The sequence below is a fragment of the Glycine max genome, chromosome 10 (genome assembly GCF_000004515.6).
Source record: "Glycine max cultivar Williams 82 chromosome 10, Glycine_max_v4.0, whole genome shotgun sequence".
Classification (NCBI taxonomy): domain Eukaryota; kingdom Viridiplantae; phylum Streptophyta; class Magnoliopsida; order Fabales; family Fabaceae; genus Glycine; species Glycine max.
The window spans coordinates 6,965,869-7,037,957 of record NC_038246.2 but is presented as its reverse complement, the minus strand read 5'-3'; the positions used below and the strand labels follow the sequence as shown (position 1 = coordinate 7,037,957).

General features: G+C 32.8%; 4 protein-coding genes and 1 long non-coding RNA gene across 6 annotated transcripts in view; 3 read left to right on the top strand and 2 right to left on the bottom strand.

Moving 5' to 3' along the window:
* The window catches only part of LOC121172624 (heparanase-like protein 1), a 1,547-nt gene extending 755 nt beyond the window's left edge, over positions 1-792 (top strand). The window contains exons 2-4 of the mRNA XM_026124050.2: positions 1-21; positions 198-323; positions 460-792. The exon at positions 1-21 is cut by the window's left edge and continues 169 nt beyond it. Of these exons, the coding sequence (XP_025979835.1) occupies positions 1-21; positions 198-323; positions 460-565 (253 nt within the window). The 3' untranslated portion in view covers positions 566-792. The remainder of the gene's footprint in view (positions 22-197; positions 324-459) is intronic.
* A 13,052-nt stretch (positions 793-13,844) lies between these two features.
* Positions 13,845-17,695, top strand: LOC100800932 (GDSL esterase/lipase At5g03610-like). Its single transcript, NM_001255612.2, is given in 4 exon segments — positions 13,845-14,058; positions 14,253-14,471; positions 16,044-16,315; positions 17,029-17,695. Coding segments are annotated over 4 exon segments (1,080 nt in total). The 5' UTR covers positions 13,845-13,991; the 3' UTR covers positions 17,551-17,695.
* A 7,127-nt stretch (positions 17,696-24,822) lies between these two features.
* Positions 24,823-26,970, bottom strand: LOC121172868 (uncharacterized). Its single transcript, XR_005886608.1, has 2 exons — positions 25,165-26,970; positions 24,823-25,074 (listed from the first exon to the last, which is right to left on the bottom strand). It is a non-coding gene; the product is annotated as an uncharacterized lncRNA (long non-coding RNA).
* A 27,111-nt stretch (positions 26,971-54,081) lies between these two features.
* On the top strand, positions 54,082-55,799 carry LOC106794880 (uncharacterized). Of its 2 annotated transcripts, XM_014762793.3 has the most exons (3): positions 54,082-54,361; positions 55,126-55,200; positions 55,689-55,799. In XM_014762793.3, exons 1-3 carry the CDS (start codon positions 54,149-54,151, stop codon positions 55,761-55,763), a joined length of 363 nt encoding a protein of 120 aa, XP_014618279.2. In that variant the 5' UTR covers positions 54,082-54,148; the 3' UTR covers positions 55,764-55,799. The 2 variants fall into 2 exon arrangements, 1 of the variants encoding a protein (XP_014618279.2); XR_001382930.2 differs by lacking the exons at positions 55,126-55,200; positions 55,689-55,799 and adding an exon at positions 54,748-54,759.
* A 1,143-nt stretch (positions 55,800-56,942) lies between these two features.
* On the bottom strand, positions 56,943-60,311 carry PT10D (prenyltransferase family protein PT10d). The gene is made up of 6 exons (XM_041006158.1): positions 60,151-60,311; positions 59,964-60,053; positions 58,714-58,809; positions 58,533-58,604; positions 58,350-58,448; positions 56,943-57,582 (listed from the first exon to the last, which is right to left on the bottom strand). Exons 1-6 carry the CDS (start codon positions 60,253-60,255, stop codon positions 57,352-57,354), a joined length of 693 nt encoding a protein of 230 aa, XP_040862092.1. The 5' UTR covers positions 60,256-60,311; the 3' UTR covers positions 56,943-57,351.
* Positions 60,312-72,089: the final 11,778 nt, after the last annotated feature.

Here is a 72,089-nt window from a genome sequence, read left to right as displayed (position 1 = left end):
CAGATTTCTAAACAGCTTTTGGTGGATAAAATTGGTTGTCCATTCCTTCCATCAGTTTTTGTTCTTTTTTAATTTCTAAAGGATGGATTATGATGTTTTATCTGTTATATTTAGCAAAACATGTTGCTAAATATAAAATTGGTTCTTTTTTAAATTGGTTGTGATTTATTGTAAGTTTTGAAATTTAAATGGCTCAGGTACTTAGATCAACTTGGAATAGCATCCTGCTACAACACTAAAGTCTATTGCAGGCAGACTTTAATTGGAGGGAATTATGGCCTTCTCAATGCCACCACCTTTGCTCCCAATCCTGACTACTACAGGTAAGTACTAATTGAAAATTGCAACAAACAAAAAGAGAATACTTTTTTTCCTTGAAGGTTACTTGAAGATTTCTGGTGATTATTACATCATGTTTGAACATATCTAATCCTAGGTTCTGGCCTTGTTTCTAAACAGTGCAGTTTTGTGGCATCGGTTAATGGGAAAGAAGGTTCTTGCGATCTCAAGTGATGTTCATATTAAAGACTTTTACCTACAGTTAGAAAATGTAAGTAGAAGTTAATAACTTTTACCTACAATTGAAGGTAATAGATACATATTAAAGACTTTTACCTACAGTTAAAAAATGTAAGTAGAAGTTAATGACTTTTACCTACACACTATACATAGTAGGTAAAACCTATAGTGATAGACAATTAACCGTCATTATACGCCCCCTCAAAGTTGACAGAAGAAACGTCCGTAGGACAAAATCTATCATACATTTACCTACAGATTTTTTATTTATAGTGACAGTTTTTGTCCGTAGGTATAAGTCATTTTTCTTGTAGTGATAATAAATTATATAATAAATTATGATTGAATGATCATATAAAATTAATTAATTTTCAAGTTTGTGTTATCTATATTATCTCTAAGACGATTTTTTTGGTTCAAATGGTGTCTAGCAGGTCTGAATGCGTTTATTCAAGATACTTTCATTTTGGAGCAGTAGTTTATACAAAACAGTGAAGGGGCTGCTAATTACACCTGTCTTTTTGTTCTTTTATTGCTCTTATATATATTGGTAAAAATACTGTGTGAAAATTAGTTTCTGTTTTTATATGATTGCATAAAGAAAATTTATTTTTGTTTGTATTGTAGGTTTAGCTCTCCCTATGGCGAGGAACTAACTACACAATAGAAATTAGTTTTTATTGTACATTTTGACTAGAATTCATAGTTTCTATAGTATAATTAATTAATTAATTATTATTTGTGTTTAATTTTTATTTTATATTAAAGAATTTAATAACTTAATTTATGAGTTGAATAACTTATTAAATAAAATATTGATATGAATGTATTTAATTGGATTAATTTTGCTGCTTAAATTTCATTTGTTTTAAATAAATTTAATACTATCTCTGTTCCTTCTTTTCTTTCTTTTAAGGTTGGTTTCTAGAAATCAAGAAATAATGCAATAAAATTTCTTGATTCTAATAAAAAAAGTTATAGAGTTTCTTATTTCACCCCTTTCTCTTTTTAATTAAAGATTAGAAAACAAAAAATGATATATTTAATAAAAGAGTAATTAATATGATCTTAAATTTTATCAATAACCGGTAAAAAAAACATAAATTCTTCAAAAATCCGACAATTTAAAAAAATGGAGGGAGTAGTCGAATAAGTTTATAAATAAAATATAAAACAAACATATTACACAAATCAAGATAAGTCAACTTATTCAAAATAAGTCAACAAAGATTAAATAATACAAAACACTGAAGTTGAAATAATGCAAATAAGTTAACATTGTTAACTAAAAAAAAAGTCAACATCAAATTTTGCAAAAATATTTAAACTATATTTTTAATTGGTTTATGGTGCTAGAAATAGTGTAGGAGAAGAAAGTTATTTAGTGGGAATCTGATTTGAGAAGTAATTGGAGAAAGCTATCTATCTATGATATTAGGATTAATGATGATAGTGGGGATGGATAGTGATGGAGGGAGGATGGGGAATTCCGTTAAAACAGCTTAATCCAAAATCAAATAATTGTATTAAATGTTATGCAACTTGTACATGGAATTGAAGGTTAACATATTCGCTTGGAGGGTCATCTTGAATCATATTCCAGCAAAAGATCAACTTGTAAAAGGAAGAGTATTATAGCAAGTTGCTATTTGTTCTATTTGATTATTTTCTTTGAATACAATCAGTATTATCAATTTCGTGTCAGTGTCAGTTACTGCAATTTAATGGCCTTTTCACGGGATAGGAACAGGACAAAGGAAAACATGGGCTATGGCAGGTTATTTGATTTGCAGGAATCCTTTGGAGTGCATCCTTGCCATCTGAATGATTCAATGTTTTAATGTTAATTAAAAGTTTAATGCATGTTTTTTTTTTTTTTTTTCTGAATTGTCTGGATGCATGTTGGTAATGAAACATAGAAAGAGGTGCAATAGAATAATTTACATAATTTATCAATTCAATAAGGAATGCAGATCTTAAAGAGTTCAAGCCAAATGATAATTTTAGATCTAGTATATTAATTTGACAAAAATTTTACTCAATCTCATTAAAGTTTGATTAATAACGGATCTGTCTAAGTTTCATCATAAAGAAAGGCAATTGCTAAATACACCCATTGTTTTCTTCTGCACCCCCATACCTTATCTTTAAAAATTATTATTACAAATCTACCCTCAGATCCTTTAACCCGCCTCTTTTGCAGACCTGCAAATTTTAGTCACTCACGCACACCCCTCCCATGACCCTTTTCAAATTCATCCAAATTAGGCGCATCTTGTATTTCTTTCCCCTTAATCCCACTTTTCTTTATTTTCTTTGAGAAAGTGGTTCCAAAGCTCAAAACTCCACTTTTTCATACCGTTCAACATTTTCCTCCTGCAACATTGTTTGGCCATTATTAATCCAAACATTTCCTTGAATTCAACCTTGGAAATGCATTGTTGGCGTCGAGAGCACAAAATTGGAGAGTGTTTTATTAAGGAGGATGGTGGTGAATCGAAGGGGAATGGGGTTTGATGAGTAGAACCATGTTAGAGGTTAGGGATTGGAGGGAGATAATTGGTAGATGAACACAGAGTATGAGAGATGACGATTTGATAAGAGAACATTTAGGATCGTCTTGAAAATATATATAAAAAGAAAAGAAAAGAAAAAAACTTGATCCTAACAGTGACATACCGATGGAACCAAAGTTAGTAAAAGGAGCGTGACACTAACTATTCTTAACCTAAGAACAAGGAAAAGCCCTCACAGAGAAATTCTCAAATTTCATTAATATTTAAATTGCGCCAACAAAGTGTTTAAGAATCTATTTATACTTCTACTAATAATCCTAATTTAGGTCCAAGATCCAGTAATTAATCAAATAATTAAAAGACTTTAAAATAACAATAAAAGATCGTGACAACTCATTACAAGTATGAAAATAGACCCAACATACAATTAAAAATGAAAATAAATCTTATTCTAAAAGTTGACTAAAATTTATAAGTTTGCTTATTCTTGATTGATTCATCTATGTTGGGCTTAATTATTATCTAATCAGCCCAATATTAATGGTCCACCAAGATTGATCAACTCAGCACATGCGTGCTTCTTGTCTTGTAAATTAGGCTTCCCAAAGTAATTCTTCAGGTTGGCTTCAAAACATCTTCATCAATTTGTAGGAGAGTGACTCAGTTAGGTGCAACCTTTAATTCACATTGGTCTCTTCTTTCTCTTTGATCTTTAGAATCTTGCAATGTTTGTTTCATCCTTTTAGTCTTGGACCTTACCATGGGACCTCCAATCACATGTAAAGGATCATTAGATGGGTTGGTTGCACCTCCATCATTCTTTCCTCTTTGAAAGGATTCGTCCTTGAATCTGATTCGTTACCTACATCAAAGAAAGATAGATCAACCACATTAAAGGTAGCATTGTCCAACATTGTCTAGCTTATGTTACCATATTCTCTTGGCAAGTCTAGCTTGTAAGCATTGTCATTTATCTTTTCTAGAACTTGGAAAGGCCCATTTTCTCTTGGTTGTAACTTGGATTTTCTTTTAGTAGGAAACCTTTCCTTCCTCATATGAACTCATACCTAATCTCCTGGAAGCTTTTCACTAAAGTATGCAACTAGGTTGGAGTCCTGCATCAGTATAACCCTTGTTCCAACACCAGAAGCATCACATTCAACTTTAAAAGCTTTATCAAAATTAGGCAAACAAAGAAAAGGTTCATTCATAAGCTTATCTTTTAATAAATTAAAAGTTTTCTCATGCACATCAGTCCACTTGAACACCACATCCTTTTTTACAAGTTCATTTAAAGGTGCAGCAAGTGAACTAGCTAAACCACGAAAACTTCTTACCTCATTAGCATTCTTAGGTACAGGCTATTCCCTAAGTGCCTTTACTTTTTCTTCCTCAACACTTATTCCTTTTGAGCTAGTGACAAAACCTAAGAATACAACAAATTCATGGCAAAAAGAACACTTTTAAAGATTGGCACACAATTTATTTTCTCTCAAAACATTAAAAATAACATGTAAATGATCAACATGTTCCTCTAATGTTTTGCTATAGATCAAAATATCATCAAAATACACCACAACAAATTTCCCAATGAAAGCATGCAAAACATGGTTCATTAACCTCATGAAAGTACTGAGTGCATTAGTTAAACCAAATGGCATCATCAACCACTCATATAAACCATATATTGTTTTAAAATCTATTTTCCATTCATCAACTTCTTTCATGCGGATTTGATAGTATCCACTCTTCAAATCTATTTTAGAAAACACACGAATCAGGCAATTCATCAAACATATAATCCAATCTAGGAATAAGATATCTATACTTTACAGTGATTTTATTTATGGCTTGGCAGTCTGTGCACATACGCTATGTCCCATCTTTGTTTGGAACCAAGATCACATACAAATCCCTTTTGCAAGAACTCATCAACTTGCCTTTGAATCTCCTTTGCTTCTTCTGGACTTGACCTATAAGTTGGCCTATTTGGAAGTGAAGCACCAGGAATGAAGTCAATTTGATGTTCAACACCTTTTAAAGGAGGTAATCCATATGGAATTTCTTCTGGAAAAGCATCAACAAATTTTTGTAACAAGGAAACAACCTCACAAGGCAAAGAAGAGTTAAGATCATTAGTAAAATAAACATCCTTGAATATGAGTACAACTAGCTGCTCTCTAGTCATCAAAACACTTTCAACCTCTATTTTCTTTGCAAATGCACTCACTTTCTTGTTTTTCTCTTCTTTGTTATCTTTTTTTTTTTTTATCATTTTCTTTCTTTTGCTCACTCTCATTTTTCTTTTCTTTTCTCTCTTTTTCTTGAATGCCCAATTGTTCTTCTCTCAACTTACACTCTCTATATTTACAGGTTCAGAAACATCAACATCACTGCAATCCTCCAATGGTGACATTTCTTCATCACTTGAGCTCTTACTCTCTATGTCTCCATTATCCAGCAATATCATGGCTCTTTTATTTAGACATCGAGAAGCAATATGTCCAACTCCTTGACACCTGAAACATTTGATATCACGAGATTTAGAAGATGAATTAATTTTCATTTTACCCTTAGGTGTAGCAAATGAATTTTTGAACTTAGCTTTATCTTTTGACTTTGTTACAAATTTGTTGTTTTGCCAATTTGACTTCCATGAAGAAGTGGAAACAAATTTGGAAGTACTCTTAGCTTTCAATTGCCTCTCTACTTGAATAGATTTGTGCAGCAAGTCCTTCATCTTCACATAATGCTACAATTCTACCACATCGACTATCTCTTTCTTTAGACTTCAATGAATCTGGCCATAGTTGTCTCACGGTCTTCTTCAACATTGACTCTAATCATGGCTATTTCCATCTCCTTGTAGTAGTCCTCCACATTCATGGAACCTTGAGTTAGAGTTTATAAATTTTTGTGCAACTACCTATGATTGTGACTAGGTACAAATCTCCTTCTCATGATAGTCTTCATCTCCTCCCATCTATTAATAGGCCTTTCACCACTCCTACGCCTACTAGTCACAAGTTGATCCCACCAAATACTAGCATAATCGATGAATTCAACAACAACTAATTTAACCTTTTTTTCCTCAGAATAATTATGACAATCAAACATGTGTTCAACCTTTCTCTCCCATTCCAAATACAATTCAGGATCATTTTTACCTTGAAAGGCAGGGATTGTCATCTTAATGCTCCCCTAAATGATTATTTCTTCTTGGTTCGCCTCTTCGCCTTCTTCCATGACTTCTTGTATCTGAATACTGCTCCTCCTCTTCTTCTTCTGAAGTTGATTGTCTACGACTTCTAGATCGGAATGGAGATTGCAAACTATCCAATCTCAAGTTTAAAGCTTGAAATTGTTCATTAACAACTTTAACAAACAACTTAAGATCAATTCCTTCTTTTCCACTCATGAGTAAAATTGCTGCAAGAATTGTGTTAGAAGTTATTATAAATGGACAAATAAATATCCTCACACAAACACTCTTTCACGTGTTTACACTCAATAATTTTTTTTCACTCATGTTTCACTCTTTTTGGCCTTTTTCCTCTAATAGTCTCACCATTCTTGTCTTTTACCACTCAATTTCTCCGTATGAGCTCTTAAGTAAGAACCTTTAGGGTTAATTATACATGACAAGACAAGACACAACAAGGGATCAATAACTTTACTTATCCAAACATGGGTTGTAACAGAATTTTGACAACTTTAATTATCCAAATATGGATTGTAACAGACTTTTGGCTCCAAATTTGAAAATTGGATGTTTTTTTTGCATGAATTTTTGATAATATATATATAAAAGAACAAAAAAGATATTGATACTAGATAAAGTTCAAAAAAGAACGATAGGACTCAAAGAAATAGAACAAAGGAGGATGAAACGAGTTAAAGAAAGGGAAAATAACAAACAAAGGAGGAAACACATAAGAAGAAAGAAAACACAAAGGATAAATAACACTTGATTTCAAATCGAAGCTCTGATACCAAATGATAAGAGAACACCTAGGATCATCTTGGAAATAGGTATAAAAAGAAGAAAAATTGATTTGCCGCTAGAACCAAAGTTATAAAAAAGAAGCGTGACCGTAACTGCGACCTATTGGTAGAACCAACCCTATCAGTTTTTAACCCAAGAATAAAGAAAAGCTCTCACAATAGGAAAATTTCAAATTTCATTAATCTTCAAATTCTGTCAACAAAGTGTTTAAGGAGTCTATTTATATTCTTACTAATAATCCTAATTTAGGGCCAAAGTCAAATACCTAATTTAATAATTAAAAGATTTTAAAATAGAAATAATAGATCGTGACAGTCCATTACAAGTCCAAAAATAAGCCTAAAATACAATTAAAAATAAAAATAAATTTTATTAGTTGGCTAAAATTTATGAGCTTGCTTCAAAGTCTCTACTATGCTGTTGGTGTTTTCTTGATATGTTAAGGCCCTATTAGTAAGAGAAAGAAGATGGAAATGCGAAGAAATGAACGGTAGATTATTGTGATATTCACATTTTTACACTCTATTTTAATTTAATTTTTTTAATCTTAATTAACTTTTTTCCCCACTCTACTGAACGGACCCTTGAGGAGGGGTGAGGTGAAGGAAAAAGGTAAAGGAAAAAAAAGTTGAAAGGGGGCACATAAGTAAAATTGGACGTGAAATAGTATTAGCCTAAAGTAAAAATGCTGGCGCAATTTTATCAAGCCCAATTATTCTGTATTTCACCATAGCCCAATGCTTCTTATTACGTACCCGAGAACCTTCCTTACATTGCACGAAGCTTGTATAGACAATTAGACACACGTTACTATATCATGACCATAGACCATTAGTAACAAACACTTAAATTAGGGGATGCCTTTCCCACAACATCACATGGGAAATACCACCTTGCCTCAATGTGAACCTTATAAATAAGCCTAATGAGTAAAGATACACACTCTAATTTTATTTGTTTTATGATCTTTTACCCATATATATATTAACTTAGAGTGTTGAACTCTTATAAGTGATCACACTAGAATTGACAATACTCTGGAATTGATGATACTCTAGTTGACTAAGTTAAAAACATTTTATATGAGAATAACTAAGAAACGATAAAAGGTTTTAAGTATCTATAATCATTTATGGAATAAATACCTAATCATTTTAAAAAATAACCAAAGTTTAACTTAAAAAGTAAAATAATTAAATTTTATAACTAATTTGGTTATGATTAAAAAAATGATTAAATATGGTTAGGATTTTTCTATATACGAACCCCCCCCCCCACATGTGGTTTCGATGCATCTCTAAGATAACCGTTGCTTGCATATTATTTCATCTTGGTGTGCTTGAGAAATTTTTAATCGCTTTCATGTTTCACGTTCTATAAATTAATAAGAAAATCTACTTGATATTTTAACTAGTTTAATTTGAGAAGAGTATTAGAAGAGTCATGATAGACTTATGAAGAGTATTAGAAGAAGCAATTAAGATGATATCATCCACATATAGAAAAATGTAAGCCATATGAGTATGGTTCCGGTAGATGAAAAGAGTGTTGTCATACTTGCTTTGAGAAAACCCAATAGAAGAAACATAATCAACAAATCGTTTATACCATGTTCTAGGAGTTTGCTTGAGCCCATATAACGATTTTTGCAGAAGAGATACATGATTAGGACTATTCGAATCCTTGAAACCTAAGGGTTGATGCATGTAGATTGTTTCTTTTAGTTCACCGTACAAGAATGTATTTTTAATATCTAGCTGATGAATGGGCCATGCCTTAGAAAGAGCAAGATTGAGAATTGTGCGAATGGTCGTCAGTTTGACTACCGAGCTAAAAGGTTCTCCACAATCCACGCCAACTTGCACCATCAATTACAAGACAGGCTTTATGCCTCTCAAAAGAACTGTCAGATTTTTCTTTATGTCTGAAAATCCACATAGACCGAATAACATTAACATCAGGTGGAGGGGGCACCAAATCCCAATCTTATTTTTAATAAGAGCATTATTCATCATCCATGACCATTTTCCAATTCGGGTCTTTGAGTGTGGACACGGGGTTATGAGTTAAGGTGATTTTGTGACATGAGTTAGAAGGCCATGCTGGTATTTTTTATTTGGCATAAAAACGCCATGTTGGCTCCTCATAATAGGTTTGTTGTCTGAACTTGAAGTGGGCTGGAAAATGGAAGAGAGGGGTAAATGTTGTGTTTGGGCCAAGAAATGAGTGATCCATTGTTGAAGAAGAAGATGCGGGGCTTGAGGGTGATGACTGGGCTGGCTGTGGAGAAGTTTGAGCTGACTGGGTTGGTTGAAGAGATAGGTGAGCTGATTGGATCGATTGAGGTGATGGTTGAGCTGTTTGGGCCAACATATTTTTTTGAGGAGTGACTTGATTGTGGAGATGATGGATCACATGAGGTGAAAGTCCATCATTTAGGAAATCATAAGTGGAGGATGTTGGAGTATGCAACTTTGAGAATGAGAATTGATTTTCATCTAATAATACGTGACAACCAATGATGATTTTATTTGAGGATAAATCATAGCATTTGTAACCTCGATGATTTGATGGGTAACCTAGAAAGACACAACGTGTGGAATGAGGTTGAAGCTTATTTATCATAGTGGAAGGAAAAAGAGGATAACATAAGCAATCAAAAACTTGTAAGTGAGAGTATGATGGGTCTTTTTTGGTATAACATTTTCAAAAGAGATTGATAGGAGAGGATTTTACCAGGTAAGATGTTAATGAGATATGTTGCCATTTGTAATGCATGGTGGCAAAATGAGGGAGGTAGTGAAACATGAGCTAACAATGTGCGAATAATGTTGTTAATAGAATGAATTTTTCTGTCGCTTTTCCATTTTGAGATGAAGTATGAGGGCATGAAAAATGAAAAGAAATTTCATTAGCTTCACAAAGACTCAAAAAAGGATCATTGTCATATTGGATATTTTTTAATTCCCGTTCAAATTGAGTTTTGATATAAGCTTTAAAGGTAATAAAAGTGGAATAAACTTGAGATTTTTAAAAAATAGGAAAAGTCCATAAATTTTTTGAATAATCATCTAAATAGACCACATAATATTTGTGACATGCAAAACTCAAAACGGGAGATGTCCATAAATTACTATGCAAAGTATCAAATGGCATATAAGTAGAGTTATGAGAATCAACAAATGGAAATTTAACATGTTTACCAAGAGAACAAGAATGACAAAAATGAGAGTTTCTAGTTTTATTATATTCAATCAAATTATTTCACCTAAGAGAGTCTAAAAGAGGATCTCACAGGTGACCTAAACGGTTATGCCATAGAGAAGAGGACAAAGCTGCAAAAGTTGAAGGTGAGTTGGCTTGATTTGTGGTGGTGGTAATGGGATAGAGTTCGCCCCGACTATTACATCTTATTAGTGCCATCCTTGTCTGAAAATTCTTCACAGAAAACCCAAATGGATCAAACTGAATGGAAACTTAGTTATCAGTAGTAAATTTGCAAATTGAAACTAAGTTTTTAATCAAGTTGGGAGCATGAAGAACATTTTTTAACACTAATGGAGGGTGTTGGGGTGATAAATTAGCACTACCAAAACCACAAATAGGAATATATTGGCCATTTTCGACAATTATACCATTATTTTTGCTCAAATTAAAATAGGACGAGAGCTTACTTTGCGAGGAAGTCATATGAGATGTTGCTCTGGTGTCCATATACCACGACGGGTTTGGTTGAGCAAGAATTAGAGTATGAAAAACTGCTTCAATATTTGTCAGGCTGGGTGTGGTAGCGTTAAATGTTGCCTACTGTGACCTGGATCCAAGGAGCACCTTGCTGCCACACCTATTGCCAAGGAGTCTGAGATGGTTGTTGCTGTCCGTGACTACCACCACCAGCACCTTGCCCGTCGTCGGAGCCGCTGCCACAACCACCTTTGTCAAAGTTCTGACCACCCCAATTTTTGTTGTTTTTCTTGTCGTTGCCCCTATTCCCATGATAATAATAATAATAATAATAATAATAATAATAATAATAATAATAATAATAATAATAATAATAATTATTATTATTATTATTATTATTATTATTATTATTATTATTATTATTATTATTATTATTATTACCTTGAGAGGAACTTTGGTGATTCATATCATCATCAAAATTTTGGAAATTTGCTACAAGGGTAGCTGTAGAAGAAGATGAGATAGATTCACGAGCGGCTCGTTGAAGAATTGTTGACTCTTTGAGTTCCAAGCTAGACTTGGCAATTTCAAATGGTGGCAAGGGATCATGTTGTTGAATGTATGTTACAAAATTGACATAGGCATCGGTTAGTCATGCAATCATCTTCAAGACTAAATGAGTATTAAAAATCGTCCAAATTTATGTTTGAGAATTGATTTTCGAGGTGGACAACCCTCGAGTGTTTGTTGTCTTGGAAAATAACAACAATTCTTTTCCAGCACTGCTTGGCTGAGTCATCTATCACAAGTATTGAATTGAGAATGTCTTGTGATATCGTGGCATACATCCATTGTAACACGACCGCATCAAGATGATGCCAAAGATCAGGATCGACTGCTTTTGCATTATCTATCGCCTTCTTAGCTTTCTCATCCGTAGGAGGGACGATGTGATCAAGGACATTATGGACTCATGCTTGAACTTTGAAGAGGGCTGCCCAAGAAATGTATTGGCTTGAATCATTGTCTAATGTGATAAGTAGAAGGGATTTCATGTTGGTGATTACTAAAGTTGGGTAAAACTTAGGTTGGTCAGCCATTGAGGGTGGTGATCAGGGAGGAGGGGAGTGAAAGAAAGTAAAAAAAGGGGGTGGGAATGGTAGCTAGGTGGAGGAGAGGAGAGGAGACTTGGTCTGATACCATAAAGTTATTACTCGTCATGCAAGTGACTTATTTTTATCTTAGAAAAAGTACACAGAAGAAATTATTAAACGTGATGGCATGTCCTCTTGTAAGCCTTGTCCTACTTCGGTTGATACTAAAGCAAAACTCAGTGCTACGTCTAGCACTCTGTATGAGGATCCATCTCACTATCGCAGCCTTGTAGGAGCTTTATAGTATCTCACTTTCATAAGACCTGATATCTCTTATGCGGTATAACAAACCTATTTATTTATGCATAATTCGATGGATGAACACATGCAAGCCCTCAGGCGCATCTTGCGCTACATTCAAGGTACGCTTCATCATGGCCTGCATCTTTATCCTTCTTCGATAAGCTCTCTGATTTCTTATACATATGCAAATTGGGATGGATGCTCGAATATTAGGAGATCCACTTCTGGTTATTATGTGTTTTTGGAGATAATTTGTTCTGATGGTCTTCCCAATGTCAAGCCACACTTTCTCACTCTAGTGCCGGAGTAGAATAGCGAGGTGCTACTAATGTGGCTTCTAAGTCATGTTGGTTACACAATCTTCTTCTAGAACTACATTGTCCTATTCATAAGGCTACATTGGTTTATTATGATAATGTTAGTGCAATATACCTTTTTAGAAATCTAGTTCAACTTGAACGCACTAAACACATCGAGATGAATATTTATTTTGTTCGCGAGAAAGTTGCTCGCGGATAAGTACGTGTCCTACATGTCCCACTGCGCTATTATATTGCAAATATTTTCACAGAAAGACTTCCTTTGGTGACAGTCTTAGTATACGAGAACCTCCAACTTCGACTGCGGGGATGTGATAAAATATATGTAATTATTGTAAATCTTTTATATTTAATAAGTTAGGCATTATTTAATTATAAATTAGTCAAAGACTCTTCTAAACTTTAACCTAACTTGTAGCCTTGACATAACTTGTATCAATGCATATTAGGCAAACAAAGGAATGAGAATCACCACAGCAGATATTTCCTTTAAAAACATATTTTGATATTCTTGTAAACTAGTGGAGACAATCTTGCACATAAAAATGTATAATGCTCCCTCACGCACGTATAGTTTAATATATAGAACATTTCACTAGACCCTAACTTTCGTGGCCATAATAAAGAAATAAATACACCACGCTGTCCACGCAGGAACACATGCCAGGGAATTATTCGCAAACATCAATCGAATTTGGACCATTATTATTTACATTTTCATTAATCTAAATGGAGATTTAATAATTGCAAAACGCTATCGCTAAGAAAACAACATTTTAACAACGAATTTTGGATATAAACGTATTTATAAGGTTTGAAATATATTTTTTCTAGTAAATATATAATTTTTTTAGTCAATAATATTTTTTACTTGTTAGTATCTATGTAATATTCAAATATTTATTTTTTAATTAGTCTTTTTGTTATAACTAAAACATTCTTATTTAGCTCACGGAGATATTATATATTATGTCACAATTTTAAGTAACAAAAATATTTATTACTTGACAAGACCAAATGAAATTAGGTAACGGAAACTGATATACTGTATAGTATAAGAATCAAAAGCAAAAGATTTAAATATTACATGGATCATAAAATATTTTTTTTACAGAAATAATAGTTGAAAACCGATATTAATTTCCGGAGATGAAAAAGAATTTAATCCTTTTTTTATTTAACACGTGCTTACCTTACAATGAATATTATTTAATTTTTGGTCCGTTATTGCAGAGTGGTAGAAAATAGACCAGGCCAGCCTTTTTTCCTAGTCTAGTCTTGCTCTCCGTGTTTTCACCACCATTGCATTTTTGTGTCAAAAATCAAAATATTGCCAATTTCCAAGCGTTGACCACGTCTTTCTCCTTTTACTATAAAACCCTATATCCATATACAACTATACACATCTTAAGTTCTCTCATTCTCAACCTATCCTAGCACATTAGTTCCTTCCCTTAACAAATTAAGCTATTGAGCTTAATTTACTTAGTTTCAAACCTCTCCTTTTAACTTCGATCACTTGAAATAACTCATTCCATAGCCATATTTCATGATGGACTCACACAAGCAACTATTTTCCCTCTCATGTCTTCCCCTACTACTTCTACTTCTCTCAGGTATGTATGATTACATTTACATTTATATACAAATTAATAACATATCATAAATATACCCATCTAGCTCAAACAAAGTACAAAAAAGAACATTATGCACGTATAATAAATCTTTGATCTTATGTATCTTGTTGATAGCAAAATTCCATACCTTAACTAATTAATACATGTTATATTATTGTGTTATATTATTATAGGAAACATGGGTATGCAATTAAGCGAGGCTCGCTTGCAACGCCATGAGATGAATTATTATTCTCCGAAAACGTTGTTCGTTTTTGGGGACTCGTATGTTGATACCGGGAACTATAGAATAAATCAAGCTGGTTCGTCGTGGAAAAACCCTTATGGCGAAACTTTTCCCGGAAAACCAGCCGGAAGATTCTCCGATGGAAGAGTTCTAACCGACTACATTGGTATGCCTCTCTCTCTCTCTCTCTCTTTCTCTCTATGATGCTGTACATGTCAATTAGTTGGAACAGTGGGAAAGTGCATGCTTTATGGTTGTTTTAACTGTCTTTTTCTTCTCTTTCTCAAGAAAAGCTAGCTATGCGTTTCAAATTTAGATGCTTTGATCAATTCCAATGTATAATAAATAAAGAAACTACATGCTTTCGTGACGACAACTCTACAGGTGTATATTGCTTTCGGAGAAAGGTATAAATTAATAAATACTATAATATATTGGTGATGTCATAGAAAAAAATATAAAATAGTTTAGGTATAAAATTTGAATGCAAGAATAATCAGAATTGATTAATATAAATACGACAATGTGACACTATTGATTATATATAGTTTGGGAATGGTGGGGGACTGCGTGCATTTCTTCTCTGGCTTGCCACTTTATCTTGTGCTATTATCTATAAGATTTGCGTATATCTATGTACGTGAGGAGGATTGAAAAACACAAAAGACAATGTTCATTATTACAATCATGTTTCATATGCTGATGCTGAAACTGAAATTATACCTACTCTTCTTGCATAATTCGCATTTTTTTTATGAGAAAAAAAATACCGTGCTTACACATTTTGTAATTATTCAAAATAATTACATACTATTGATGGTTTCTTTCCTGTAAGAGTTAGCATGTTTGTATAAAAAATAAATTTGAAAATTGAATTTATAAAAATAATCTAAATCTTGTTTTTATAAAATTGAGTTTTAAAACCAAATTTTAATATGTAACGTATTTTTTTAGGATACCCAAACATGTTACAAAATTAAATTTACTCTCTACATTGAGTTCAAAGCACTCCCAAACTGAAAACCATACATAGCCCAAGTCAGGATTTGAAGTAGAATATAAGACAACCTATTATTAAGTAATTAATATATAATTTCATTATAAATCTTCTCTAAAACTTATAGCTAGTTTATATTTTTTCTATCTTAATTACATTTGAATCAGTTTTCTCCTAAACTTTTTCATATACATAAAAAGTACCTTTGGCTTTAACGTTTTAATATTTTTCTTCTTCCTAGGAGCTTTTATCACCATCAGTCCTGTTCTAGCTGGACTGCTACACTTTGTTCGTAAAAGTAAAAGTAATATCGATATGTATCAAATGATTTTTCATTTATTTATTCAAAAAATGTTTAAGCGATATGAAGGGACTAAATGCGATGAAAAATGAAAAGAATATTATATTTTATCAGTTTTTATGCATGTAATTTTTTGCTTTGTACCAAAAAATCACGCCACATAGTTTTATGCACGCGCTGATGTTTATAAATTGTTATTCATAGAGCTATATATATTATTCTTACAATATTTTTTCTTCACCACATCAATCAATTTATATTATCTCACACCTTTTCGCTTTGTTTTATGTATATATATATATATATATATATATATATATATATATATATATATATATATATATATATATAAATTCGTATACGAATATTGTACAGTTTTTCTTATTCATAAGTTCTTTTACTTGCAACACTTAATTAATTATGAAATTATACTGGTGCAGCTAAGTATTTGGGACTCAAATCACCAGTTCCCTATAAATTTAGGAAAGTGATGCAGCAACATTTGAAATACGGGATGAATTTTGCATTTGGTGGTACGGGAGTGTTTGACACATCCTCCAAAAATCCAAACATGACAATCCAAATCGATTTCTTCAAGCAATTGATCAAAGAAAATGTGTACACCACCTCAGATCTCAACAACTCAGTCGTCTATGTCTCCGTTGCTGGAAATGATTACAATTTCTACTTGGCCACAAATGGCTCTATTGAGGTATACATATTAACTCGAATAATCTATAAAAAATTTCTATCTAGTTTCCCGTTGTTTTCTCCACGTGTTTGATTTGGATAAACATTTGCAAACTTGGATTTTAAATGTTTTTGATTTTGTAAAATTAATTTGGTTGAAATTGTATTTGTAGCTAAGTAATTCAGTTTTTTTTTTTTGTCTAAACTGTTATAATAAAAGTTAGTATGAAAATTTTAGCCTTTGGCAAAAGTAACATAAAAGGTGCAACTAATCGCGTTTGCAAGCATTTTTCTCGTTTGAAACATTTTGCAAAAGCTTATTTTATCAAACTTCAAAGTCCCAAAAATCACTGTAGCAAGGTCCAAACATGTGTTTGGGTGAGCACATACTCAATTTATTCTTTCACTTCACTCAAAAGAGTGTTAAGTATTAGCATGCTATTCTTATTCACTCACAATCAAGATTTTAAATATGAACTGGGGTCGCATTTGTTGATATCATCGCAAATTACAGACAAATGCGATTGATGTGATTCCAATTAGGATGGCAGACAATTAAAAAAATCTTTATATTACAGTCTAAATTACAATTACGGATAATTAAAAATCCTTGATGATTCAGTCGAAATTATAATCACGGTCCGTTTTTTAAAAACTTGCTCAAAACTAATGCGCTAAAATCCCTTCTAGCTATTGATGATATTCAGTTATTAACTGTTCATTCAATTTATGTAGGGTTTCCCGGCTTTCATCGCCTCAGTGGTTAATCAAACTGCCACCAACTTGCTTCGCATCAAAAGTTTGGGAGTGAGGAAAATTGTTGTAGGTGGTCTACAACCCCTAGGATGTCTTCCTTCATCCACAGCCACATCTTCATTCCAACAATGTAACAGCACCTCCAACGACCTCGTAGTTCTCCACAACAACCTATTGAACCAAGCTGTGACCAAGTTGAACCAACAAACCAACAAGGATAACTCCACCTTCATAGTTCTTGACCTTTTTGACACTTTCACGTCTGTGTTGAACCACCCATCTACCAATAACATTAAGGACCCTCTCAAGCCTTGTTGCGTAGGGTTAAGTAGCCAAGATTTTTGTGGGAAAGTGGATGAGAACAATGTTAAGCAATATAAGGTTTGTGACAGTCCCAAATCAGCTTTCTTTTGGGATAACTTGCACCCAACTCAAGCAGGTTGGGAAGCTGTGTATAAGAAGTTGCAAAAGACGAGTGCTCTTCATCAAATCCGGTACTAGCTTGCTAGCTAGCTAGAGAGCTATGCATGCATGATAGCTATTTCTAGGCCTTTTGTTTGTTGTTAATAATGCACCGTCTTTCCATTTGTTAATTTATCCTCAAATTCTGATTTTTTTATATTTATTCCAAGGGCTTTCTCTTCCATGGGTGCAATGTTTCAAATTGATTGTTCTTTCCTGTGACGGAAATAGAAATAAGTTTGTATGTCAGCGATCATCTGTTTTGCAATTATTGTTAGAATAAAATATGAATTTGGTTCCTGTATTTCCTCTCAAAATTGATTTTTGTCCTTATAGTTTCAAATCAACTATTTTGGTTTCCAAACTAAAAAAAAAAAACATCTGAATTTAGTCTCTTGACAATACTAACACCGTTAAACGAGTGAGGCTAAATTCATATATTTTTCAAAGTTTGACACCAAAATAATCGATTAGAAAGTACAAAGGACTAAAACCAATTTGAGGGAAAATACAGAAATCAAAAACCTATTTTATCTTTATTAATATTTAATGATAATTTATGGGAAAAAATTGATAATGATGATTTAGTTAAATTTATAGGATAATAAACATGGTTAATTATAAAACTCGTTGAGATCAAGTGGTAAAAATATTGAGGGTTGAAGGAGAAGCTTAGGATGTGTAAGGAGAGAATAAAGTGCCGGAAGAAAGATGTGTTAGGAAATTTAGACATGAAGTTAGAAGAGTTGATTCAGATGCCTAATAATTTGGATGAGAAGGTAGTAAGTTATAATTTATGAGAAATTGAGGTGGGCATAATAAAACTGATGTTGAAAAACACTTTTAACACAATTACATAGAAATTGATGTAAAAAATTATAATTATTTTAAAAAATATTATTGCATTTTATTTAACATCAATTGTATTTTATTTAACATCCATTTTTTTTAAACCAACATCGACTCAACATTGTAGAAAACATTTTTTTATAGCGGTGTAAGAAGGAAGACTACAAAGTATATTATATATGCAGGTGTGGGGAATGAAGAAAAGCCTACTATACAAAAAGTCTAGATCAAGATCGTTAAAGGAGAGAATGCCAACTTAGCCTACAGTCAGATTTTAGCTTTGTTAACCGATGGTGGTAGGATTGAAGGAGTGAAGGAAATAAAAAAATGAAGTCATAACCCACTTTCAAAGAAAATTTCTTTGAGGCTGATTATCCACAACCTTTTCTAGATGGCATTAAATTCAAGTATTCAACCTATTGTCTTTGGCAGAAAATGAGGCTCTTACGAGGCCTATCCCAAAGGAAAAGATTAAGGAAGCAATGTGGGATTAGGATGGAGACAAAAGTTTAGGTCCAAATGGATTCAATTTCACTTTCTTCAAGAACTTTTGGGACGTTATCAAGTCAAAGGTATGAGAAGTTTGTAACTGAATTTTTTGGTAATGGCATTCTTCCTAATAGATTTGCAAAATTTTTTTTGTAGTTTTTATAACTAAGAAAGATCATCTATTGTCTTTATCTAGGAAGCACAAACACGACTATGGAGTGGCGTGTCGAGGTGTCTGACGTGCTTCCGACACGGATACGGCGGGGACACAGCTCTGATGCGGCAAAAAAGTGTTCTTTTTTTTTGGGTCGGGCATGGATCGAACACAACCCAACGACAGCAACATGGTGTGCGGGACACAACCCATCCAGTGGACACAAGCACTTCTATTTATTATTTTTTTTGAGTTTCAAAATCAAACTAACAAATAGTAAAGAGAAGGCAGAAGAAAACACGAACCATTGGCCTTTTCGAGTCTCTTCTCCTTCACGTTTCTGGTTTCCCCCTTTGCACGACACTGTTCGACGTTGTTTGAACTCGAACTCTGTTCATTGGTGTTGTCGTCGCATGGTACAGCTTTGCCGATGTTGCTGCTCGAATTTGAACCAAACAACGACCATACAATGCCTTCTTTGTCACAACTCACAACCTCGCATTAGACTACGCCGTCGTCGTCGCACCAGAACACGCGGTTAGACTCGCACACGCGACATCATCGGCTTGTCGCACTCGCACCAGAACAAGGTTTTTGATTGTTAACTTTGTTCCCCTATTTTTTGTGATGTGTCCCCTGTTTTCTATTTTAACTTCGTTCCTTTGTTCCCATTTTTTTTTGGTGCATTTGGGGGATTGAAATTCTTCTTGAGTGACTATAGTTAGTTGGGGTTTTTGACTTTTGAGGGCGCTGGTTACATTTGTATATAATACTGTGTAAGGCTGAATAGTTATATTATATAATTTTTATGAATGTTTCACTGTATATTATTATTTTTTATTGTATCTATTTGCTTTGGTTTTATTGTATAGATGAGTGGTACGAATGCTACTAATCAAACTATAGAACATGAGGATGAAACTAGACCTTTATGGAAATATGTTTCAAGAACAAGAAAGATTCCTCACAGTAGAAATGATCAGATCAAGTGCAACATTTGTGAAATTCCATTTAATGAATCTTACACTAGAGTAAAGGTGCAGTTGCTAAAAATCTCAATAGTGAGAGTTTGAGTTTGTCCAAAGATAACTCCTTCAAAACTTGTTAAGTTGAAAAAGTTGGACAATGAAGCATCATTGAAAATAAAAAATTCAAATAAAAATGTGTCCCTTTACCTCCAGTCTCTAGTGAAGTTCACGAGAGACAAACATTGGTGCTAATCCAACTAAGAAACATCCCATAGAAGCTTCTTTCAATGTTCTAGGCAAATATGGTCTTGATTGGAAAATTGCAAGGATGTTTTATTCTCCGAGTCTACCATTTCATTTAGTAAGGAATCCTTATTATAGGAAGACATTTTCTTATGCTACCAATTCTTCTAATATCCATGGGTATGTCCTCCAAGTTACAATTGAGAACCACCTTGCTTACAAAGGAAAGAAGCCATGTGGAGAACCTATTGCAGCCAATAACAAATTCATGGTGTCAAAAACGGGTGAGCATTGTTAATGATGGGTAGAGTGATCCTCAAAGAAAACCTCTTATCAATTTTATGACTGTCACGGAGAGTGGACCGATGTATCTAAGGGCATTAGATTGCTTAGGTGAGGTAAAAGATAAGGATTTCATTACTAAACACTTAAGAGATGTCATTATGGAGGTTGGGCCATCAAATATGATACAATTTGTCACTGACAATGTAGTTGTATGTAAGACAACAAGTTTGCTCATAAAAGTAGAGTTTCCTTCCCTTATGTTGTGCACACCTTGAACCTTGCATTGAAAAATATTTGTTCAACCAAGAACACTGAAAGAAAAATGTTGCTTACCAACAATGTTCTTAGATCACACAAATTGCGAAAGATGTTGGATATATTAAATACTTTATCATGGGACACTCTATGAGATTATCAATATTCAACAACTTCAACTTATTGAAGTGGTTTTGTGTTGCTCAGACCAGATTTGCATAGTAATGCTTAAGAGGTTTAGAAGTTTGATAAAAAGGGCTCCAAAAAATGGTTATTAGTGACCATTTGGTCTTCTTACAAGGAGGATGATGTCAACATGGCTTTATTTGTGAAAGAAACTTTGTTGAGTGATATTTGTTGGTATAAGTTTGATTAGATACTTGCTTTCACTGCTCCTAGCTATGATATTATTTGAAAAACAAATAGGGATGCAACTTCTCTTCACTTAGTATATGAAATGTGGGATTCAGTGATTGAGAAAGTGAGAAAGGCCATATACCGATATGAAAGAAAGGAAGAAATTGAAGAATCAACCTTTTATGTGGTAGTGCACTCAATATTACTTGATCGTTGGATTAAGAGTAGCACACCTATTCATTGTCTAGCTCATTGTTTAAATCCAAGGTAGTACATTATATCCTTTATGATAATTTATTAATTTCCAAAGTCTAGTTTTATTCATACATTTCTATAATAGGTTATAGTAATTTATGAATGACTAAGTGAAGATTCGCATAGACTTCCTCCGCATCAAGATGTTGAACTTACTCTCGAAAGAAATAAATGCTTTAAAAGGTACTTTGTTGATGTGAATGTAAAGAGACACATGAATGTGGAGTTTGCAAATTTTTTTGATGGAAGAGAAGGCTTTGATGATGTAGACTCTTTAAGAGATAGAGGTATATTGGATGCAATATTGTGGTGGCTAGTTCATGGTTCTCATGCACCAACACTTCAAAAGATTATCTTTAAGCTACATAGACAACCATGATCATCTTCATGTTGTAAAAGGAATTGGAGCACTTACTCTTTCGTGCATTCTTTGAAAAGAAATAAGATGACACCTCAAAGAGTATAGGATATAATATTTATTCATAGTAATCCTTACCTTCTTTCAAGAAATTTCCCACAATACAATCAAGGGAAAACTAAAATATGAGACATTGTAGGAGATGAATTTGGTCCACTTGATGACAATGGTATTCTTGAGGTTGCTCATTTATCTCTTGATGAACCAAAGTTAGAAACTGTGTTTTTCAATTATGGTGAACAAGAAGGAAGGGGAATGGCTTAGATCTTTATTTGCAATGATGATTTCTCATAGTATTTCTTTTATTTGTGAGACTTATTATCAAATTATAAAGCTTAAGATATCTTAAGACGAGTATATAAATCTTAATTATCAATTTATTTTTTTGTCATGTTGATACACACACACACATGTGTCCTATGTTTTTTAATTTTGTTGTGTCCCTGTGTTCGTGTTCGAGTCTATGTTTCTTAGGTCTTTATTTGATTAAAAGCTACTTTGCTAATTAGTAGTATCTATAAAATTAGATTTGAGATTTTGGCAGCTTGATAAGCATAAGCATAAGACACACATCACCAAGGTGTACACCCACAAACAACGAGCAAGAAAAGCAATAACCATGGACCAACAGCAGCAGGGCGAATAACACCCAAGGGGTGAAAACCACCCAACAATTACAACCCACCCAATAGTTACGATTCACCCAAAGGGTGTAAGGTCAGAAGATGTGAATCAAGGGGACATGACCCTTGGGAACAGTCATAACCAACCGTTATGATCCACCCAAGGGGTGCAAGGTCAGAAGATGCGAATCAAGAGGGCATGACCCTTGGAAACAATCACAACCAATCGTTATATCCGCCTAAGGGGTGCAAGGTCAGGAGATGTGAATCAAGGGGGCATGACCAATGGGAACAGTCACAACCATTCAGAATAATTGTGTCCATGTAGTATAAATAGAAGTAAACCAGAATGGGAAAGATACTCTGGAATTAGGAAGAATCTGAATTGTGGAGAGATAGACTCTCGAAAACCTGTGTAATAAAATATCTCAAATTATCTATAAAAATTTATGTTTCATCTTTTCAAATCTGTTCCATTTTTATTTGTTCTTATCACAACCCGTCTAAAAAGCAATGCTGGGATTAATTATTTCTTCTTGTCAAACAACCTTAGCTAAAAAAAACAAATTTTAGATGGGGTGGTAGTGCTTAATGAATCTACAAGATTAAAATAAAAAGCTTCTTATTTGCAAAAGGGATTTCGAAAAAGCTTATGACTTGGTTAACTGGGATATCATGGATTGTACATTGGATAGGTTGAGATTTTGTCAAAAGTGAAAGAAGTTGAATAAAGTATGTATATGCTTAGCACATGCTTTAGTTTTGATTAGTGGTAGTCCTATTGATGGTTTCCACATGAAAAAAGGATTAAGACAAGGGGATTCACTTACACATTTCTTATTCCTTATAATGGCAAAATGATCATGAAGGCTTTTAAAAAAAAGGCAATCAAAATTGGTGGATTTTTCGATTTTAGTATTGGTGGTGGAGCAAAAACTTCTATACTCCAATATGTAGATGACATGGTATGTGTAGGGAAGGCCAACACTCAAAACTTATGGACCCTAAAGGCAATGTTAAGGTGCTTTGAACTAGAATTTAGACTAAAAGTAAACTTTAATAAAAGTAATATGTTTGGAATCAATGTTCAAACCTCTTTCATGGTGGCAACATCTAATTTTTTGTGTTGCAACATTAGTGACATCCCATTTTTTTTTAAATTTCTTGGGCTACCAATTGATGCAAATCCTATACGAATGAATAACTTGGCAGCCTATCATAGACTTTATCAAAAGAAGTTTGGCTTCATTGAAGGACAAATACTGGTCCACAGAGGTTGAGTAATTCTTATTAGCTTAGTGCTCTCAAGTCTTCCTCTCTTTATTTCTTCTTCTTCTTTAAGGCTTAAAAGAAGGTGTTGCACACACTTATTGGTATGCAAAGGTCATTTTTATGGAGTGGTTGTGACAACCCTCACAAGGTTGTGTGGGTGAGTTGGGATGAAGTTTGTTAGGATAAGAGTCATGGAGATCTTGGTGTAAGAACCTTAGAATTATCTAACACCAATTTGTTATCTAAATGGAGATGTGGAACCCTACAACACAAAAGTTTTGTATCGTATGACATTTTATCCTTAATATATGGTTCTTTGACAAAAGGGTTCCCAGACTCTAATGCATCATGGTGGACAACCTATACTAGAATCTAATATGTGGAAGATGTTTAACCCATCAAAAATATTTTTAACACTTGTTGGTTATGAAAGCCAATTGTGGTTTTGTGACAAAATAATTGAGGTTTGATAAACTCAAGTTGAGATTGTTGTGTTATAGCAAAAAATGATATAAAGAATACTTATTTTGTAATAAGTTTGATTAGTGAAACCTTTCTCGGGTTGAAGGAAAACTAGATGTAGTTCAGATTAAGTGAACTAGTATAAAAACACAGTATTTTCACTACTAAAAAAAGGCTTTTAACGACGGTTGTGAACCGTCGTTGTAGATAACGATGTTAAAACAAAATTATTTTTTACGACGGTTATTATAATAATCGTCTTTAAAGATTGAAATATTCAAAGACGGTTATTTGCTATTAACCGTCTTTAAATGTCATGTTTGCCAAAACTTTTAAGGACTGTTATTTGCTATTAACCGTCTTTGAATGTGATGTCTAACAATGCTTTCAAAGACGGTTATTTGTTATTAACCGTCTTTGAATGTCATGTTTGTCAAAGCTTTCAAAGACGATTATTGGCTATTAACCATCTTTGAATGTCATGTCTGTCAAAGGTTTTAAAGACGGTTATTTGCTATTAACCGTCTTAAAACACGTTATTTCTAAGACAGTTTTTAAAGAATAACCGTCTTAGAAAGTGATTTTATATGGACTGCATGTATTAATATTAATTATTAATCCCTACTTTTTTCCTTTATGTTATATGCACTTAAATATCAAAAAAATAATATAAATAAGAAATATTGGATTTGATATTCTATTCATGTTATAAAATGACCTTAAAGCATGTTTACAAAATACAATAAATGCATGTATAAATTGGTAAAAATTATGAATAAGATCTTCTATCCTTTTCTGTGGACCTAGTAATATAAATTGGTAAAAATTATGAAAAGGAATAACATATAACCTAAATTTAATATTGGCAAAGGGTTCAATGAGCATCATCATCAACCTTGTCTTCTGATTCCATTTTCTTGCTCTCTGCTAGAACTGCATTAACATTCCAATTTTACCATTATGTCATTTGCTTTCTTGATGTTTGAAAATTTTGAATAGATAGGGATCATTCATATCATATACCTTTGGAAGAGATTCCCAAATAGGAGTCAGGGATGTCCATTTAAGCTAAAGTGATGTTGGTAATGGCCATTGTAGTCTTTAATATTTGGTTTGTGCAATCACGCTTGTGCTGCAACTACTTCCTTGAGTTTTCGTTTAGGCCACATGGAGGGACTTGTGGTACAGGAAGCCACCATTTCTCCTCCTGTCGTTGAAGTGCTAAAAGAAGATGGACCATCAACATCTGGAGCTAGAACCCCTTGGTCTATATACCAGAACTCTATATTGACAAAAGTATCTAGAATTTGTTGTGAAAATACCAAAAATTAGAATGGACTAGTTCGTGAAACTAGAGTCATACATGGTGTGCATTATTCAATGCTGTAAAACTTACAAGAAGCATGTTATCTAATTTGTGTAGAGCTAGAAGATCGACATAAACATCTGAGTGTGGTCAACAGGTCATGACCTGATTGACATTTCAAAACAATTGTTAAACATCAACAAATTATTCATCCACCCCCTATCCTGAGGCAATGCTAACAAAAAGAAGAAACAAAATGCATTGAGGAAAAAAAAAGAAGAAAGAAAAGAAGAAAAATAATGTTTGCAGAATTACGGTCACATCACAAAAAAAATCCTTCACTTTGGATCAAAATTAAATGCATTCCAAAGTTTTATTTATAGCATATGAATCAATCAACTAAATTTCTATAGTACAACCCATTCATCCGAGACATGAAGAAATGAATTAAAATATACAGTTAATTGAAATAAAATAAAACTAGTCCGTGCAAGGCAACTTTGAGGAATGAGGATATTGTGTCTGTGTTGTTGCATCCAATGCACTAACATGACTAACCTCCTTTAGTATACATTCAACACATTTGAAGTACATGTATCTCTTTTAAAATTGATGTACATCAAATAACTTAACCAAGCCGCATGAAAATAAACTATGAGGATACTGTGTAGAAACAAAGTAAAATATACAAGACTGCACAAGGTGAATTTACAATTTATCTGCACTTTATCTGCATCCTCTTTATTGGCCTAGTTAGTGCCATTAATTCCCATTCCTCTACAAGATATGACATCTGCAGCTTGGTTTGTTTTTCCCAATTTATACACTACCAAAGCAATAGCCAAGAAATTTTGGCTAATCAATCTTGCTGGTTGGGTTTTGATAATATGCTACTCTAGTAAGTATAAAGGGTTCTTCTGATCATTACAAAGAAGTTATCAATCCCAAATAGCAGTGAAGAGTGACCTACCCAAAAACTGGTATATCATGATAACAGATACTGGATGGCTGCTACACTAAAGATTATATGTACAAGATAAATAATTTATAATTTACACTACACAAATAGGTGCATAAAAAGAAAAAAAATTGTAAAAAATAAAGATATATTTGTAATTAATAATCAAACAATCATAGTTGTGACACTGTGGCTACTTGTATACCAAATTATTAGCTGTTATATTTAAAATTAAAAATTTAAAACTCAATTTAGAAGGGAAATTTTTTAACACATTGATAACTTTGAAGTTTTATTATATGATACACTGCCCTATTTTTATTTTCATGAAAATTTAGAAATTATGAGTCGCAATTTAAATCTCCATACACAACTATTGCAAAAGAAATACAAGAACATTAAAGAAAGAGGTGATAAGCATACACATATGACCAATATAATATCCACATATAGCATTCATAGACCAACTTCTAAACGGTCACAAGAAACCAACCTCTATAGTAAGTCATACCAAGCCAAAAAGACATAGTGTCCTCCAAACATGACAAGCATAAACACGGATGCAATGAGAATACATCCATTTTCTAAGTAGGACAATTTTATAGCAAGTTTTCGTGCAAGTTAAGCATTTTATAAAAATATAGCAATTATAAGTTCCAAACAGCACACACATAATGTTAAGCTGCTACCAATATACTCCCTAACACAATCTTTACCATTGGTTAAAATTTATCTAATACCACAAAATTATAAGTGAGACTCATTAAAGGAGAAGTGGGGGTGGTCTACAAAATTTTGTGATTTCCATTAAATTTCAAACAGTCGTTGAGAATGTGTTTGAAAAAGATGCTAGAGGTCTGGTTCACCAATAGCAACAGAGTTGGCACAACCAATTATCTTGTTGCTGCTTTAGACGATGAGAGTGGATAGTTTTGTGAATGAAATGAAGTCCCAGTGCATAAAAAAGATGCACATGATGGTGTTAATACCCGATCAGTTTATGTGAAAGATTTTATCTTGGAGGTTTGAATAAGGCAATGCACTTGATCGAAGAGAAATTTCCAGAAATAGGGTTGAACAAAAAACATTGTGCTCGGATGACATTAATGACATTAGTATTTCTTACATATACAAAACCAATTATGTGAATGCACCTAACAACTAAAATTTGTAGCCAAGTTGGTGGTTGGCATGGTATCATAGTTTCTATGATGAAGTGACTAACAATGCAGTTAAAAGTCATACTATTTCTTGATATTAAACATCCAATCAATTGCAAAATTAGCAGAGGTATGTACAAAAAAGTAATGTAATTAATTACATGTTTCAAAGTAAATATTGATGAAAATGACCTTATGCTTACCAATGAACTGGAGCAATCTTTGTGCTAGTGTGTTGTCTACATACCCAGTAGTTTAATGAATGTTCATAACCTACATTTAAAAGACAACAATATATTAGGTTCGAAATATTCGTGTCAAAAGTAAAAAGCAGATCAGGACATGCCAAATACATTTATATATAGATATAGTTCAACATTTTGACAACATTAATAGAAATGAGAAACAATCAAGTAGCTGACATTTTGTTTTCCTCCCTTCTTGCTTCAAATATGGTTTAAATGTGATATTTCCTCCCTGAAAAAATCTGTAAATTTTAATCTAATCTAATTTGTCTTACTTTTTAGAAGGTTACTACAAATTGAAGTTGCAAAATCAATAGTTTGCATCATTGCCTTTGTTTTACTTCCTCTATTTTAACTACTCAGTTTTAACTACTACCTTTGTTTTACTTGCTCTATTTTACATCCTCTGTCATAGACTTCTTCTCTCTCTGTGTCTCTTTCTCTTTCTCTCTCTTTGAATTCATGGTTAGAGGTGGTGGACTCCAATCCATGGATTCAGATCCAATTGGGAGCTTCTTCTACTGTGGCAAATAAATAGCTATCATGGCCGTACAAATGAATTATTTAAGTCGTCATAGTTAAATATATCCGCATTTTAATAACTTTTTTAACCTCCAAGAAGGGGTCAAAACTGAAAACGGCATCAACAGGATGCATAAATACCAATCACACTGTTCGTTGTAATTGCACCTTAATTTAATTTATCGATGGCTTCATCACAGTAAGTTAGTGTCTTTGAGAGCTCTCGTTCTGAGATTGGTGTGATGGACATGCCCATGAAACCAGAAATGGGAATACCAGAAATGTATATTCGCCCACAAGAACCTACAATTTGATCAAATGAAACCACTTTGCCAACCATTCCCGTTTTTTACTTCAAAGCCTTGCTACATGAAAAAGCTATAGATGATGCTGAACTTGACAAGTTGTTCACAGCATGCAAAGATTGGGGTTTCTTTCAGGTTTGTACCCTAACATATATATTATATACCCTTAATTTCAAATATAGAATTAGTGATAACTTTTCCATTTGCATTAATTAATTAATATGATTTCTTAATTAGTCATTGTTGTTAAGTGTTAACTACTGTATAATTTGTGTTTTAGTCTTATATGAGAACACTACTGTTTTGTTTATGCAGGTGGTGAACCATGGTGTTAGCTCTCAACTGCGAGAGAAGCTGAAACTTGAGATTGAGAAGTTCTTCAAGCTCCCCATTGAAGAGAAAAAGAAGTACCAAATAAGAGCAGGAGATGTTCAAGGCTATGGAACTGTGATAAGATGAAAAGATCAAAAGCTTGACTGGGGGGGGGGGGGGGACAGATTCTATATGGTGATCAACCCCCTTGAAAGAAGAAAGCCACATCTTCTCCCTGGGCTTCCTACATCATTGAGGTATATACTTTCATTCATTTCTTTCTCTTAATTTCCTTATTTTCTATTAAACCCTCAATAAACAAAGAGAAAAATTATATGTAATTCCTTATGTATTTTTAATGTTGTTTTCTAATTATAATTCAGAGTTTTACTTTGATAATTCACCTACGAAATAAAAATTTACATTCAACATCAATGTAAATTATTAACATGAAATATGAATTCTGATTGGAGAACAGTATGAAAGTAGCCAGATATGTATGTATATATGTATATACCTTGATTATGAGATATGTATATATAAATTTGTGAAGGGATACCTTGAAGTCATACTTCAGAGAATTGACGAAACTAGGTATGGAACTTCTGGGGTTATTAGGAAGAGCCATAAGCATGGAGATGAAGGAAGTGATGGAGATTTTTGATGATGGCATGTAGTGAGTGAGAATGACATACTATCCACCATGTCCAAAGCCAGAGCTTGTTGCAGGGCTCACCCCGCACTCTGATGCCACAGGCATAACCATCCTTCACCAGGTCAATGGTGTGGAGGGTCTTGAGATAAAGAAAGGTGGGGTTTGGATTCCTGTGACCTTTCTTCCAGATGCTTTTGTAGTTAACATTGGGGACATCATGGAGGTGTGTCATGCTTTTCTCTCATTTTTCATTCAATTTTTTTAATACTAATTCAGCACGTGGTCTATTGAACTAAGTCCTAGGATATCATAAGTCTAGTTTTCTGCATCTAACATAAATTATGTCCAATAAATCCGGTTACTATGCAAAGTTTTTAATTGCTTTAAATGGATAAAGCAAAATTCAACATCGTCACGTCATGATCATTGATGATGCAAATGAATGAAAACAACTTATATTTTTTTAATTCATTTTGTACTTTTTTATTTAGTTTGTGTTTTTTTGTTCAAAACTAATAATTTTTTCCTTAACGTAAAGTTTATTTTTAATAAAATCTTTAAAATATATAGATTGATAAATTTTAAACAGTTTAAGTTTAGATTTATGTGTATTTGAACTAGAAGTGAAATAGAGAGAAAAAATGATAGAAGTAAAAGAAAAATAAAATAATAAAAGATGTTTTGTTTGGATAAATAGACATGAAAAATAAAGAAATAAAGAAATTTCTCCCTGTTTCTTTAGAGGTAGATGCAGAAGAGTAAGTGAAACATAAATAAATTGTATAAAAAGCTTGTTATACTAGTTTAAAAATTAAATTAACTAAAAAATAAAATGGAAAGGTAGTTGATAATCATGGCTTATTTATAAATGATAGTATCTCACTATACCGAATCTTAACTTATCAAATCAACAAACGCAGCCAACTAACAGCTAAGTGTAGAGTCCTTAATTTGCTTATAAGACACTCTAAAAACGTAATTCATGAATGACTAAAACTTGTAGAGCAAGGATAGTGGTTATCATTTGTATCTGAAAGGCCAAGTTAGGTTTTTTTGTGACTACTAGTGTGACTGTGATAACCACGCATGCTTCATATTTAACTTATCAACTACCCCCCTTTTTCCTTTTCTGTTAATTTCTGTTTGGTGATAAATGGTTCCCCAATGGAAATACTGACACACACACATTAAGCTTCTTTACGTAATTTACAATGTTTCAAATTCTAGACCAAAGAATAAAGAAAACGTTAATAGAACTGTTAAAAAAACTAGAGCAAATTTGTTTCTGCTTTCCTCCTCAGAGTGTTATTGTTCTAATTAGATTAATAAGTATCTTTGGTGAAACTAACCTTGTGTTTGATGTTAGTTGTTCTAATTAGATTAATAAGTATCTTTGGTGAAACCTCTACGGTAGTTTTTGTCTCCACCCTCCCATAATTCTATACCCCAAAAAACCTCTTGTGTGCATAGGCTAGCCCTCAAAATATTACCATTATTTCGATTGCCAATAACCCTTGTACTTGCTCCCTTTCTATTCTCCTCCATTGCTTCCTCTTATTCATTCAAAGATATTCAATCATGGTGTAGCCAAATCCATTAACCTCAACCATGTCAGTACTACTTGACCAACCCTGAATTCAACCAACCCATGAAAAGAAAATCTGATTTCTTTCAAAGTTTCCCTTCAGAAAGCCCTAGATAGAGCACAAAGGACTGAACACACCCATGCCCTAAGTCCCACAGTGTTCATGAGAACTATATCCATGTTCAGCAATTTATCAAAGGGGTTGTAGTCAACAAAATTATTTCTTTTCTACTACAAAGTTATGGAATTCCGTCTTATCCAAAAGCTTATCCAATGAATGAATGGTCTTTCGAAGTTGTGCCCGCATATATAGTAATATATTAATATTCTTCATCAGATAACTGATAAGAAAACAGTCTTACATTTTATTTTGAACACTATAATAAGCAAACTATAACTATATTTTAGTAAAAAAAAAATAGGAACACGCATGAACCACAAAAAATGAAGAAACTGACACTGACCCGGCCCGTTTGCAGCCCAATAGTTGTTGTTCAGCAACAACTCATTCGTGACATGCGTCTTCCCTGCAACCAACATTAGGAAACATCAGCAGTAAAAGAAGTTCCCTCACACTTAGTTATTTTCAATGCCATTCTTAAAGTTTTACCATTTATTTTTAATTTTGACGGAATTTGTTCAAAAGTGTGAACTACATAATTGTTAAAAGTGTGAACTTTATATTAACGTCAAATGAGTGTATAGAATAAGCACGAACGTTATTGACTGGGTTTTTTCGAAGCTCCTAATAAAAGCTTAAAAGAAGGTTAACCTAACTAAGTACAACCCTCACTAACCTGATTTCGGCAAAAGTGATCCAACAATATCCTTCTTCACGACCTCGTCGCGTTCGAGTTGTGAAAGAAGCTGAAAACAAGCTAGCTGGGAACTTTGAGTCATTAAAAGAAGCTTAAAAGAACAACGTGAAGAGGCTAGGGATCAAGTTGGGTTGGTCAAGGTGCAAAGGAAGAACAAGGTGAAGAGGCTAGGGTTCGAGTGAACAGGGGGCGTTTCAAATGCGAAAGGAGCGAGAAGGGTTCAAATCATGAACGCGCTTTCTGCTTTTTTAATTTTGATTTACGACGGTTATTTAATACAAACCGGCATAAATTTCATTAAAACATTCTAAGGCGGTATTCAATAACCGTCTTAGAATGTGCGCCGTGAATTGCAATTTTCACCACAATAATTACAAAATTGCCACCGAACCACTTTCTAAAACAGTTTCCTTTATAACTGTCGTAGAAACGGTGTCGTAAAATGTCATTTTTGTAGTAGTGTTTTGTGTTTGCACTTTTGCTTTTCCTTCACGTTTTCATGGAGGAAATCTATTTTTAAACTTCTCTTTGTGAAATAATGGTCTTATTATGAAAACTTTTCCAAAGTTTTTACACACATTATTCAATGCATCTTCTAGTGTGTTTCTTTTATTTTAACTTCTCTTTGGTGGAGGGATATTTGTAGATTGGAGGGACATGAAAGAATGCCTCAAATGTGGTTTTCCTTGACACTAGCTAGAAAGGTATAGTCTTGAACCCAAGTAAAATTTTGGCATAATAAATGGATCGGAAAGAAGTGTTTGAAAGAGGTTTATCCTCAACTATTTCTAATATAAGAAGATAAAGATGATTATATTGTAGAGATGGGGAAGACGATCAAGGAATAATGGAGGTAGAGAAGGAGCTCATTTGCATGGGAGAAGGAAGTTTTTATTGATTTTTCTGACTCAATCCCCTCAATTTCCTTAAATAATAATTCCATTGATGAATGGAAGCGGTCACTAGACTATTCTCAGGTCTTCATAGTAAGATCAATATATCTATGTCAACAGAATCTATTGATACCTGAGTCTTTTGATGACTTTTCAGAAGAGATTTTCCCATTGTTCTAGAAAGGTATTGCTCCCCAAAAAGTCATCATGTTTTGTGAACTTCTAATTTGATTAATTTTATTTAATTACCCTATCTGCAATTTATTATTTTCATCAATTTGATTCTTAAATGATCAACTAGGAAATAAATTAGGGAAAAGTGTATTAATAGTACATGACCATTATATGTTAATTAATTTAAGATGGTTGATTAACAATTGATCATTAACTCTAAAATATTAATTAAAATAATTTTTTGGGTGATTTTATTGTGAAGTTGAAATCACAGCCCTAGTCTTCCTTATCTGAAAATCTCATGAATGGTTCTTACTCGTTCTTTGAACTCTATTTTTCCGCAAGTAATTGAACACCCTTTTTCAAGATGATGCAATCCTACCCCCCAAGGGCATTGGATAAAAGACTCTAAGAAGATTGGGCCAAAGATGTAAGAGAAGGCCCTAGGGTTTTCATGAGCCTTAGGGTAGATTTCGGGCTCATGGGCTAAGTATGAGCCCACTTATCTTAGTACATATTAGATTAAGGTTTCTTTAATTTTGGGCCTTGTATTTAAGGCTCCATAATGTAGGTAGGGTACCCTAGAAATGTAGGATTTTCCAGCCCTTGTATTTTAGGGCACCTAGACTAGTTTTTGTATTAGGGGTAGTTTTGTAATTTCACATGCATTAAGTGAATATTTGATGTGTGTGTTGAGAAATAAATTTAATTGAATTGGGAGAAGCCCAATCCAATTAAATTTTAGAGGGGGAGGTGAGCATTTGCTTGCTACACCCCATTGCCACATCATATAGTCACACTTTGTGCATGTTCTTCATGTTTTACATGCCTCATGACACCTAAGCACACTTAGTGGAGAATCTTGGACTTGATCTTGGATTAGTGGGCTGAACCATAGCTAAAATTCACTAATCATAATTAGTGAAATTTTGGCTCCAAAATTTGGCTCCACAAATTCAATTTCAAATTCAAGTGAAATTTGAATAGAAATTCAAATTTCCCTCCAATTTTGTGTGACACTTAGGTTATAAATAGAGGTCATGTGTATGCATTTTTTCAACTTTGATCATTTGAATATTAACTTCAGATTTCAGAACTCTTTTAGAGCACAAAATTTCGTGCTCTTCTCTCCCTCTCCCTTCATTCATCTTCTTCTTTCTCCAAACTCTTATCCATGGCCTCCTATGGTAGTGAGCTTCTTCTAGACTCATCTTCTCCTTGAAGTGGCGTCTCCTCTCTCTCTTCCTTCTCTATTCCGATGCCATTCATCTTCCAAGAAACACAGGAATCCATTGATGAAGAAGATCCTAGGCCTACAAGCTCCAATAGAGCTTACATTACAAGCGACCGATGAAATCAAATCGTTTACACTAATAAAATAAATGCTTTTTACGACGCACTTTCAAAGTCGGTCGCAACACGACCGTCTTTGTATTAGGAGCAATGGCATTTTGGTAAATATTTTACATATTTAAGGACGTTTTCGTTTGGCAACGTCTTTGAAAGGGAGAGAGGCATTTTTGTAATTATAAAAAAATTTACTAAGACGGTGTATCTAAACAACCTCGTTGAAATCCCTAAATACAAAGACGGGTTTGAATTTGCACCGTCGTGAACCATATGAACGAAACCTTCCCGCGCTAGCTTCTCGTGAGTGAGTTTCGCAGCACCTTGACACCTTCCCACCAAACCTTCCCGCGCTACCTTGCTCGTGAGTGAGTTTCTGAGTGTGACCTTTCTGAGTGAGTTTTTCAGCTTTTAAGAACCCAAAGGTCATTGCGGTGACACTGTTCACAGAGGTAACATCGGCCACGAAGAGTTGGGTGTGGTGGTTTGAGATATTGTATTTTCGTTGCACTAATATTGTCCAATTTTAACTTTTCAGGAACTTCTATCTTCATAAACTTCCTCCCTCGGTTCATAGGCTGGGTTGGGACCCCTAGCTAGTTGTGTTTTGCGACAAGAAGATTTATCACTTCCCAGGTTCGTGTTCTTTAATGCCTAACATTCTTTGTTTAACAACATATAGGGTTTGTTGCTTGAATTCCTGTTCATATTTTGATTTCGTTGATTTATCGTTTTTCATTTTCATTTATGTTTGGAAGTACATATTACCTTTTAAGTGGTGATTTTAACTCTAATGAATTTGAAATTCCATGGTTCACGAAAGTGAAATTGACAGGACTTGAAATTCCATGGTTCATAACATAAAATAAACCCCATTTCGCATATGCTTTCCGTATTCTGCCAACAATCTCTTGCCGTAAACTTGGTTCTTTGCATCAGGAAACAATGTTGGGATCTTTGTGACCCCTTCATCAACAAGCCTTTAACACCAACTATTGAGTTATCAAATGCTTTGAGCTCACGCAGCCTATCAGGGTTGAGCTCTAAAGTGCCTGCAATTTCATATGTAATAGACACATCTAAAACCTTATCTTCCTTTTGGTTCTAGTGGAATTTAGGATCTAAACTCTAAAACTTTATCGTGGAAAGTTTTAGTGTTTTTTCTATACAATGTGGACTAATCATAGACAATGTTTAGGTGTTATTTCAAGAGAGACACACTCACACACTTACTTTGGGGTTCAATAGTAGATTTGTATAACTTCAATGTATTGATAAATCTGAAATAACTTCATATCTATACAAATAACTCACAACATGAAAATTAAAGAAGAAAGTGATATTGTATGTGCATATGCATAATATTTAGAGTTTAGAGTAGGGAATAACTTACATTTCAAAACATTTAATTGCTTTATGGAAGGGGGAATGTGAATAATAATTAAGAAAGAAAACATGTAGGCTAATTGGAAGGACAATGGTTCTAGGTGAATATTCATGAGTTAGGGGTTCAACTAGTTGTATAATATTCATTGCCTCGTACATATCCCATCTAAGGATGGGTCATGAGTTGCCCCAGGAAAGAAAAGTAGTGCACAGAGGAATCACAAGAAGAGGATAGCGATTTACAGTGATCATGAGAGAATACAAGTGAAAGAATATAAAACATGGCTATATATGAATTATCAAATTTTAATTTTTTCTTAAAAGGAAAATATCAGATGAGAACATGTGTGGATATAAAATATATTTGTATAAATTTAAATAATATAAGAGATGTGTGAAGATAGAAATATTTTAATATATATTAACATTAATAATGATTATATATAATATTTATTGACATATACTAACACACTTTATTAAAGTTTAGATAAAACTATCATTAATATATTAAAAACCTCACTGCAAGGACTGCATTCTTGCAGTGTGTTGCAAGTGCTCAAGACTATGGAGTTAATTAGAAATTAGAACAATTTTGTCTGGGTTTTCGAGAATTGGAGCTGCCCAACAATAATTATGATGTTCATAAGTGGAATAGAAAATTCCAAATTGAAATCACTCATGTCAAACAATATGACTAGCATCACCTTTATAGTTTTTAGGAGGTGGTTAGAGTTTGACCCAGACTCGGGTATCTGAATATTTCTAAAACTGGTTGGTCAAATAATTGCACGAGTATAATTAGCTTTCAAGTAATCCTTAAAACAAAGCACGCCTAATTGAAATCGTTTCTATGGTTGTTGAGCAAAGGCAGCATATAGTTTTGCAATTGTAATCTTAGATTTTCTATTTTAAAGCTTGGATCCTATAACTGATATCACAAGCTGCAGGTGAGTACTCTGTGCTACTATTCCCTAAGAAGATCACGTTTGCTGCCATTTTAACTATCTAAGATAACATGAGAGAATTTGTGTACATAATGAATGACTAACAGCTCTAACTAAACTGTTTTAATTCGTATATTCCAATACACTAAATCCTTGCAGGGACCTAGAATAACACGTGACAACTTGGGACAAATATGATTAGAGATATATGAAAATACTGCCCATATATTTAAGTTGAATTGTTTTTTGATTATTTCCATACATGGATTGAGTCTAATCCCTAAACTTATGAGATTGATTCTCTTGTACTTGTATATAAATATTGTACTTTATCATGTAAATGCAACATATGTTATTTCACAAAATAGGTGTGTCTCATTCATTCCAACTGTGTGCACAAAGCATACCAACTCCACCATTGAACTCCTTCCCAAGACCTACCATCAGCTGTGTTTCTTGTGAATAGACTAGGAATGTAATTAGTGAATTACTTTAGTTACATTCAACACACTATCATAATTATGAATACATACTATGGCTATTATATATTTTTTAATCAATATTTTAGTGAAACTCAAATCAAAGTTAGGAAAATAAAATAGAGAAAGATAAAGCAACATTACAATGGGAAGTAAAGTTCTCTCTTGTGCACACAGAAGGGGGCAAAATGCTTGTTTCCTAAACTCCTTTTCCAACATATTCTTTCAAGATATTGGTTAAGACTTCCACTAGCCAAACCACTTGCCTTATATTAAATATGGTCAACGTCCTTATATTAAATGCAAATAGTAAGAGCTGAAGCTATTAAGTGGAGGTCTTGGAATTGTCTTATGTGCATGCTTGGCAAATGATTTTTTTGGAAAATAGGTATTCTCTTTTATCTCTTCAAAACAAGTTAAATGAATCACACTCTAACAATTAACAAAAGTTACAGTGTTGATTTTTTAATTAAAAAAAAACAAAATTCTACAAGCAACAACAATTCCTTGATTTGTTCAATGGCAACTGGTGTTTCCTCCTATACTTTGTACCTTTCCAAAATAGACAATTGTAGTTCATTTTGGTTTAACCTTTTATATTAATAAGCTGCTATCTTCATTTGTATTCTGCCACCTATTAATTGATTTTTCCCCTCACTTCTTAAGCTTTTGATGCTTAGAGAGCTTATAAAAGTTCAAAGACATTTTTTGCAGTGTTTCATTAGATAAGGGAGGAGAAGCATATTCTTTAACATTTTTAAATTTTATACTTTCTGACCAACAAGATCCAACTCCTAATACTTTTCATATTTCAATTTTTGCTGCCTTAGAAAGCTTTAGACAAACTATAGGTTGTATCCGTACTTAGGTTTCAGATTTTGCATGGAATTTGGTTTTAGGTATTTTGTCGTGTATATTTTATAAATGTCTTTTTCTAATGCATTTTACTTAATTGAGTTTTATGTTTTTATACAGTTATGCTAACCTTTTTTTCCTTTCAATTTATGCAAGGAACTTGGAAGGCTGTAAAGAATTTTTTAGAATGGCATATAGTTTTATGTACCTGATACACACATATTTGAAGCCACATGTGAGTATAGTATTTTGAGGCACCTTTAACATGCTCATATTTGTTGTTTCTTATGAATAATAATTCACACTTATGATATTTGTTTTCGAAGTACTGATTTGAAATCATTGAAATACACATGTTTGTAAACATGGTGAAATAACAGAAAATGTATATAAAATAGAATCCTATCATACTAGTTAATTGTCATAAAACCAAATTCTATAATTTTAGGAATATTTGACCATCTATTCTTTGTCATCACTATTACATTATCATCATTTTAATGAGAAACTGGCTTCTAACGCATCATTTGATCTGGGAAAATTGTGTAACAACTTAATACATTGATTATGCGTTTAGGAACCCATTAAGATAATTTTTTCGTGTTTATGCTCCCTAGTGTTCTCTGCCTTTTGTTCTTTGGTGTTAAGCATTGACCAACTTACAAATTTATTCACAAAGGCTTTGACTTGGGTATGCTATGATGTCAACAAGATCGGTATCATTAAAATCTATGCTTAAGCTTGAGGGGGTGTTAAGAGTTGTTAGTGTCAAGAGTTAAGACTCAACCTTAGGCTATTGAGATTCGAGAATATATGGATATATTACACAAATGTATTTTGTACGGTTTTGTATTGCACTGTTAACCTAGTGGTATATATCAAAGCTTTAATGATTCAGAAAGGTATTGGCTTCATTAGTGGATCTAGCTAGCATAGACTCATGCCATAAGTTGATACAATTTCAAGGAGTTAGCTCTATTCATTTCTGTTATTTTTTATGTATATATCAAAGTTTAACTCAAAATATCAAGTTGCTGCAAAAAAAGCCTGCTGAAGCATGGTTCAAGCAGATAACATTAAAGGAGAATGAAGCTTAATTGCTTCTGCTTTTTAACAGTTATCCCAAGTACCATATTCAGGCATTGTAACTTGTATCCGCAAGTGAATTGGATACAGATGGTGTATTGTGGTTAAGTTTGTCAACTAGTCACGGGTTTTTATTCATAGTAACTCCATTGCATGTTTAGTTTATTACCTAAACCACCTTGCCTCATGTCAGACCATACCTGCCAGAACACTTTGATGATGAGATCATGATACTCATATGCATTCAAAGTCAGATAACATGCCAAAAGATCATCCATCTCCTTTGAAACCTTCTCATCATTCAGCAGCTTCCCTTCTTCTCCAAGACCAATATTATCCTTCTCCTTTAACTTCAGTGTGCCTTCTCTCTTTCCATGTTTCTTAGCATCCTTTCTAACACCAAGGAAACCTGTGGTTAAGGAGGGAATGACATTATCATCAATATCTTCATTCTTCTTATCCTTATAAGTCTCTTCACTAAATGGTTGTCTAGAGAAATCACCATACTCACAAGAATACTGTGGTGAACCACTCTACTTGGCCTTGTGCTTCATTTTTCCAGCAGCTGCCTCTGAGTTGATTCTCATGTGTTTCAACTTGGGCAACCAAGAAAAAGGAGATGCATGAGAAATGAAACAAGAGCTAATAGAAGAGAGTTATGAGGGGGGGGGGGGGGTTCCTACTGTTTTCTTGTGCAGTTTTTCAAAAGACACAACCACCCAAAACCTCTAACCTTAATTTGATTGGAAATTTTATAAAATAAATATCATATGTAATTGTCATGCCTTAATTTCATTGGAAATTTTATTCTAATATTATCTTTCATCTTTAAATATAAAAGTCTTTCCATTAATTCACATCTATTAAGAAATTTAGTTAAATAGAAAATCACTATTATGATACTTTTTATTGTAAAGAAATATTAAAGCCTTAATTTTTTGTATGATTTTCTTTATTCCTAAATTAATATATGGATTCATCTGTGCAACTTTTTGCTAATGGTTGATGGGGTGTCAACCTGGTTAGAATGGTAGCAACCATTTAAGTAGTTGTGTAGGCTAATTTGCTTTTAAAAAAAAAGACAGAGAGGAAAGGAACAAAATTTCAAAGAGCTTTAATTAAGGCCGAAAGTGAATATTTGCTAGTGGAATGGTAGCAACCATTTAACTAATTGTGTAGGCTATTCCAGAGTCTTATCAGGTAAAGAGTTAGAAATAGCAATAAGCGATTCACGTGTCACCTCCTTGGACTCCTTGCTCGGAGATTTGTTATCCATATAACTATATGCCTTTTCTTTTTTCCTACATAAGTCAAAACCAAAATTCTCTGAGATCATCCAAATCCAAGGGATCAGAATCAGCTATATTAAATTTTTGTTGTGATACCACATATTTTAAATCTATGTGGTGAAAGTAGGTGAATTGGATCCTTGACTAGGCTGGTTAGACATGCTGACCGGTTTTCAGTCAAACTCAATCAACCCATTCAACCTGGTTGGTTAGTTGATCTCAAACCGGCCACCAGACCAGGTCCACTGTCCAGGTTTTACAACTACGTTTAACATACAAACACCTATTAGCATGTGGTTAGCTTCTTCCACCCCATTACTACTACCATGCATCAATCATATCTTAAATAGGTATATAAATGCCTTCACACAGTAAAGGAGATTCATTAGCTTAGCAAATTAAAAAAACATCAATGTTATAACCTAAGAATGAGCATAGAAAAGAACTGAAGCTGTCAAACATGATCAGTATCACAAGCAGGCTAAAAGGTGAGAGGTCACTGGGTAATCTCACAATAAAATTAAAAAAAATTAAAAATGTTAAAAATGTTGAATTGCATATGGCTACTTGCCTACTTCCATATCTGCCTTTGCTTAAAAATATTTCCATTAGACCAAAAGAATCAAAAGCCACTAGTTGTACAGGAAAAATTGAGAGAAATATATTTTGTAAATCCAACATCTCAAAAGTAGCTATAATGATTTCACTAGTAAGAGATTAACCAATTAACCCCTTCAGTAATGAACATCGTATAAGTCCATTTTCTAATCTAATTAATCTATTGAATGCTACAGATTGTACTCAGAGATCATGACATTCAACTAGGCACAATGCATGCATTCCTATCTGACAATCAACATCTCAGATCAAACATGGTTCAGTATAAAATATCCTGTTTCTTCTATGTATCATTTTTAGAAATCTCCTTCAATCAGATATCTTATATAAATTTATAAGATATTTGTTTCAGACCAATTTATAAGATATTTGATCCCACTACACAGATCCACTAAAATTTTGCTTCTACTATTCCTTCAATCAGGTCTTTTTCACTTTTTGCCTAGTCTCATTCCATGACATAAAGATGAATCTCCTTTTTACTACTATTCCTTCAATCATGTCTTTTTTAACTTTTGCCTAGTCTCAGTCCATGATATAAAGATGAATCTACTACAGGGAAATTGGTGGAATATGATGAGCCTTCAAGACTAATGGACATCAACTCTTCATTGTCTAAGCTGGTAGCCGAATATTGGTCCAGCTGCAGGAAGAATTCCTCTTCAAATATTACCAGCAGCAATATTGAAGAATAATATTATGGGAAAAGGGAGAACTAATAAATTGAAAAAAGATTGAATAATTGAAATTTTAGAAGGGTGTGGATACTTTGATTGAGTTGGGCTTGCTGCACATAACTTAGTTTATTTGTATGGATTAAGCCTAGAAAGAGGAAGAACAAATTGAAGAACACTATGGAGAGAAATTTGAAATTAAAACACACTTGTATTCAAGCAAACTATTCAACAAGTCGCAATGACTTTCATTGCAATTCTCTATGAAAGTTTATTTGATTCCATCATGTTTGTTAAATGTAGGAAAAGTAAATCATTTATATATTATTAGGAATGATAAATATCGCAGTCACTAGCTTGAGGGGAAGTGTTGTGTTGCATAATGAGCTCATTTATTGTTTCCTTGTAAACCTGTTGGTATCTTTATTAGGATCAGTCTATATAAATTGTAAATAGTTGTTGTACTATAATCAATTCAGAAATAATACTTAGATATTTTCTCTTTCAAGTTTCAGTTTTATGTTCAATGAATTTTCTTTTGTGAGTACCCTTTTTATCCTCTTTTTAGGAAACTAGGAGAAATGAAGTGATGTAGAGGTAAATATTGTTTGCTAGTGCTAATTCCACGAGAACTGTTGTTTTGGTGAAGATAAACCTTTACAACCAAATAGTAAGTTGGTATTTGACTCCCCTGAGTATTTTGTTGATCAATTATTTCTTGCTGATATAGTGTTTGTATGCTGTTAGTGTTTTTATTACTACTTTGGTACAAGTAATGCTCTATTTTGTTTGGTTGTAGGTAGTAGGTTCAGGCATAAAGTTAGAAAGAAATTTGTTGTTTCAGAAGCAGCCGACTTGTCTTTCTTGTGTTTGGTTTCCCACTCCTCTGATCCCACTCATACTACCTATTCATCGTATTTGTCTGGTATGTATTTCTTTCACTCCCACCACTGATAATTACATCGTTATTTACATATGACATTTGGTTTTTATAAGAAATTATATGCATTGTGAGTGAACCTTAGTTTCCCGTTCGAGATTCTATACAACGATTAATATGGATAGTTTGCATTAATCGCTGTATGGAATCTTGAATTGTTCATTTGGACAATTTGAGAAGACTCAATTTTTATACTAGATTAATATGTGTATGTTACTTGTGTTTTCTAAAATTTGTTAAAATTTCGGTATACTTAATTTCATTGTGTTCTCCGAGTGCATACTTGAATATGGTGGATGAAGTGATGCCACTGCTTTCATCTCGTGTACTTGGAGACATAAGCGAAATGTTGCCGAAATTTCAACAAATTTAGAAAACACAATTAACATGTACTATCCAATCTAGTATAAAAACAAGTCTTCTTGAGGTTTAGATGCATGTTACATATGTTACTAAAGTACTAGTATTACATCAAAGGGATATTATGGATCGAAGTTGGATGCAAGCATCACGCATCTGTGAGGAGTATGAGAATGGAGTTGAACAATTCCTCCAATTTATTGAACTCAATGTTTCATCTTTGCGGGGAAAATATTTTTGTCCTTGTGTCAAATGTGCAAATGGGAGACACCAGCCAATAAGTGAGATAAGATCACATCTTATTTGTCATAGGATCATTAAAACTTATACTAAATGTATATAGCATGGGGAATTGCCAGACAAGCCACCACCAGTTGCTGACACTCAGACTGTGCATGTAGAGATGGGAAATCGTATAGAAGAAATGATTCGCAATCTAGGCCAAGATGGATTTAGTCGAGCACATGCCCCTTTTTATGACAAACTAGAAAATGATTCCAAGATGCCTTTGTATCCTGGGTGCACAGGTTTCACAAGGTTGTCAGCAGTATTGGCTTTGGTGAACTTGAAGGCACGATTTGGGTGGAGCGACAAAAGCTTCACTGAATTGCTTTTTCTATTGAGAAAACTGCTTCCTGAAGATAACACGTTGCCCAAGAGTCAATATGAGGCCAAGAAGATCTTATGTCCAATGGGAATGGAGTACCAGAAAATCCATGCATGTCCAAATGATTGCATTTTGTATAGAAATGATTTTGCTAAAATGCACAATTGCCCTACATGTGGTCTATTACGCTACAAGGGCAACAATGATGAATTCAGTCTCGGTGCAACCTCGAACAACAATCGGCCAGCAAAGGTGTGTTGGTATCTTCCAATAATACCAAGGTTTAAGCGTTTGTTTGCTAATGGAGATGATGCAAAAAACTTGAGGTGGCATGCAGAAGGCAGAAAAAATGATGGATTGCTCCGACATCCTGCTGATAGTCCACAATGGAAAGAATTTGATCGTTTGTATCCTGATTTTAGGAATGAGCCAAGAAATATCAGGGTTGTTGTTGCTTCGGATGGAATGAATCCATTTGGTAATTTAAGCACGAATCACAGTTCCTGGCCTGTTTTGCTTATGATTTACAACCTCCCTCCTTGGTTGTGCATGAAGTGAAAATACATAATGCTTTGCATGATGATATCCGGTCCAAGACAGCCAGGGAATGATATTGACGTGTATCTGGCTCCGTTGCTTGAAGAGTTGACAACATTATGGGAAGACGGGGTTGATGTCTGGGATGGTAATCTGTAGCAGACATTTAGTTTGCGTGCAATGGTTTTCTGTACCATAAATGACTATCCAACATATGGCAATTTAAGTGGTTATAGTGTGAAAGGCCATCACGCATGTCCTATATGTGAGAAAAATACTACATTCTTACAACTAAAGCATGGCAAGAAGACAGTATACACAAGGCACCAAAGATTTTTGAACCAGTATCATCCATATCGATGATTGAAGAAAGCTTTTAATGGATCTCAGGAAAATGAAAGTGCACCAAAACCATTAGATGGCAAACAAGTTTATGATCGCGTGAAGGACATCATAACTATCTTCGGAAAGACACAAAAGAAATCTGGAACTGAGACAAACATATGGAAGAAAAGGTCCATATTCTTTGATCTTCCATACTGGTCTGATCTTCATGTTAGACATTGTATAGACGTCATGCATGTGGAGAAAAATGTTTGTGATAGTTTAATTGGCACCCTCTGTAACATTAAAGGCAAAACAAAGGATGGTTGAAGTCTCGTCAGGACTTGGTCGAAATGGGTATACGAGAGCATTTGCATCCCATCTCACAAGGTTCCCAAACGTATCTACCCCCAGCATGTCACACAATGTCAACAAATGAGAAAAGGAGTTTTTGTTGTTGTTTGCGCATGCTGAAGGTTCCACAAGGATACTCTTCAAATACTAAGAGCCTTGTGTCCGTGAAGGATTTGAAATTGGTTGGCTTGAAATCCCATGATTGTCATGTACTAATGCAACAACTATTACCTGTAGCGATTCGAGGAATCTTGCCTAACAAAGTTCGGGTTGCCATAACACGTCTGTGCTTTGTTTTTAATGCTATATGTAGCAAAGTCATTGACCCAGCAAAATTAGATGAATTGGAGAACGAGGTTGCCATTGTCCTTTGTCAATTTGAAATGTATTTCCCTCTATCATTTTTTGACATAATGGTCCATTTAATCGTTCATCTAGTAAGGGAGATCCAACTGTGTGGTCCTGTTTTCTTACGGTGGATGTATCCAATTGAGCGTTACATGAAAGTGTTAAAAGGGTATACAAAGAATCAACACCGACCAGAAGCTTCGATTGTCGAAAGGTATGTTGCTGAAGAGTGTATCGGGTTTTGCTCCCAGTACATTGAAGGTGGTAAAGCGGTGGGCCTTCCTGAAACTCGTCATGGTCGAACACCGGGGGGTAAGGGTACACGAGGATTCAATGTTGTGACAATGACTCGGCACGAGGTCTCACAAGCGCATCTGTATGTATTAAGCAACACAGCTGAGGTCATTCCATACATAGATGCTCACAAAAAAAATTGACTGAAATGAACCCAAAAATGAACATGATGAGGATTTTGAAAGAGCATAATAAAGCTTTCATTAATTGGTTCAGGGAAACAATATTTTCCAATGACGGTGTTTCAAAAACGTTAAGGTTGTTGGCTGTTGGTCCAAATCTTAATGTAGCAACTTGGAAAGGGTATGATATCAACAATTATTCCTTCTACACCAAGTCCGAAGATGACAAAAGCACAATGCAAAACAGTGGTGTAAGTGTTGATGCCGACTCCGATCACTTTTCTAGTGCATCAGACAACAATCCAATTCGAGCAACCATGCCTTACTTTGGAGTAATTCAAGAAATTTGGGAGCTTGACTATACTGAATTTAGACCAGTTGTTTTTAAGTGTCAGTGGGTCAATGCCAATACCGGTGACTGTCAAGACGAATTTGGATTTACCTTAGTAGACCTAAATAAGGTGGCTTATGTGGACGAACCTTTCATTATGGCACAACAAGCAAGACAAGTGTTTTACGTCGAAGATCCTTGTGATTCAAGATATTCAGTGGTTCTACAAGGCAGACAAAGCGGTTTAAATGACTCACTCGATGATTGCACAGTTGACATTTGTGAAACACCACCTTTTTCCACCAAAACGCCTTCTATCAATGACTCAGAGTGTGTGGATGACGTGCATGCAAATCGTAATGATCATGATGAAGAGCTATGGGAAAACAATGTGGCTTAACTAAATTCTATGAAACTAATGTAAAATCCTCTTTCCTTTGATGTTGGCAAATTTTGTATTGTTAATGTTTCAATTTTTATTTCAATATGGTCTTTGTTTGTGATTATTGTTAACATTTTAGTTTTTTGTTTTCCAGGATCATGGGAACTCCACCAACATCCCCTCCGCAGTCAAATGTGCATTCAGAGGTGACATCTAGGAATACTAGACAATCGACACGTCTAAGAAGGTTGACTTTCAGAACATTGGATCAGCCTAGACCAGTTGTGAACGTTGACGCTGCAACTGGACGAGCATCGAGTCCAAATAAAGAAATATTCCACAACTACCTAGGGGTCGTAGAGAGAGAAAAAATTTCAATTGTACATAACAGTTGGAAGGATGTACCAGACTCCCTAAAGGAGCTTGTATGGAATGACATTTTGGTAAGTTTTGTCATGCTGAAGTATATTGTAAAAAAGCTTTAAATGTTTTAAAGTATGCATATATTAGTAAACACATTGTCCTGTAGGAAAAATTTGATATCCCATAAGCCCTTAATGCAAAGAAGAAGCTTATGTCCAGTGTCGCCACTAGATGGAGGCAGTTTAAATCATCCCTCACCACAAAATTTGTGTATAGTAATTCTGAGGGGGAACAACAAGAAGATCCTTCAGTCAAATATGGTCTAGATCCACAAGCATGGGAGGAATTTGTGGCAACCCGCAAAACGCCTAACTAGCAGGTTAGATGTTAATATTTTTTAATTTTTATACTCTTGTAATTATAAAGGCAATTAAATTTTATTCATGCGACAAGTATATGGAACTCCACAGGGAATCAGAAAGAAGATGCAGGAAATCCAAAAATCCAATGAGTGTCCGCATTTACTTTCCCGTGGCAGATATGATTTGTTAGAAACGCACTAAGCCATATGGGCAGATGACATCTCAGGCGGCACAAGAAATACCTGATAAAATTGTTAGTTGCTAGTTAAATTTTAATTACAATTATTTCAATTTTTTCTTAATTTGTTATTTGTGTTTGACTTATAATTACTATTAATTTGATGTTGTCAACGATTATACTAACTTCAATGATGTCAATTTTTTTGTTTCATGTAGGACTTGTTAAAAGAACAAATGTCACAAGGTTCGTTTGTCCCCCAGGGTCGTGATGACATACTTAACACCGCCATAGGGAAACCAGATCATGGAGGTCGTGTTCGTGCGACGGGGTCTGGGGTGACAATTAGTCAATACTATGGGAGGGCATCACGTGGTTCCAGTTCGTCATCCATCACCATCTCCCAAGAACAGATGACTGAGCTAATAGGAAGCATTAGGGAACAAGTTAAGAATGAGTTTGCAGAAGAAAAGAGGCGAAGTCTAGAGACATGGAAAAAGGAGGTGAAGGATGCCATTATTATTGAGATGTCACAAAAGGTATCGCACCTCACACCGCCTACTCACGTGGATATAAATGTGTTAGGTGCATGCGTGAGCACTAAGGAGAGCAATGCTGAAGTTGCTGTCAACCGATCTGGGGAAGAACAAGTTGGGCATATGACACCTACTATGGGGTTGTATGTCGAATGTCAAGATTCTACCAAGCTAGTGGCGTTGGGAAAAATATATCAGGGAGCCTCTACCATACATTGTGGCATATGCAGATGATGTCGTAAGGGTTAGCGTTGACAAAGTAATTGATGGTGAAACTGAAGTCCCATGCCCCACATCCGAAATTAAGTATGTAAGGCAGGCCCTTAACACAATCATTGCATGGCCAACACCTCTTGTAAAACTGGTATTAGATGAGGTAGTATCTTTAATTTTTTGTCATAAATACATTTTTACATGTTTTTACAAATCTTTGTAACATTTGTGTAATTCATATTTGTTTGCATCATAAAGGATTGAACCATTAGTCCAAAGCAAGTCGCCGAATCTGTTGATGGGGTCAAAGATGTTGTTGTGCAGGACCCCTTGCGTGAGTTGATTAAGTGTCTGGTTGACATTTATGACAACCCTGTTCAGTTTGAGTGGGATAGTAGTAAATTTGGTATTCCAAATGTAGATTCAAAGTTGTTATTAACATATGCCGATGTGAACGAAATAACAATAGGGGACAAATGGTTGAACATAGCCATACTTCAGTTGTGGACCATGTAAATAAATTTCATTTGTGACTTTTAATTTGTTATTGCTTTGTCATATACCTCATGTTGAGTAATTTGACCAAATCTCCAAATTAGGTATATGGATGAGTGCAGTAGTACCTTGGGTCATGTATCGCTATATGGATTCCTTGAGCCTCAATCAATACACAACGCAAAGGACAGACGTGGGCAATGTGAAGAATATATTGGAAAATGGCTTAAGGAATCTCAGCGACAACTGTACTTAGGAGCTTATCTGAATCAGTAAGTAAAATATATTTAGGCTATCATGCTACGAATTTTGCATTCATTAAGTGTATCTGTTGTGTCAATTGCAGGGCCCATTGGCAACTGATTGTTTTGTGTCCTACAAACAATCAGGTGGTATGGTTTTGTTCAATGCGGAAAAGGCCTGATGTTCATATCAAAATTGCAATTAACAAGTTAAGTAATATATTTGAAGTTGTTCAACATTTATTTTACATCGAAACATACATTGTGACATTCTATATATGCAAATGATATTGATGTTCCAATGCAGTGCATTTAAGGCATTACAGACGACTGATGACGGCAAAGTTCCTCAAACTACACCCTAGTGGATTGAAGTTAAGGTTAGTCCCAGTTCAAACCATGTTTGCAAACGAAAATGTTCTTAAACTTTTTAATACAAACATTCAATTATTTTTCTCATTTCATGTAGAGTCACGTTCAACGAGGAGGCTATAAGTGTGGGTATTATGTGATGCATTGGACGTGGAACATAATTATCGGGGAGTTGGAGACTGATTGGAGTCTAGTAAATTGTCTATAAATGCTCATATTTTTTTTCTTTTTAAGTGGAAATGATTATTTGTTTGTTTCTCACAATGTGTAGTGGATCGGTGATGGCACGCTACTAGACACGGAGACAATCACAGGATTACGTCAAAAATGGGTTGAATATTTTTTTAAACTTAGAAGCATCAATTGTAAAAATAAGTAATTAGATGACATGTGGACATGCAGTTTGTGTTTTTGATGTATTTGTTTTAAGTTTTATAAACATTTTTTTTGCTGTAATGATTAATATTTGGCAATGAAAATATAAACAGTCTTCAAAGTCCTGCGAATCTTAATAGGTATGTCACCATGTTTTTTCATTTTTGTTTTTCCCATGCACAATGTAAAAGAAATAGAAGTTACAAACAGGTTTGTTGTCCTTGGCATTTCTCATCATGGTTTAGTTTTTTCACCTCAACAGTCTTCTTTCCAAGATACACTTGATCTACTCTTTCTTTGTAGTAGGTACCTAATGATGATTTTGAAGGAATTATTGATGAAGGAGTTGCCAAAGTTGTTGCTGGTTTGGCTCTTTTGGTCTGATAGAAAATCATCCATTGAAAAGGTGAATAATTTATTTGGTAATTTGTAGACTTAGTATAGGAATAAGAAAGGTTTGCTTCTTGCTTAATCCATTTTTTAGCCTCCTAAAGAATATAAATGGAAATGATATTAAAGAAACAGAAAAATGGAAAGAAAAAAATCAATCAATTCTAAGGCAATTCTGCTATTATGCATATTATGACAATTTTATAAAAATATTAGGTTGAACAAAAACAAATCAGGTTGTCAAATATTAGGTTGAACATAAACAAATATGGTTGTCAAATATACTTTGCAACATGGTGGGCACTGAATGTGGTGTTCAACATTTATAACAAGAAGGTGTTGAATGCATTCACATACCCTTGGCTTACCTCAACTCTCTCCCTTGCATGTGGCTCTCTCATAATGTTGTTCTGTTGGGCCACCAAGATAGTTGATGAGCCTCATAAGACTGATCTTCAGTTCTGGAAGAATTTGTTCCCTATAAGTGACTCACTTTTGTTTTTTTTCTCAGGATAAATTTGATAGGAGAAAATGAAAGCATGCTTTTTTGTTTGTTCATTTGTTATAATTTACGTGTACTTGTTCTGGGGATAACATTTTTTTAAGAACTATTTTGTCCCATGTCTTGATATATATATGTGTGTGGTTTGACTTCAGAGAAGCTTGACGATTTCATGAAAAAGAGAGAAGAGAAAATTTAATTCATTTAAACTATGTTGATGAATTGGGAGAAGGCTTACAAGAGAGATTTTTTTTCTAGCGATGGAAATTTAAGTTTTGGAAAGGCTTTAGAAAATTGTTTGTGACTGTGATTTTGGCCGTAATGTCAAGGCTTTTGGGGCCTTTGTGGCCGCAATATCAAAGATTTTTTCTACTAAAAAAATATGTGATATGTGGCATAGTAAAAAAACATATTGATTAATGAAGATCATTATAAATTTAGTTTAAACTGAAACTGGAAATGATTACAAGCGTGGGAAGAGAAAAAGAGTGATTAGGTTGTGCTTCTGCAATAATTTACCAACAGGAGCAGTTGGCAGTAGTTAGTGTGTCTTTTAAATGATACATGTCACCTCATAGCTTGGGCAGGTACACAAAGCAAAGCAAAGCCAAGACTCTCTCTCTCACTCAGACTCACATTCTCTATTCTATGTGTCTTTCTCTTTATATAGCTTCTGTGAAGACTTGGTTTTAGAAAGAACACAATGGTGTAGTTGGATCCACATAGTTTATCCTACCTAGTGGGAAAAGATTTGTTTTTGTTTTTGTATAACATTATGCCAAAGGATTCTTTATTTCCCCTTCATAACTATGCATTTTGTGCATGGTCTTGTCTTATTTGTTCATTTTTGAACCGTACACTTGTCACGTACAAATACAAATTTTATTGAGCTTTAAAGTGGTATGGATATGATGCAGTCAACTCAGATATTTATGGTGGAAGTATGATAATCTTAAATTACAAAAGATTAAAATATTAAAGTTGGAAATGGACCTACTTGGTCATGCAGTCATGCTTGGGTTGATAACAATCCTCACACGCAGCTACATATTGAATTATTTGGCAGTTGCATGAGTTTGCTAGGTGACCTATAAGCAATAAATAATTACATTAGGAGTTATTTGACAGTTGAATGAGTTTAATCCTGGGATGCAGTTCTGTAGAAGGTGGATTCTCTTATGGTTTTACTGTTGGTTGTCTGCATGTTTTCATGTTCATAGTCCCATCCTTTTGTCATTTTGAAATTTGAAGAATGTTGTCTTCTTAATAGTTCATAAGAATATACAAAAAGTTACATAGAAAAATTAATTTTGGAAGCATGTTGTCTTGTATTGCTTCAAAAAATGAATTTCTACATTTTGTCACATAGTTGAATTACTTCTTATCCAGGATAAGTCATGGCGTGTTCGTTACATGGTTGCTAATCAACTATATGAGCTATGTGAAGCTGTTGGTCCTGACCCCACCAGGTAACCTTTTGTACTTGCTAAAATGATTGGTTGCTTGTCAAGATTTTCTGAGCTTTTTTCCATAGCAATCTGAAAATCTGTTTTCATTAATATTAATCACTAGACATTCTTCAGTCGGTTAAAAAACTCTCATGTTTCATGATTGAAAGGTATAAAAATGACTTCATACTAATTTCTTCTTGGGTCTTTGACATGATTTATAGTGTATTTGTTTCTCACATTCTAGTTTCCTGTTTATATGATGGTGATGCACTTGTAGGTCAGAATTGGTCCCTGCATATGTTCGTCTGCTGCGTGATAATGAGGCTGAAGTACGTATTGCTGTTGCTGGGAAAGTAACTAAGTTTTCCCGCATTTTAAATCCTGACCTTGCCATTCAGCATATTCTACCATGTGTGAAGGTATGTAGTCACAGTAAAAAAATTGGGATTCTTACAGGTTAACATTTATGATACTTGTTTGATTACAACTGATCAAGTTTGCCTACTATAGGAGTTATCAACAGATTCATCTCATCATGTTTGCTCTGCACTGGCTTCCGTTATAATGGGTATGGCACCGGTGTTAGGGAAGGTAAATATCACTATCTAATCTCATTATTTATACTGACATAAATTTAATACATTTAAAAATGTGTCTATACAAATGTTTCAAAAGGGATAAAAAAATCATATGGCTTTGGTTATTATATGGATAAATGGTTTAGCATATGACGAAGTATTTCCAAATTTGGCTTAGGTTATTATATGTGTTGGGTGGGAGAAAAATGAGCGGTCATGTGAATGAATCTGTCTTAATTGCACAATGGAAACTCTTATTTATAATTATAATCTAAATGTAATGGATAAGCTTTACAAATTATACAGCTGATAATATCCCTATTTGCACAATACATTACATAATTACTAGATTTCTAACAATATACATCAAATAGTTAACTAGATTTTGTTATACTTTCTTTCTGGTGGCAGATGTGTGCTAGGACTTGGGGCAAGTGCCCTCTCTACCTTAAAATTTCTTTTGGAATATGCATTATTGGTCCACTACATATTTTAAATTGCCCTCACTAATCAATAAGTTATATAAACATGGAAAAAAAAATTCTGTTACCTGCAAACTACAAGATAAAAAGTTATATTGTTTTGAACCCCAGACCTAAGAAACCCCCTTACTCTTTTGTCTATTTTGCTTTTGGTATGTGAGAGTCATTGCCATGAAATAATTGTGTCCTCGATCCATTCACCACCTAACCTAACCTCTGTCACTTGAGCATGCCTAGATAACTCAATTATATATACCTTTTTATGTAAAGGGAACTCTGCTAAATTCTGTCTCTTTCAGTCATCGCAGGATTTTTGAGTTAGAATTTAATGCCCTTTGTCGTGCCTTGTTCTTGGATTCCAAATTCCAATCCCAGAATTTTAATTGCAAGAGTTTGAAAAACCCTTCCTGTCCTATCTTTTAAATAATGAAAGAAAAGAAACAAGAAAAGATACTCATTGTTTTGTTCACTCATGTCATGTTGGAGCTTCTTAATTAGAAGTGTGTTGTGTTTTCCACTTCCAACAACAATAAATAACTCATAATCTTGCTTAATACCAATGTTTTGATGGAATGGGGGATTTTTAGATGTTGTTGAGTGGACAAAGGAGAAAAAGGAATATGCTTTAGTTGTAGTTTGATGAGCTGTTAGCTAAATCTCACTGTCTATGTCCCCTTTATGCTATCTCACTTGATTGGAAAATGAGATTATTATAGCACTTGCTACCTGCTACTACTGCATCATATACATGGACATTTAAATGAAACATTATTGCCCTAAGCCTATAACGTGCAACTTTTATCAACAACTAAAGATTTTCTTTGAGTTTTTTTTTATTGCATAAATAGGAAAGGGGAAGGGATTGGGGCAGGAATCAAGTTTGTACTCGATTGAAATCATACTTATTTGTTCATAATTTGCGTAGGGTAATGTGATCCTGTTAATTAGCAATACATAGTCATAAAGAAATAGCACTTTCATTGCATCTTATGTCTATAGAGCTTCTTTGGACCTATCATAAAGAGTGTAGAATTTATTTTTAGGGTGCTAGGAGGTTTTACTATTAATGTAGTTGTTGAACATAATTATGTCACTGACAATAAACTTCACCTTTATCAGTATCTATTGCGAAGAGCTTCACTGATGAACATGATAGTTTAAATAAAGCTACAAAACCAGTAATCTTATCTTTTGTGTTCTGCTCTTCACTACAACCTTGCTTCCCATAGATAACATCTGCATCAAACAATAGACAAACATGTATTCCTTAACATGCACACCACTTTCTTCTTCTTCTTATTCTCATCACACCACTCTAAAACCAAACCTCAACCCTCTTCTGGGTGCAGATGCAACTTCTAGGCCATGTTCTCTACCCTTGAAAAGAAGAACATGCTTTACTACCAAAGCCATTCTCTCATCCACAAGAGAAGATGTCTTGAAGCATTTCAACGAACGACGAGCTCTCAAGGTAATAAATGTAACTAAAGCAAAAATCCATTTACAACTTTCTCTTCTATCTTGTCGTTTTGTTGGTTTGGTTTTCTTCACCTAAATGTAGTTTTTTTCCTTTCCATGTGTATAGTGTCTTTGGCTGGTTTGTTTGATGTTCATTGTGCTCAGCAATTCAGCATGCATGTATGATGGTGATAAAATTTTCAAGGATCAGCTGAAAATTTAGATTTTTGAAAGAAAAAAAAGAGATTAACTTTAATCAAGGAGTTGCATTGAAATATATACAATTTATTGCAAGGGAGTTTGGTCAAATATGGGGTTGAATTCGTTCATTAAAATCTTGTGCGTGTAAGGTTTCAGTATGTTTTATGCATGCTAACAAACATTTGGCTTCTTCTGAAGATTATCCCAGGCTTGTAGAATTTCAATAAAGACAATGTTGCCTCGGTTGTCACTGTTGCAGAATTCTCTGTTTCTTTAGTTTTGTAGGTTATACCCGATTCATCCAAGGAAAAATAAGATCTAGAATCCATGCATTGGTTTTGTATCTGATAGCTAACGTATGGATAGGATAACCCAATGCATATGAATTATTCTCCTCGGTGTTGACTCTTGAATTTTAGAATTTGGAGTTAGGACAATTGCCTCTGCATAAATTTTTAATAAGAAATCAGTTGTAGATAGTAACTTCTTGATTTCCTTAGTAAAATATTTCACATTTCAATATAAACTAACATACTAATGTCAATGAGTATGTTTTCTAATCCTTTGGGCTAACAGGGTGGAGCAACTCTCTTGGATATAGCATGTGACCCTGAGTTGGTAAACCTGGCCATTGACTTAACTTCTTGTCCGGTAAATTCATACCTTCTTATAGACGTCTTAGCCACTCTGATTATATGGTTGTGGACATGAGCAAAGGGTATTTGGAAATTACCTTGGCATAAAGTTTATTATAATCATTGGATGTCTTAATCATTTACTAAGTTGCTTTTAAACATGTATATTACTATACTTGTATGTATCTTTAATTGCTGAAGAATCAATGTTAGCTAGACTTTATCAAAGTAATTGAAGCAAGTAATTAACAAAGATCCAAAGTCTAGCTTGATCCCTATACATATAGTACATTCTTAATTTGATCCTTTTACATATTGTACATTCTTAATTTAGTTCCTATCTGTTTAGCGTATTCTTAATATGAATTGTTGTTATCTTGTCTCATAAGTTTCAAATTTTTTTGTGATTTTAAATTTCAGTTTAAAATCTATAAATACGAATTTGAGAATTTTTAAATATTTGTTTCATGTTGTGTTTTTTTGTTTTTTTAACTTTTCTTTCAGTATGCTGTAAGAGATAAAATCATCCATCCTATCAAAGTTGAGGTACGTCGTTCTCTTAATTTTTCTGGAAAATAATTATTTAATTTAGGATTTTCTCTTACGAATTATAATAACTTTATATCCTAAAATTATAATAACTTGTTTTTTTGTATGAAATTGTCTTAACAATTTTTTTTGGTTATAGTCTTGTAATTAATATATATATATATATATATATATATATATATATATATATATATTGATTTATAAAATTAATATTTAAATGATAGATTAAATATAAATAATTTGTTAACCTCTTATTTTGATTTAATCTATCCTTTAAATATTAATTTTATAAATAATTTTTACTATTAATATTAATTACAATGCTAACATATATTATTTTTAATTATTTTTATTTTTTATGATGACTTATCATTCAGGAAAAATAAAAATAATTAAAAATAATATATAATTCAAGGACGGTACTTACGTAAGCAACGTCTTTGAAAGTTCACAAATAAAGACGGTGCTCATATAAGCAATGTCTTAGAATCTTAACTTTCAAAGACGTTGTTTAAGTAAGCACCGTCTTTGTTGGCCAACTTTCAAAGACGTTGCTCACGTAAGCAACGTCTTAGAATCCTAACTTTTAAAGACGTTGCTTATGTAAGCACCGTCTTTGTTTGCGAACTTTCAAAGACGTTGTTCACGTAAGCAACGTCTTAGAATCCTAACTTTCAAAGACGTTACTTACGTAAGCACCGTCTTTGTTTGCGAACTTTCAAAAACGTTGCTCACGTAAGCAACATCTTTGAAAGTTAGGATTCTAAGACGTCGCTTACTTGAGTAACGTCGTTGTTTGTTAACTTTCAAAGACATTGTTTAAGTAAACACCGTCTTTGAAAGAGGATCCCTTTCAACGACATAGGATTTTAACCCGTCGTTGAACCGTTTTACTTTTCATGACGTTGGATATAATGACGGTCGTCCACCGTTGTTGTATCCTGTTTTCCACCGTCTTAGAAACACTTTTTTATAATAGTGTTAGTTTATTACAAAATTAGATTTTTTTTTTTGGAACAAACTTTAAGTCCGGTGTAACTACCACTTACGATATGATTTCCCACCAAGAAACATATTTTACACATCATCAACCTCAACATTGATACACATAAAGTTTCCACATAATTGAAGAAAGACCTTAATAATACAAAAAAAAATATATAGGAACACATAACTTTGGAGTTTTCATTGTTTTAATAATATTTAGATGCAAAATGTTATTTTTCTGTACGAATTGCGAATATTGTTTTATCCTTCAGTAATCGATATCCTTATCTAATGAAAGGTAAGAGAAAGTACGCTGCATCGAACAACTGCAAAGAGAAATAAGACATCATTACATGACCATGTTCCACTTTGTTTGAAGCAAAACATAATTTAGTAAAAGAATCAAAATAAATATATAGACAATCTGGCAGTAATTCACGTGCTAGTTGTTCAATTCTCTAAAAGATGCCGAGTTTTTCACTAGGAGATGAAATTAGACTGAAATATGATTATGTGCATCATCTTAACCATAGAAACTCATGTTCCAAAAAAACAAATTCAATTTAGCTAATTAATCCCTGTGTTGTATTTCATTTGGATATTGGAAGCTAATGAAAATCAACCTTATTTATCAAAACATTGAAAAATTAATCAGATAGCTATTTCTTTTAAATAATACTCCTGATATTAAACTCAAATGGTAAATGAACTTCAAGAGAATTACCTTCCAGATCAACATATAGAAGGATCTAGTGGAAGCTGGGCTTGTTAAATCTACATATTTGGTTTGGTACCAGAGAATTGAAGCAAGAATAACATTTCCTAGACCCTGAAACATTGGCACCAAATAAATTTTAAATATTGTTGGAAAGTTTAATAAGTTTATTTTTATTTACAGATATTTGTAAGAAAATAGATATATGCTTTCTCCAAAAAGAATGCCTTCTTTAAAACTCAATTTTTACCCTAGACACTACTATCAAGATTATAAAATTAGAATACTTTATGCAATAAAGATAACTTTCCTAGGCAAATATTTCTTCATTTAAGTATAGATGTATGGGATATCATAAGCTGGTAATATTAAACAAAATGAAGTCTACTGCACTCTAGTAAACTTCGTGTGTATAGACAGGTTCAAAGGGAGAAAGAAATTATATGTACTCTCTATCAATTTTCTAGCTCAGAACCTAGGACCTTAGTTGGGAGCATTTTCATTTTTTTTTATTTTCTTAGCAAAAAATACAATCTCACTTGTTTGATGGTTATTATTCTTATTAAATTCACTAGTCTAGAAATGGTAGGTTAAATAAATAGAATAGTTATAATAATAAAATTATATTGATATTGATGTGGAAGATGTGTCACAAAACATACAAAAAATTATTTTTATTATATTGAGAATAATAAAGAAATAATTCATGACATTTAAAAAACACAAAAAAAAAAAATCAATCCTAAGATAATCTAAGTCTCCCAACATTAAAAGATCCTAGACCAAGATATTGTAAGACATTTATTTTATATTGTAACACTTGTTAGTCAAAATCAAACCCCTATTCGGAGGTGCAAAACAAATAACTTTAACACACCTATAAGCGGGACCTAAAGATGTAATAAACATATTACCGTAACAATTTTAATCCAAAGGCAAGCAGAAGATGTTACTCCTGCTAGGAAGGCAACTCCAAAAGCCATTTCAAAAAGAGAAACGCAAATCCAAAATACCTGGCAAAAATTAATTAGGAACAACCAAGAGCTATACAAGAGGGCATACCAATTCTTCTAAGATGTTGCATTTGAAAAACATACCTGTTTTTGACCTAAACGTGCTGAAAAAGAATGGATGCCAAATTTTTTATCTCCTTCGATATCAGGTATATCCTATATAAATCAATTAAAAGGTTTTATTTTACATTAGGTACACATATATTGAACCAAAAGCTTTATTTTTGAAAAAAAAAAATGTTCTAAGAAAAGAGAAGCCTTTTACCTTGGACAATGCTATACCTATAGCGTATAAACTCGAGAATACAATAGTAACAATCAACGATCTTGGAAAGATAACTGGCCTCTTGAACACAAACGTCTGAACATTGTTATATATGAATTAGCAATAAAAAAATATAGATTCCTTTAATTAATAACATTAAAGGGTTGTTAAATAATATATCATTCACATAAGGCTATGTGAAACAAAAAATAGTACATAAAGAGGGTGGTCTCAAATGATAACTTATGGCTTAATGTAACTATTTGCAACTTGTTAACAATAAGTTAGTTATAGACTGTATTATTTAGGTGAGACAATTATAGCTACCATAGTTAAATCTCTCTCTCACACATACACACACGCACACACATGGGCAATGAAGGTCAATCTCATTCTTTTATCTACATATTCAATTTTTCTTGAACTTTCTCATTTACATCTTATGATATAGTTATGTCTGGTGAATTCAAATAAATGATTATGTATCAAATGAAGCCAACCCTTAAAACTTGGGATAAGGATTTATTATTATTCTTACGTGGATATAATTAAGTTAATACATGCTCATTCAGAACTAAAGGTGGATAAAAAGCACAATTAGGTATAGGACAAAACCTGCATGTGAAGAAAAAATGTAATTGGAAATATAATTCCCCAACTGAAAAAAATGATCATTGCTGCGAGCAGTGGATATCTCTTCCATCTCAACATGGGTACCTGAAAAGTTCTAAATAGTGTTATCATCATCGATCAATCAATTTTTTTTATCAAATGAGTCTTTCTTGATTGGTTTATTTGTTAGAAAATATTCATATAAGTTTATGTAATATATTTTTTTTGTATTTTGCATAGTGAATTTTAATGGTAAATGAGTTTGTTTAAGATAATTTTAAATGTTTTAGCAAAAAAATATCTTGGATTTCAGATAAAGGATATTTGAAAATATTGAGTATTTTTAGATGTACTATTTTTAACTAAGGGATTTAAAATTCCACTATAGTGTATTTTGAACATGCCTGCTCTAGATAACTGTGCAACCTATCTTATGTATCCAAACAAAATATTTCAAAAATAAAAGTAATTAAATAAATAAACTTAGGACGGCCACAAGGGATAGATCCACGACATTGCAACCTAAGACTTAGAAGAAAGATTGAGACATGCAGATCTCGACTCGATACTTTATTTGTTTGATACTTATACCTTAAAACATTGTAAGGGGAAAAAAGTTAGATGAAATTGAAACTCACATTGACTGAATAGCCAGTCCATGGCAAAAAACATAATACAAGGCTCCAAATCAATGGCCGAGACCCTATAATCGAGCTAAGCCCAAAACTCTGGAAAAAAGAATAAAATAATCAGTCCCCTTCTACTTTGTCAATGAAGCTCAGCTTGAAAAATATTACTGTATAAAGGGATGAATCTATACGGTACCAGAACTGCAGATGATACAGTAATAAAGACAGCATTTGTAAATGATAATTTCCCAGATGGCAATGGAAGATATGGTTTGTTTATCTGCAATAAAACATATAACATAGAATAGTAATAAGACAAACAGTATAGTCCTTCCTCCAAATTAAAAGTTTGTAAGCTATAATAGGTTGCATGTTTTAACCATTATATAAAAGGATAAAATAATTAGGGAGAGCTGACAAACCAAATTATAAAAATGAGTTAAGTAAATTAAAAATATATAAAGCGTTAAAATTGTTGCATATGAGCAATATGTTCCACCATCCCCTAGTCTTTATCTGTTTCTGAATATTTGACTTAATATAATCTAGACAACAATTTTGTTGTTATCATATTTTTTTTAATGCAAAAATAAAGAAGCCTAAAAGACATAAAAAAAGTAAATTATTATTGATCAAAATTATTTGTTACTAGTAGTAAGTTCCGTACCTTGTCTATTTCAAAGTCAAACACTTGATTCACACCATTAATATAAAGATCCATAAAAAAGTGAGCTACCAAAACCTGAAACATTTCAAAAACTCAATGTTTTGATGAGTTAAAGGATAGTTTACAATTGACTATTGACAGAAAAAATAAAAAATAAAAACATGTTTGGAGTCCCACCTGTGATAAACCAATAAAGAATAATGGAGATATATCTGATATTTTCTCAACTGCAAGGAGAGACGCGGAAATTGTACATAATGTCTGACCAAAAACAAATAAAATTGACATTTAAAACATTGATGATATTACTATCATCTAAAGAAGTGTTTCATACAAATGAATAAATTTCGGTATTAACCATAATATTTGAGGATTATTTATAAGAATAATACTAAAAAAGTTTGAACTTACTCGGCCAATCATTGTGTAAGGATAGCAAAAGTTGTATAAAATAGCCAAGAAATTTTTGACAGAGTCAAAAATATTTTTGGGACTAGAAGCATGAGATTCAGAACCAAAAGATGGAATAGCAGGGGCTGCTTTTACAACATATTTTATATTGCTTTCTTGATATGTACGCCCTCCTTCAATGCATTTGTAATGATGATTCAAACTTTGCGACCTCAAAATATTATATTCTATTTGAGTTTTCCTTTTCTGTTGTAAACCTACAACATCAAATGTTGGATGCAGTATTAGTGGCGATACACAACAAAAAAGTATATTGTTTTCAAATTGTTACAACCAATTGATCATGATGAGATGATGAATTGAGACAGAATAATCAAATTCTAAAATTGAAATAAAATAAGTCACCACCAAAATTTAGAAACAAAGTCAGATTCATTAGTCATTTACACTCATGAAAGCATGCATATTAGTAAGTTACTACATTTGTTATAAAAAACGTACATCTCTAATTGATCATGCAAGACTTAACAATTTTTAAAATATTTATTTTACCACATTAACAAGGAAAATAATTTGATTGTGACTTTAACTAAATTTTGTTTATTAGATTTTTATTTGTGAAATATGAATAATAAAAGAAAGTTTCTTTCTTAAAATAAATAGAATTATCCTTTGAAAAATTTTGTTTTGCCATGGCGAGTCCTATCAATGCTTCCATATTTCTTTAGGTGCTTGAAGAATTAATGTGACATAGTTTTGAAAATACTTAGTTGGTTAAATTTAACTTTGAAAAAAAGAGTTTTTTTTCTTTTGAAACTAATTTGTTTGGAAAGGTTGACTTTAGTTTTAAAAGGAATTTTATTTTGAATTTTTTAAGAACTTGAAATGAAAATCAATTTTGAAGATTGACTTTGAGTTTGAAAAGGTTTTTAATTTTTTTTTATAAACTTAGAAAAATAATTCCACTTGCATAAATTTTATGTCAACATATTTCTATTTAATAAACGTACCCTTAACATCCAAATGACATATTTAAAGATAACACTTGCAAACAACCTAGAAGCACAAAACTGGATTTAACAAGTAATTAAGATAGTAAACATAACATTCATACTTTGTGAAAGAAAATAAAAATGAAGCACCTGAATTCCTATATATATATATATATATATTCATCTTTATAATTTTGATTAACATTTCATGTAGTTCAGAATTGATACTTAATTTCATTTCTTATTTCATATATTATGATTTTCATTTTCCTATTTTTCTAATATTTTACTTACTCTTTTATTTTTTATATCAAGGAATGCTAAAAAAGGCCTAATATTCAAGGCCCAACCTACATCAAATAATTTATTACTTGAAAAACACGGAAAAATAGGGTTGACTGATGCCCTAATTGAATATTATGATAAACTAAGATAATTTAGGAGATAATTTTTTAAAGAGTGGAGAAACCAAAATTTTTATTTTTAATTATTATCTTGTATTTTAACAATTTTGTTAAATTATTATATATGCATAAAATTAATACTGTGACATTTTTTTATTTTAATTAAATTCTTCAAATATCATAAAATTTTAATCTGAAATAAAAAATTTTACTCCAATCCTTTTTCAACTTGGAAACCTCCATCTAATAATATTACCAGATGAATGAAAAAAATGTAATAAATTGAGATATCTTGAAGGTTTTATTTTTCTCTTTTTCTTTTCTTTCATTTGAAAGAAAGAAATATTATTACCAACAGAAAAAGTTTATATACAAATCACATAATGTGCCCACAAGACATCAACCAAAAGAAAGGCTATCATGAGAACAAGAACTCGAGGTTATTTAAAGGGATAGGGGGAGCTGATAAAAAAAAAAAAAAAAGAAGGGATAGGCCGGGTAATAAGACATACTTGGATAGTTATAATTGTTAGTGGAATGTTTCCTGCGCCAGAGATTTCCACCTACAGTTATATATCATGGTTCCTCATATCAGCAAATAATTTTGTAATAAAATGAACCAAACTAGCTAGCTAGGACATGTAGCTTACCATTTGTGACTGAACAGACATTAGGCGAAGACATAACAAGGGCACGATCCATGGAAACTGAACTCACTAACAACACAAAGCACTCTCTATACAAAAAATAAAGAAACACACACCCCTATATATAGGGGAGATAAGAGGAATGAGATTTTAATTTATAGACTTACACTCGACAAAAGTTGATTTTTTTTAGAGGTCCACTCTCTATGCAAACTATTACAGCATAACCGAATAAAATATAATTGTCTTTGGTACATATAAAGAACAATACTCTTTGTTTTTTTTTATGTTTTTTTTAGTTAGATCTCAAAAATTCACTAAAATAAAACATACCTCAAGATTTAATTAACACTAGATATTCTTATATATTATTCATTAATAAAATCACATTCACATTAAATTAAATTTTTATTTTTATGAGATATAAATTTATTACTTATCGATTAACCTAATATTTTGGTGGTATAATTAAAAATAATAGTAAAAAACATGGCACCGAAATGTGGGAATGCGTGAGGAGTAATTTCGTTGCTGCTTACGACGCATGAAATTGTTAAGTCAGAGACATTATGCGAAGTACGCAATACGGAAATTGCGTGGGTAATGAAATCTAGGCATCATTAATTGAATCCGGCCACACGTGTTAATTGCTTGATTGCTGTTAGTTTGTGCCTTTGGTTAGCCAATATTTACAAACCTCTTGTTAATACTGGATAAATGTAGGTTACTATAATCTAGCAATCTTCTCTTTTGACATTGTAATAGTTTTGGGCATCCATTTATGCCCTTTTTTGTTAGTAATATATCCCTTTTGCTGATTAAAAGAATAAATAAATTGAATCCACACATTGAAGTACAAGTTTTAAGTTTTCAATTTACACCTTATATTTAATTAGACCCATAAAATCGTTAGATCGAACCATTGTATAATCTAGCTGCATTTTTAGATCTTTATCCAATACTCCCAAAATCACTGCCCTTTCGATTCAATGCATAAACTTGTTTTATTTGCTTCAAATTCTGGCATCCAAAACACCTTTTTGATATGAATCGGTCAAGATCCTGCAAAAATGAACCACGAATCGATTCACAACATGTCAATAAATAATACTTAATATGATAGTATTACTTTTTAAATTTTTAAAAATTTAAAAAACATAAATCCGTGGTGTTTAATATTCTTTTATTTTACATGTAAACTTGTGATGGACATCATTTTGTATCTTTGAAGTACTGACATATTGCAATATATTAAATTTGATTTTTTTTCTGTGTACTTTATATTTTAAGAACCAGTAAATATGATGCTTTATTTTTAATTTATAGTATTGTAAAATTATGACATTATGTTTTTATTTTATTTTATGTATTCTTTTATTTTATTAGTATAAGTTCCATCAACTTTCTATCATTAAACTTGAAGCTAGTGTTTTGAGCAGTTTAATAACCAGCTTGAATGTACAACCATTTATTTTATTAGTATCAGTTCCATCAACTTTCTATCATTATAATATTGTATATGATTAAAGATATAAATAGGCTATCTTGATCGAGCGTACCAATTGTAACTGTACCAGCATTAATTAGGAGAATAAAAAAGAGGCACCGAACCCATGGAATACTGACAACTCGCTAAAAGTACAATGTACTTGTGATTTGACTAATTTATATACAAATTCAAACCCTCCATCGTTCATGACCAATTAATCTTTCGAAGACAAACAGGTACAATATTATAACAAAAGAATAATTGTCAAAGTAATTGAATCAAAGCAAAGACAGAAAAAAAACAATAAACAAAAAAGCTGCAGGCTCCGTGGTATTCGACAAATTTCGTTACTGAGTATATAATCATAGGTTTTATGGTCGGACGAAGTCGTCATATTAGATGGTAATTTGATGTAGCAAGCAGTATTAGATGAATTCATCAGAATGCAAAATTGCAAACTGACCAGTTTTAGTTTCAAAACCCGTGAATGAGCCCATCGTCTTGTTTAAACATAGAACCAACTTCAAAATTGAACAAATGGGCCTAGTTAAAATTGATAATAAAAAAATGCCAGTCAAAGTAGCTGAATGAAAAATATTTAATATACCATTACTTTGACTTTTTTCTTTCTTTCAATAAATAAAAAACTAACTTAAGGTACTTGTTATCTGTTTTTAAATGTGAACACTTGTCATTGTCAATAATCATTGTTTTTGAATAGAACTCTTATTAATAGCACTTAGTTTAACACAAGAAGTGTCCAACCAAGTTAAGAACACTTTACAACAAAATATGCAAAAAAGCAAAGATGTACCAAAAAAATTACACCAACCCATATTAATTATTTAAACAATAGATAAGTTTTTTTTCTTCCCTTTCTAGCCCTCTCACTTTCCTGGTTTCTTTGTTGCTTCCTTCTTCTTTACCACCACCGTAGCAGTTGTAGGCGACGACGACAACATCTCCCTGGAGATTCGGCGACAATTTCTGGTCACTAAATCGACATTCTTTTTTTGTAGTACAATATGGCGGGTTCTATGGTCGAAGAAACTTTAACATGGTGTTGTTTGAGCTGGAGTTTAAGGGCAAAGTTTGTGGCTTTGTGTCGTCATAGTCGCGGAGGTGGCCGAGGTTGCGACCAGTGGAGGAGACCACGACCATGAAATACATGAACTCCATTATCTCTCCCATATCTGTTGTTTTTGTGGGATCTGAGGTTTCAGTCGGAGATATCGCAGCGTCGGCCACCGTTTCTTCACCTGCAATGCCCATATTCATCCTTCATCGGCGACAAAGGAAGCTCCGTCAAAAACATCATTGTAACAGTCTATGTGCTTGCAAAACAAAGATCTCACAGAACTCAAATTTGCGAGATAAGTAGCTTGGGTTTTTCATGAAATTCTTTAGATCCATTAACAATTATTGATTCCATAGATTAGGGTTTTTTCATGAAATTACTTGATTGAATCGAAAACTGTGTAATTGCAACATGGTATTTTATTCTGATTTTCTTGTGGTTGTTGTCTCTGTAGATGCAGATTTTCGTTAAAACCCTCACCGGAAAGAGTTAGGGGTAGAAAGGAAAAAGGAAAAAATAATAAAAATCAATCTGAGTTGTTACTTAAATAATTAATGAATCAAGGGTATAAATTACTCTCCTCCCATGGTGGGAGACCTATTTGGCTGTCCCGACCTAGCTAGCGGCCCAGCGCCATTAAACAATCGCACCACACCTGATTAGTATTAAGAAACATTTTGAGTTACCATGTATTTCATCTCATGCAATTTGTTTCCATTAATTTAAAATTCTATTCTGAGCTAAAAATAATAAGGGGAAAATATATTTTTAGACAATATACTTTGTAAAAAAAATGTTTTAGTTCCTATATTTTACTATCAAATATTTTGATTCCTAAACTTAAAAAAAAATATGTTTTTAGTCTCTTAACCACCTTAATATGTGTAATCTTTAATAATATTTTTTGTCTAACACTTATTAAAACTGTTATTAAAATATTGTGAAAACATATTAGTAATATTTATTTATATTTGACACACTACTACACAAAAGCGATTCTACATTGTATCAAGGACAGTTCTAAAAGATCATTGTCTTAAAAAACACGACGGCATATTTGTAAATAATCATAACTTTTCAAAGACGATTCTTGTAAAACCATCTTTAAAACATCTTTTCAAAGACGTTTTTTTGTCAAAATCGCCCTTGAAATTAAATACTCAATCGGTTTTCCAAAGAAACCGTCGTGGACCTTTTTTTTCATTTACACTCTCGCTATTCCCCCCCGCGTCCCTTCCTCTTCTCTTGTGTTCCTCTCCTCTTGTGCTCACACACTTCGCGCTCGTTCCCCTCCTCTCATCGAGTTCCTCATATCCCAAATTCCCCAATCACACAACTTGTTCACCAAATCCATATTTGCATGCACAAAATCCCAACTTAAGAGGTTGCTCAAACCCGCCATAGAATGTGGCAATGTCGAAGTCATTGTGGATTTGGTTCATGCTAGCACGGATGCGATCGCGACAACAAAATCCCTCATGCCGCTCGCAATTTGGGCAATACCATAGAATGCGGTAAGCTTAATGTGTTTTGTAAATAAGTGCTTCGTCTTCAAAAAATTGTTTGTGGATTAATGTTGAAGAATAAAGAAAAGGCTACATAAATATAGACACCTAACAACTGCAACTTTTTTTGTAAATAAATATTAAATTCTTATGTTAACGGATCTATAATGATTCTTATGTTAAATACCAACAAAAAAGTTTCCATCGGAGTATAGAAAACCTATTCAACATTTTGAAAAGTGTAAACTCAAGCAAAAGTGTTATAGGTCAAAAAATTAGTCTCAACATTATCCTTATTCTTTTACACCTTGATGTACACTAGCTCTGAGTTTGACCAATCTCAATATCCACACAAATTGCATATCAATAATGAAATCAAACAAACTCAAATCCAAATCCAACATAGTTTGGTAGAAATGAAACCTACAAGCCTTAGATTATAGACACGAAATGAAAATTAATGAAACCAAATAGTAAAAACAGGATTGAAACAAAGATGAACAAGAAAAAACCCTATAATACTTAGATGAGAGAGTGAGAGAGACTAACCTCTGAGAGATAGACAAGTTATGTTTCAAAGAAGAAGTTAGAGTCCTTTAAGAGAGAGACTAAGCGTTGTTGCAAGAAAGATCCGAGAGTGAAATGAGGGAGAAATCACTGTTGAGAGAGAGAAAAGAGTGAGAGAAATGTTGCAAGAGAGAAAGGAGTGAGAGAATGATTGTGTCCTAAGTTCACAAAAAGAATTTTAAATTCTTTAATTTTTGAAAGAATTTGAAATCCTAATATTTAAGTTAATTAAAATACCTTAACAAAATACTAAAATTTCAATTTCTTTTCAAATTTTTTATCCAAATACCTTATTTAACTAAAAAATAATTAAAATTCTTTAAAAAATTAAATTATTCTATTAAATTTCTCCATCCTAATAGACTATAGGGGAATGTGGGAAGATCAAAACTAACCGCAATGTGGGAAGGGCCCCATAGTGACAAAATATCATAAAGCCCATTTTAATTTGGTTAAATTCCTTAGGGTTTCAATTATGTTTGCATTTACTAGGAACCTTCTTCGGGTTTGACAATTCAACCGCAATGTGGGAAGGGCCCCATAGTGACAAAATACCATAAAACCCATTTTAATTTGGTTAAATTCCTTAGGGTTTCAATTATGTTTGCATTTACTAGGAACCTTGTTTGGCTTTGACAATTCAAATTTTGGATGCAGCACCTCTTTGCCCTGGTGGCAAGATTCGTATGTCTGTCAGTCAGGCTAAATTTGAGTAGAAAGGTAACTGTTATTGAAGATTGATGATTCTCTTATCACACCTAATGGTAAGTGTAATTAGTTTATAGTAGCAAATTCTGTTAATTAGAAGATATAATAATAAAATTTCAAAGTCAATGCAAATTTTTTTTTAGAAACTTTCACGCACTTTAGCATTCAAAGTACGTGACTAAATGAATAATTGTTTGATCATATAGAACTATTTTGACATAATCTAGTTTCATTTTTCCCCCCAAAATTTCTATGGTTCAATATCATATTTGTATTGTTTACTTGGTATTTTCACTTCTTCTGATGTTTTATTTAAGAAACTTCTTTTTGTCAAATCACTAACTCGTAGTTAGCATTAATAGTTTTAAAATTGCAGGCTTTACATATATCACATCTAGCCAAGTTGCAAACAACGTGAAAAATCCGTGTAGTGATGATGACTATGGTTGTCAATGCAAACAACGTGAAAGTTCCGTGTAGTGATGATGACTATGGTTGTCAATGCAAACAACGTGAAAGTTCCATCTAGCCAAGAATGTTTCCTTTTCTTTTTTTGAATGCTCGATGAATCTCATGAAAGACTTTAAGGGTTGAATGTTATTTGGCAGGGTTACTATGTTTTTCTAAAAAGATTGGGGTGCCCTTAATTATTACCCCTCATTTAATACATTGATTTTCTTGCCTATTTATTGTTTTTGTCTCTTTTTTTTTTTTTCCGATTGGAACCAGAAGAGCACTACACAGTGTTGTCTCCCATATTTTTGAGACCCAGAGTATAAATTAAAATAGGAACCCCTAAACAATAGAAACGTATTTCATAAAAAAATTATTGATAAAAAATTTCATAAATTTATAAATTCAATTATAAAAAATAATAATATACAAAAATTTTATATATTAAAAAATTTATCAAAATTATAAATGAAGAATTTTAAAAGAGTCATTGCTCTTAAAATTGGGAGAGGAGAAGTTGATAAATGAAGTGAGAGAAAAATTAAAGATTGAAGTGAGAAAAGTAGTTGATGGGTTTGAGAGGAGATTAGTAAAACTAGATATCTGAAGTAGTGAAATGGTGAAGGTGTGAAGCCACTGTGAAGCTTTGGTAACTAAAGTTAATAATTTTTTTTTATATTTTTTAAAAGTTTTGGGGTTCCTCAAAATGAGGGTTTGAACGGTTGATTACCTTGCACATGTATATAGCTAGCACTGACACTCAATCAGCAAGGAGCATTGTTGTGGCTCCTTGAGTTGAAAAAAAGTCCATATCTTATTGAATGGTAGTTGTAACTTATAAGATTATGCACAAATCCTAGGTAGTTGGGTGATTGAATTATAGCTTTTTAATTATATTTAAATAAATTTTTAATTTAATTTGTATATATTTATAACTTTTTTATTATATTAAAGTAGAGATAAAATAATTTTAGGTTTATATTTTACTTTTAATATATTATAAATAGTGGTTTTATTTCAAATAGAAATATTATATTTTAAAATAAATAATTTATAAATAATAAACCCCATTTCTCACAAAACAGTTTTAAAATCTTCTAATTTTATTTAAAAAAAGACATTCAGAAAAAAATAGTCTTAGAATACTCAAATTCTTTAATTTTTTTTTAAAAAAAGACACTTTAAGAAGATTTTTTCAAAGAAACTATCTTATTTTCTAAGACAATTTTTGGGAAAAATCATCTTAGAAGAGTTCATCTTTTTTTTAGAAAACAATTTTTAAGATTTGTTAAAATTGTGTTAGAAATTGAACATTTTAAGACAGTTTGAGAAGCATTGTAGAAAGTCTTTACTTTCCACAACGACAATTTTAAAAATGGTTGAAAATTATTGTAAAAAAATCCCTTAAAATCGTGGTGGAAAATAATTTTTTTAGTAGTCACAACATTTTTTAAATGTTGTAAAAAACTTATAAAATATTTTTTTTAATAAGTGTTAGACAAATTTTTTTATTAAGTCACATGTGTAGTAGTGAACATACATTATTAACATTGTTTCTTACAATGCATCTATCATATGAGGGACTAAAAATATTGATTTTTAAAAGTTTGAGGACCAAAACGTTTGATGGTGACTAAAATCAAGAATTTTATAAACATATTTTTTCTAATAATAACTATCATTGAGACTTTAAATAATTACCGCCTTATCAAGAGGTAATCTTGTAAATAGTTTGCAGTAAAAAAAAAAATATTAATTGTACATAGTTTTAATATTATTGTGCAAATGAATAAATTTGTTCTAAGAAATGGAATTTATTTAAATTATTTCTAAATAAACATTTTCTGTTTGTTATGTTAGTGTTATTTAGTGAGAGTGATTTTGTTTTGTGTTGTCGACCGCGAGTACTAAAGAAGAATTAAGTGAGTGTGTTCTGTTCTGTTGTGTCATGAATTTGTGATATGAATATGATGATATACTATATAGCCACGACTTTGGTTTGGTTTGGAACTACTAGAGGTTGGTTGGTTTGTTCGGTTTGCTTTCGAAGCTCCCACCCACACCCACGCCAAACCATGAAGGATCTCACTTCAACAATAATAAATTTTATGTTACAACTATTATTAATTATTAATGTGGCTTTTTAAACAAGATAATAACTTACCTAATTGAATGCCCTACAGTTTTGACCACTAGATTCGACCTTCTTCTTTGTGTGCAACACATTGGACCTAAAATTTATGTTTTTATTTTTTAAATTTAAAATGCAAGCTACAATGTTGAAGACTATGATATTGTGGTTTTTATTTTGTTTTTGTATTTTTTTAACACTCTTGAACACAAGTTGTTGTAAGTCATAACCATCTTAAAGGCACTTTCCTTCCTTGCACGGAGGGCAAAAGATCTATCTTTTGTATTTTGAGTCTACTACAATTATGAGAAGCTCCTCAAAATTCAGATGTTAATTTTCCTTTTATTTTCTTAAATATTCATTCTTCTTCATGTTCTTTTTGTTATTGAATACTTATCTTTAAAAGATACTATCTTTTTTTGGTTCATTCATAATTGAGATAGAGTCTTCCATATTAATGTGTATGTATTTTTTCTTTTATTTCTGCACCAACCACTCTATTTTGCTTCATCTTTGTCCCCTCTATTTTTTCATGTTTTATTTTCCCAAATTTTAGCATTTGATTTTTTTTTATTTTGTTTAGATGAACAATCATTTTTTTTTAATTTAACCAAGTGTTAGTTTGTTACATACTTATCTCTAGGTCATCCTTATCCTTGAAAATGAGTAACGACCCTTATCTTTAAGTAATCACTATTATCACTACTAGAAATAATGGTTTTAACATCGCGCAATCTACGACGGTTCTAGGGAACCGATTTAATATATGGCGCAGTGGCAATTTTGTAATTAGTAATACAAATTTTGTTTTTTACATCGTAGATTTTAAGGTGGTTACAAATAGCCGATGTAGAATTGGTTGTAGTGGCAATGTTGTAATTACTACTAATTAAGACAACAACGGTTTTTCCCCTATGACCGTCGTTGTATACTTTAATTACTTTTACTCCCTAGCCTGTTCAGTTGTCTCTCCTCTCAGCCATTCTCTCGTGATATTCCTCATCGAAGCTCAACCTTAACCTCAACCTGACGCACTTCAACCTCATCGCACCTCAACCTCATCCTCATCGAACCTCAACCTCA

Bases quoted from the DNA above. Each gene is read 5' to 3' on its own strand.
- LOC106794880 (XM_014762793.3), top strand. From the start codon at position 54,149: ATGTATTCCTTAACATGCACACCACTTTCTTCTTCTTCTTATTCTCAT. The intron at 54,362-55,125 runs GTAATAAATGTA...TTGGGCTAACAG, and splicing joins ACGAACGACGAGCTCTCAAG to GGTGGAGCAACTCTCTTGGA. The intron at 55,201-55,688 runs GTAAATTCATAC...CTTTTCTTTCAG, and splicing joins TTGACTTAACTTCTTGTCCG to TATGCTGTAAGAGATAAAAT.
- PT10D (XM_041006158.1), bottom strand. From the start codon at position 60,255: ATGTTATATGTTTTATTGCAGATAAACAAACCATATCTTCCATTGCCA. The intron at 58,605-58,713 runs GTAAAAGGCTTC...TGATTTATATAG, and splicing joins TAGGTATAGCATTGTCCAAG to GATATACCTGATATCGAAGG. The intron at 57,583-58,349 runs GTAATATGTTTA...AACTTTCCAACA, and splicing joins TTTGGATTAAAATTGTTACG to ATATTTAAAATTTATTTGGT.